Below are 71,855 nucleotides of genomic sequence, written 5' to 3'. Positions count from 1 at the left end.
CGGACGGTGCGGGGCTGCGCTGGGGTGGGGCCGCGGCAAGGGGGGGGGGCAGGGCGGCGCCGGGCCGGGGCCGCGCAGGGGAGGGGCCGCGCCGGGGGGTCCGCGCCGGGGGTGGGGGGCGGCGGCAGGGCGTTGCCACGCTGGAGGGGCTACGCCGGCGTGCCGCGGCGTCGGCGCGGGGGCGGGGGAAGCCGAGGGGCGGGGCCACATAGGAGCATCGGGGTGGGGCTGTGGCAGCGCGTCGGGGCGGACGGCGGGGCGACGGCGGTGGGAGGTCGGTGAGAGAGAGTGAGAGTGAGATAGAGTGAGAGGCGCGCGGTCTGAAAATGGCTAAGTGTAGGGCACAAGGCAAATATTTTTTTTTGTTTTGAAATGCGTCTTTGTCGTGTGCCACAGACTGGGCACACGACAAAGATTTAAATTATTTTTTTTCCAAAACTATATATTCCGACAATTGTTTGCCATGTGCCAAAAATAGGGCACACGACAAAGGATCACTTTGCCGTGTGCCATATCCATGGCACACGGCAAACCTCTTGTTTTCTATTACATGAAGTTATATGTCATATTCATTAATTCAACTATTTGGTTTTCAAAACATGTTTCACTGAATTTAATGGAATGTACATTGAAAAATATTACCAAATTGACTAAACATTTCATATGAAATGTTTCTTTCAAAAATTTCCCATTATTTTATGCATATATAGCTCAATTTCAATATTCCCACTTAAATTCTAATATTACTAAAAATTGAAAAAATGGCAGACAAATCCAAAAAATTACCATAATTGAGAATGAACTACTTTATGTGGTGTATTGCCTATAGAAAAAGTTTTGAACATAAATCATAATTTGAACATCATTACGAGTAAGACGTAAGTGCAATCTTCCAAACTCTATGGGTCTTTTCCGGAGAAACTCCAGTTTGTAAGCAGCGTTTGTGAAAAAAGTAAAAAATCCAACCAAATTTTTACCATAGACTCCATAAATGATATCATGAGATGACGACAAATTTCATAATTTTTATTTATACTCGTCAGCTTTTCTTATGTCAATGGTTGTTGTCATTACTAGAAAATGGGCCAAAGGTCCAGGCCAAAGCCTGAACCGATCCCGTGGTGGACAATTGGTACCGGGTGGTGGGACAAACCGGTTCCAATGCTGCATCATAGGCACCGAGTGGAGCCACGAACCGGTACCAAATGCACACGGAGACATAGGAACCGGTTGATGGAACAATCCGGTGCCTATTGTGCAGGAAATGGCATCGGGTCTTGCCACAACCTGGTGCCGGCAGGAGCACAGGCCTAGGGCACCGGTTGGTGCCTTGACCCGGTGCTATTGAATAAAATTTAGCACCGGGTCCTAAGTACCAACCGGTGCCTTTGGCGCACGCCTATAAATACCCCAGCCCCTCCCCCCTCCAAGCTGCCGTGAACTCACTGTTCATGGCAGCTGAGTAAGGGGAGGGGAGGCGAATTTTTGGTTTTTTTAAAAAAAGGTTAGTAATTTTTCTCCATAACATAGCAATTGGTTTTTTAGAAGCAGTGTCACTTGATTTAGTTTATACATGTGATAATTATTTTTATTTGTAGCACCTAATTGTAGTTATATGCATTATCAATTTATTTGATATGTGAATACTATCAATTTATTGTATTTATATGTTTTATCAATTTATTTGATAAGTGAATAATATCTATTTATTATAGTTGTATGCATTATCAATTATATGTTTGAATTCAAATTTTGTATGGAGATATGATTGTATTTAAAATTTGTATTTTGTAATGAATAGTTTAATTTGACACTTTAATGATGTATATAAATGATTTGTGAACCCTGATTGTTATTTAATTTATTATTTTTACATTCGAATTATGTTAGTTATAATTTTGTAGCTAAGTTTTATTAATAGCGTATTCAATGTTAGTTATAAGTTGGTAGTATGAATGAATTATTTGTACACTACAATGATATATATAAATGAATTGTGAACCCAGATGAGTCGCCAATGGATGTACATGGCCGACCGGCATTCAAAGGAGTTCATTGATGGCGTGCATGAATTCATAGAAGCGGCCAAGAAACACAAGTATGGCGGTTTCGTTTATTGTCCATGCAAATTCTGTAAGAATGAGACGGATCACTCATCATCAAGAACCATCCACAGTCACTTGTTCAATAGTGGTTTCATGCCGAACTATTATGTTTGGACCAAGCATAAAGAAAGAGGAATTATGCTGGATAATAATGAAGAAGAAGAGGACAGAATTTCTGACTTTGCAACCAATTACGGTGCCTTTTTTTATGACACTGCAATGGGTGAGCCTGAAGAAGATACTGAAAGATACATTGTAGAAGATAATCTGGGTCAGATGCTGCGTGAAGCTGAGGAAGTTTGCAAAATAGAAAAGGAATCGGGAGATCTGAAGCATATGTTGGAGGACTACAGAACATTGTTGTACCCAGATTGCAAACAAGACCAAAAAAAGTTGGGTACCACATTGGAATTGTTGCAATGGAATGCATCAAATGGTTTGTCTGACAAGGGATTCGAGGAGTTGCTGAAACTTATAAAAACTTACTCCCTGAGGGTAACACCTTGCCCGAAACAACATACGAGGCAAAAAAGGTTGTTTGTCCTTTAGGATTAGAAGCACAGAAGATACATGCTTGTCCTAATGACTGCATCCTATATCGTGGTAAATATGAAAATTTGGATTCGTGCCCTGTATGCAACGCATGTCGGTATAAGATCCCTCGAGATGATCCAGACGACGTTGAGGGGATACATATCAAGAAGAGGGTGCCCGCCAAGGTGATGTGGTATTTCCCTCTAATACCACGTCTGAAACATTTGTTCATGAACAAAACAAATGCTAAATTGATGCGATGACACAAAGAAGAACGTAAGCAAGACAATATGTTGAGACACCCCGCTGATAGGTCGCAGTGGAGAAAGGTGGACAGAACATTCCCAACATTTGCAAATGATGCGAGGAATATAAGATTTGGGTTAAGTACGGATGGCATGAATCCTTTTGGTGAGCAGAGCAGTGGCCATAGTACCAGGCATGTGACACTCTGTGTATACAATCTTCCTCCTTGGTTATGTATGAAGCGGAAGTTCATTATGATGCTGGTGCTTATCCCCGGCCTGAAGCAACCTGGTAACGATATTGATGTGTATCTGAAACCACTGATTGATGATCTTCTATTGTTGTGGAAAGAGGAGGGTGTTCGTATGTGGGATGCGCACGCAGAGGAACATTTTAACCTACGTGCATTGCTTTTCGTAACAACCTACGATTGGCCCGCACTAAGCAACCTGTCCGGACAGTCCAATAAGGGTTATAGGGCATGTACCCATTGTTTAAAAGAAACCGACAGCACGTATCTGAAGCACTATAGGAAGATAGTGTATATAGGTCATCGTCGATTTCTTCCGATCAAGCACCCATTAAGGAGGAGGCATGGTCACTACGGTGGAAAGGCAGATAATCGTATGAAACCTAGGCACCGTTATGGGAAAATGGTGTTTGAAATGGTCAAATATATAAAAGTAGTATTGAAAAGGACCTGGCAGCAGATCAGTGCAGAGTGATGACGGACGCGCACCTATGTGGAAGAAGAAGAATATTTTTTGGGATTTACCTTATTGGGAAGTCTTAGAGGTCCGCCATGCAATTGATGTGATGCACCTAACAAAGAATCTTTGTGTGAACCTTCTAGGCTTCCTTGGTGTCTACAGTAAGCCAAAGGATACACTGGAAGCACGGCAAGATCTTCAATGTATGAAACAACGGGCCGCCTTACATCCAGAAAAAAGGGATAAAGGACATCATTACCTAGGTCCTGCATGCTACACTATTAGTAAGGAAGAGAAGCAAAGTATGTTCGATTGTTTGAGCAGTATCAAGGTTCCATCAGGCTACTCTTCGAACATAAAGAGACTACTAAACCTGAAAGAGAAGAAATTCGCACACGTAAAGTCCTATGGCTGTCACGTATTCTACTAGCTAATGTTCGAGCAACAATCATAAAGCTATGTGCATTTCTCAATGCAATTTCTCAGAAGGTAATCGATCCATTGAGTCTAATCAGGCTACAAGAGGATGTTGTTCAAAGTTTAATTAGTCTTGAGATGATATTTCCTCCATCATTCTTCAATATTATGACACATCTTCTAGTTCACCTAGTCAAAGAGATTGGTATTCTCGGTCCTGTTTTCCTTCATAATATGTTCCCTTTTGAACGATACTTTGTAGTCCTAAAGAAATACATTCGTAATCGGGCTCGTCTGGAAGGAAGCATTGCGAAGGGTTATGTCATAGAGGAGGTCATTGAGTTTTGTGTCGACTATGTGGATGAACTCTGCCCAATTGGGGTTCCAGTATCACAGCATGAGGGGCGGCTGATTGGAAAGGGCACACTTGGAAGAAAATCAGTAAATGCCACCGATCATGCCATGTTGAGCAAAGCACATCTCACAGTTCTGCAACAATCAGCCTTGGTGGCTCCGTACATGAAGGAGCACATGCAAATGGTCCGAAGCAGGTACCCTTTGACGTCTGAGACATGGATTACAAACCATCATAACGATACGTTTGCCACCTGGTTGCAGAAGGAAGTCATGGGCAACGATGAAATTCGTAAGCAGCTAGCTTGGCTGGCCAGGGGTCCGGCAAATTCAATCTTGATGTACCAAGGATATGAAATTAATGGATACACATTTTACACAAGAGCTCAGGATAACAAGAGCACCAATCAAAATAGTGGTGTCCGTATAGATGCCACAGACTCTAGTGACCAAACAAACTCATATTTTGGTTACATTGAGGAGATCTGGGAACTCCATTATGGGCCGCTAAAGATCCCTCTATTTCGTTGCCAATGGGTTAAGCAGACAGGAAAAGGTGTCGATATCGACGAGTACAGAATGACAATAGTAGACCTCAAAGAGCTTGGCTATCGAGACGAACCATTCGTCCTAGCTAAGGACGTCACTCAAGTTTTCTATGTACAGGACATGTCTTGCAAACCCAAAAAGGACAAGTCTAGAAATAAATCAAGTTTTCTAGGTGCCGGAGATGAGCCAAAGCGCCACATAGTTCTGGCAGGCAAAAAAAATTGTGAGAGTCGACGATGTCACTAATGAAGAAGAATACAACAAGGTTGAAGATATGACTCCGTTTGCAGTGGAGGGTTGACACAAATATTCTTTTAACACAAGAGGAGGCTCCCTACGCACGCCATGATCACAATGAAGGGACGATTGTAAAACGAACCATCGTTAATATTCCATTAGTTGAATGATTATCTCTTGGAATATTTTTCGTCAACATTAATTATTTTTACTCATCAAGGCAATTATCTGATTATTATGGCATCAACATTTACTATTTCTAATATTCTGAAACCATATTTGATTTTTTATGCAATAAAAATTTACTAGAAAAGAAAAAACAAACGAATTATTATCACTATTAACATAGATTTTCCTACTTACATATAAATAACATAAAATAGTCCCACACTCTTAACACTCACACAAACACACTCTCTTACTCTCACTCACTCACATGCACATACCAATTAAAGATAAATTGATTTATTAGGCACAAGAATTTTTTCGAATATTTTCAAGCAATATTTGAGTTATTAGGCAATTATCAGATTTATTAGGCAATTAACAGAATTATTGGGCAATTAATAGATTTATTAAAGAACCAAAAAAGAAAAAGAAAAAAGAAAACCAAAATTCCTTTTGGTACCGGGTGTGGAAAGATCACCCGGTACCACAGGAACGGTACCAAAGGCTCCTTTTCGGGAAAAAAAAATTGTGGTGCGCGGGATTCGAACCCTGGCCGCGGCGCACAAATTAACTTGCATTACCATTGAGCTATTGCCACATTTCAAATGTCTGGTGACTAAAAATCTAGAAAAGAAAACGCCTCGAACCTTAGGCACTATTGACGCTTCTTAAAGCGTCAATTTACGTACCGCAACCGCACGGATCGTGTAGCTTTTCTCTTAGAGTATTCCCCCAAGGTTTATCAATCCACGGAACAAGTGTATTACTATGATTAACTAAGCACTAATGATGTTGGTAAAAGATCTATATTGAGTGTTTGGGTGTGAAATAGATCTAATCTAACCAATCTAATCTAATCTAGACTAGTGAGCAATGATAGGTGTGTGCACAAGATATGAAGAGCATTTGTCCATAGGGTCTAGGATCACTAGAGATGTAATCGCCAAGCAACGAAGAACGGATCTAATCTACCAAAGGTGTGTTCCAAGATCAAAACATTTCCATCCCGCATACTGTCACTACACGAGGATAATCGGTAACGAATCAACAAGAACACGATAGTTGATGTAATCTAAGTAAACCATGCAAGAGCAAAGCAAACCCAAAGCCAAGTCGCGAACTATTAGGCATCAAAGCATCATCAACAAGAATCGTGATAGATCAATCTCATAAAGGATTCGGCAATTACAACTCAAGATCTCCTTACAACCCCATGAACAAACGAGGACTTTACCCCATGAAGCTAAGCGAAGCGTAGTCGATCATGGTGACGAAATCTCCGGCAAGGGATGGATCCCTTGCTGTCCTCCAACTTGCAGCGGCGCCGAGGGACGATGAGGCCTCCGGTATCGCCTTTCTCTTGTGTCTAACTCGAATGTATCTCTGGATGCTCTTCTCTAGATCCTCGATCTTTTCTGCTGCCCTTCTGCGATCCTCCTCTTTGACGGCGGCTTCGGGGTATTTATAGGCAGATATGGTTGGTGGTTTTGGTAAAACATAGATTAGGGTTGACGCATACTTCGTGCTGAAGAAAACTGAGACCGATTGGGCTCCGAAATAGGCTAGGCCGGCCGGCCTGGGCCCTTTCTGGCCCCTTTCGGTCCCATCTTTCGTGTGTGGCATCTTCTTCTTATTCCTCATCTTAGCTCAGTTGTAACCATGCGTCAAAATATCTCCGAAAATGTCCAATTTCCTATCAAAATGCAACATGCTCCAAAATCCAGGACAAAATCGAAAACGGTCAAGTTCGGGTGCCAAGTGGCGGGTTAGTACATGAATCATCCCGAAAAATTTACCAAAACAACTCCTAATCATATAGTAAAATGGGTACTTAAGGAGCACCAACATTCCCCCCATGCTTAGCTTTTGCTCGTCCTCGAGCAAATCAAATCATCAAATCCTTCCATGGGTTGCTCAAGAGTTCTCGAACAGCAAAATTCACTTATGCAAACAAGTCTAACAATATTTCTTCAAACAAAGGTCAGAGGAGCAGCGAGGATAATCATATCATGGGCGTTTAAAAACTCATCCAATATTACTCCACGACTCTTACCTTTAGGCGGCAACTCGAATATCGACAACACTTGCTTTTCTTGCCATCGTTGGAGGTTTTTCTCTCTTTTTTTATTAAGAAACAAAATACCCTGCAACAAAGGTTAGACCAAAAATTCCCGCACAATTTATCAAGTATTTATTATTTAATTTTGTAATTCTTGATTACATGTATTGCATGTGTAATTTAGATTGATTTAAATTAATTCTCGAGCTCGAACACTCGCGCTATCACGCACACACTTCCTCTGTAACTCACTCACACATACCCGCTCTGTCTCCTTGTAACACACACACTCGCTCTCTAGCTCACTCACACATTCACTGTTTCGTTATAACACACACACACACACACACACACACACACACACACACACACACACTCACTCACTCACACACATAGTCACAGAATTTGGGGTCTAGGCCTCAATCCGTGACTCCAGAACGTCGTCCCGAATCGAGGGTCGGGGATTCTAGGGATCAACGTCCCGATTCAGGACGAGTCGCCGTCCCTCGACCCTCGACCCGGTTCCTCGACCCTGTTCGTACCACAATTCTATAAAGTATCGATCCTCGACCCTCGACCCCGTTCCTCGACCCTGGAACTTTGTGACTATGCTCTCTCTCTCTCACACACACAGTCTCTCTAACACACATACACACACACTCTCTCTCTCTCCCTCTTTCTAACACACACTCTCTCTCCCTCTAACACACACACACACACACTCTCTCTCTCTAACACATACACACAGACACACACACACTCTCTAACACACACACACACACACACACTCTCTCTCTCTAACACAGACACACACTATAACACACACACACACACACACACACACACACACACTCTAACACACTCTAACAAACACTCTAACACATTTTTACGGTTTCAGTTAAGGATGGACCACCCCTTCGGTGATGAGGATACCACCGCAAAATACATGTTGGACGCAATAAACGAAGATACGAGGGCTAACACCGCTGAGCAAATCGGTGAAGAAGAGGCTAGGACAGCTGATTCATTCGTGAATATGTCTGGAGATGGCGGTGAAGAAGAAGGTGATGACTTTGTCCTGCCGGACGCCGCTCAGCAGCACGTTCCAGTACGTATCTCAATTATGCATGGTGACTTAGCTAGATTAGTTTTGCGATTAACATATCTTTTTTGTAATTTAGTCAATCTCTGCATCAAATACGAGCCAGTCAAAAGGGAGACGCCGGCCAACCAAGAAAATGGAGGGAAGACAAATCATCACAGAAGTGGACGCAGAGGGCTGTCCAAGTGCTCCAGAGGCTGCTAGTACGAAATTTGTCAACCAATGTGGGGTTATTGTTCGGGCAAGAATTCCGATCACCACAAGAATCTAGAAATCGAGCAAACCAAAAGAACAGCAACACGTCGTGCCTCCACATCAGAAGGAAATGCTATGGACAGAACTCAAGGATATGTTCACTCTTCCTGAAGGAGTCGATGAAGAACTTGTGAAGAAATGTGCCTTGAAAAGATGGCCCTTGCATTTGCAACTTTCAAGAAGAAGCTGTTCACCAATTACATCAAGTAGGGTAAGGAGCCAAACTGGGATGATCTTCCTCAGGTTAAACCTTACTAGGAGGAGTTCAAACAGTACAAACTATCTGAGGAAGCCCAAGCAAAATCTGAACAAGGCAAGAAGAATGCATCAAAGAAGATATACAGCCACCACCTTGGGGTGGCAAGGTATAAGAAGGCAGTTATAAAATGGCAGAAGATGGAGCAGGACCTTTTGGATAGAGGCATCAGGCCGGCGACTTGGGAATGGCTGGAAAGATCCAAGTGGTGGTTATTTGCTAACGGTGTGACACTAAACCAATTGGATGGAACTTTGGTCGTGCCAGAGGAAATACAAGAAGTGTCCTGCGATCTAGTCACATCAATAGTTGAGGCCAAACAAGGAATGTTCCAGCCTCTGTTAGGTATTTTAGCATTACGAATAAATCCGCAAGCGCACGGATACCGTTGTAGCTTTTACCTCAGAGTATTCCAAGGGTTATCGAATCCACAGGGAACGTGTGTGCACTATCTTCTATTCTAATCGGTCCAAGGACATACCAAGATAGGTAGAAGGGAAGAGAGGATTCCTAAGATCACGCTACTGCTGAGTTAAAGGTCAATCTCTCGGGCACAATACTCGCTTCAGGCACCGGTTTACAACTGATCTAACAGTCGACTCCGGCCAACAACTCTATGCTATATCCGAACGTGGAGGATTACGAAGGACCAATAGGGTTGTCACCACCTACGGCCTACCTCTACTAAACCGTGGGATATAAGGCAAACGAAGGATAACTCCTAGCCTAGACACCACATCTACGCTATTGATTACTACTGCAGTCTAACTACGTATGAGCTCCCGTAGTAAATTACAGCACTCTGTATGAATACAGAGCGACGAACCCGCGAGTAAGAGAACTGATCTCACTCAACTACAAGCACTACTAGCATCTACTATACCAAGTAAAATACTAGAGATAGAAACCACGAATACTTACTAAATTCAAAGAATGTAGCAGCATCCGTAGAGGTACAAGCTGGAGAAGAGTACCGACACCCCGGCACTTCTCCCGAACTACTCTCTCACTCTCATAGAGGTATAAAAATGGAGAAGAGCGCCAAAGACCAGCACCCCTCCTGAGTACCTCTACTCTCTCCCCACTCTAAGACAACTCTAAACCAAGAGAAGGCTTGAGAGAGCACTTGGATGGATGTGAACTCCAACTTGGTGGTGTGTCTTCATTTGGAACCCCTCCCTTCATATATATAGGAGGGAGCCACGGGTAGCACAGCATCCTTCAGCAGCTAATCCTCCAAGAACCGACCTAGGGGACCTATGAGGAGGCAACACGCGGCTTGGATGAGGCAGTGGGGCCCACGGGCCAGGTCGGCCGGCCTGTAGGTCGGTCGGCCTGCCCGAGGCTCCAACCGCCCCCAACTTCGTCCAGCAGGCTGTCCTGGGCCTCCTTGTCCTAACCCCATGGGTCTTGGCCTGTCCTAAGCTGGTTTGCTTGGGTGCATGGGCTTGTTTTGATCCAATTGAGCCTGACTCGTGTTCTCTGATTGGTTGCCCATTTTGCCTTCATCTGTGGAGTGTGTTTCCCTGCTCAGGAAGTGTGTTTTCTCCCTTAATTCACCTGCATACAAATATTTACCAACACTCGTGGAAATGGTCAGTAATAAACCCCTACCATTATGTTGATGCTCACATTTTATGTATTTATGCAGGAGTTGACGGCCTAGATTTGATACTTAAGAGCCGTCAACAACTCCCCCACACTTAGCCTTTGCTCGACCTCGAGTAAAGTAGAAAGGACTAAAGTGGAACATGACTTCCAAAGGTATGGAGCGAGCATAAGAGATATTCCAAACCATACCTTGCACTTGTGAACTTTGAAGTGTCTATCATGCCATCTTGGGTAGTTGAGGAATGGAATGGTCGTGAATCAAATCACTTCTACTCCTCATGTCAAGTAGCTTGGGGGTTTTTCAATAAGTTTTCAAAACAAACCTTGCTTAGCTCCTCATTTGATTCTCTCAGATCGCTCAATGTGTATATGTCCTTACCAAGGCATTTGACTTGCCTTTTCTTCATCCTACTTCTAGTGATGGCTATATGTGGAGCTCAAGGTAGGGCGTGAAGTATAAGGCATACTTGTATCACATATATTGCAAAGTCAAAAACCGGATCCAAAGAGAAAAACAAGTCATACAATCAGATCAAGATGTGCACGTGCATGGATTGTGATGGATGGAATGGAAACTCCTTTTGTATGATCTCTCTCCCTATATAAATTCTTTTGAGAGCATGGCTATCTCTTTTTTTTCATGGACCTTCATGTGCCCACATTTTTTTTGTTTCTATTTTTTCTCAATACTTGGACCTTCATGTGTCCATATTTTTTTTCTCGATAGCCCATGCCTCTTTTTTTAAAACAAAAATTGGAGAGAGAGAGAGACCAACACATATAGTGGAGCATTTATTTTGTGGAATGAGTGGACAGTACAATGCTAACTTCTCAAAGAAGCATAACAAGAGGGTATATGGTGTGCACGTGAATCTTTATCATGAAAGCATGAAAAGAATTCTCTCAAGGGTCACAAGAATTTGACAAAGCACAATGCGAAAAACAAGCAGCATATGTGTATATGATTTTCAAGAAGTATCATCATGTGGCTTTGGTAGGACTTTTGGCATATCAAAGAGGAGCTTTGCAAAGGGTTTTCCTAAAGATCAAGTGAAGATCATATTATTCAAACCATATCTCAAACATCAACTACTTAGATGAGTATGTTTTCCTAAAGATTTTTGTTCACAAGCATCAAGGTGATGAGCATGGAATAAAACATATGCAAGTCAACCATAGGAAACATGTCGAGTAAGTGGAACACATTTATTCATTTTGAGTTTGATTTTAATGATTTAGAATTAAGGTTTATTCAAACTCATGAATCAAATAGAGTTGAGAGGTAGAATGTGCACAAACCATCGCTCTTGAAGAGGATGGGGATCAAGGCAGTGGTTACTCAGCTAAACCAGAGGTGGCTGGCTAAATTTGGTGTCATTGCCTTGTCCCTTGTCATGTTGGTGCAGATGATGTTGTGCGATACATATGTGGAGATCTCGAATATGTATGACAATGATGATCTTGAGGGATCTCCCCCACACTTGTACTTATACCTGGTGCTGAATTCAAAACAAAAGATGGAAACAAAATAATGGCTCTGCTGGTTTTAAGAACCAGGGAGCTCCTAAAATTTATTTGAACTAAAATTTAATCTCACCAAGATACTTACTCAAGCAAGGCTGAACTAAGATTGCATCAACATGAGTATGTTGTGCAACATTAATCCAAAACCTTGTCTTACCTTTCCATTTGAATTCAGCTCAATGACTCTCCCGATCGTATTTGAAGATTTCTGCAGGGGTTAGTCCACAAATGCAACCAATATCTATACAAGTATTAACTCTAGAACATCAATCAAACTTGACACAAAGTCACTGACAAGGACATTTTAACCTAAGCACCATGCTTAATTTAAAATGCCTATGAATGTATGCTGCAGGCACACATTCAAACTAGAGCATACAAGAACAGACAAAGAAAACATGAAGCATGATTGAGCTTTATTCAAACAGAGATAAGCATGAGCACGTACCTGGTGATCCTCGGGGGACCACCTGGCAGGGCTTTGTTTAATGTCAAAAGCAGGACATTGAGAGCACTTACCATGGTGTCTTGTTGATGAAGACTCAATGTTGTCACCATGGCAATTCCTCTCATTTTTTTCTTCTTTTTTTTCTTATAAAGAGCAAGATGCAGGAACTAACACCAATTCGAAGACAAGATATGGATTGAGAAAGAACTTACTTCGGGGTACTCACATACCTCCCCCACACTTGGAGTTTGTAAAACTTCAAGTGTATGGAGTTCAAGTTTCCTTCTGTAGTTGATCCTTCATCAGGTGTCGAGGGGTTGTAGTTGGTGTAGCTCTCATGTTCGTAGGCGTTGCTTGTATGTCATTCTTCTTGATCTTCCCCTAGAAAGGTTAGCGACCAAAAATACCCGAAGGAAAAACACATCCTCGAACATGCTTTTGCTTTTATTGAAGGCGAATAAATAGATGATAATCCGGGCTATCTCCCGGCAGTGCTTTGTTTTTGGTCATAAGCTCGACTATGGGAACATCCTCTTGCAGATATTGTTGATGATGTGTTCCCCTTTTCATCACCAATTGTTGATGTATCGAGAAGTTTTCGCTGCAAGGTTAGTGTCGCCGTGCATCCACGAAATCTGCAATGTTTACGATAAACATATGCATCTACAACTGGCCTTCTAAAGGTTTTGCATGAGAGGACCTTAAGGTAGTTGTAGTCCTCGTGTATGCTCGGGGCACAAAGCGTGCTTGACTCTGGAGAGGCGGTGAATGAGCATTGTTCTTGTGTTATTACAAGAATGAAGCTCCCATGCTCATCAACGGAATCCTTTCCTTCAGACTCCAGAATCATTGCCTCACAAAATTCCATGGCCCATCGATTCTCCATCTCAAGAGATGCATCGTTTAAGATCATATTTGTATCTTGATCAAGGTCGAGAACAATATATTCTATGCCAGAGGAAAGAGGCTCAAACTCATTCAAGGGGGATGATGATCGTTCATCTTCACAAAAGTGAAGGATTTCATTCGAGTCATACTCTTCAGAGATGGCAGTTCCTACCATCTCAAAGAGAACGGGTTCGGATGATATAAACGGAGATTCATGCACCATCTCCTTGAGCAAGCTGGGCTTGGGAAGTTGCTTCGCCATAGGATTTTCTAGGCAAGACGTAGCAGTGGCAGAAGCGGTTTTCCTAAGCATTTCATCTAGACTCCCTTGAGATACAAGAAATTTTTCAAATGGGGAGCCTAAGAAAAGATCAAAATCGAGGATATCAAAGATATGGAAATCTAAGTGACCTCGATTTTGTATGATTGGCACGGCACTTGCAACCCCCCCGACATTCAAGGATGTTTCCCGAGGGACAACTTTTTAAAAGTGTGTCGGATGGTCTTAGCATAACATTGCCCAAAAGATTGTACGCTAAGTGCCATGGCACTACATTAACCTCCATGATGGGGTTAATGTGGGCTTCTATGGTAGTTCCCCTTATAGAGCAGGGAGTGATCATGGAGAGAGAGCTAATCCAAATTGCTTCAGAAAAGTGTTTCTCTCCATCGGACCACTCACTCTCCATGGCTACCTTGAGGGGTGCTTCATTACGAGGATCAGGAGGAGTAGGGGGTACTGTATGCCTAAGGGAAGGTTCTGTCAAGGGATCTCCGAATTGGTCGGCATGGACAGAAGAAGATTCCTTCCCAAATTGGGCATCTATGAGATTCGAAGTGTTTCTATGGTTTCCCAATGATTCATCCTCGAATCTCATAGAGAACTTCTGGGGGGGGGATTTCTTCTCCCTCTGATGTTCCTGGTTCGGGTGAGGACTCTATGGCTGAATCTAGAGATATTGAAGATGAAGGATTGGGTTCAGCTGCTAGACAATCCTCTTGGGTCAACTCACACTCCTCTTGGAGGGTATCAGACTCGGCTGACAAGGAGGTATCCTCGGCAATATAATCAAGGATTTTATTAGCCTCAGCCGGAAACTGCTGGAGGGGTACTCCTCCAGTGATGGAGTTGAGATAATCGGTGGAATCCTTGTCTTGACCCTTCTTAAATTTCCAAAGAACTAAAGGATTGAGTGTCGACATGGTAGGGTCAGACTTCACTAGGAGCGAAAATCTAGCCCAGGCTTCGCCTAAAGTTTCCTTCTCATTCTACTGGAAGAACATGATAGAGAATGTCTTCTTCAGGGAGTCCCAGCTGCCCTTTCCGGTATATGTATATGACGTGTACCATTGCTCTGCCCTCCCTTTAAGAGAGAAGGGAAACAACATCCACCGGAGGATATCTTGTTTCATGCTTGCAGAGGCAAAGCGTGAACAAAGCTGCTCGAACTCTCACAGATGGTGATCTGGGTTCTCGCTACTTAACCCAGAGAAGGAAAGCTCCCGAACCATATCGATAAGGTCAGGACAAGGTTCATAGCCGGATATGGAAGAGGATGGTGGCTCATTGAACTCACCCCTTGAGGCAGAGAGGCTATGAAAGGATGGCTTCTCCATGGGTAGCGGGGGTAAAGATAGCAGGAAGAAAACTAAAGATGATACGGAATAAATCCCGTAGGGCAGAGAAGCTTTTAAAGGATAGCTCCTCTATGGGTTGTAGGGGTCAAGGTGGAAGAAAAGAAAAGTAAAGGATACGAGGACGACTAAGTTCGAAGAAAGATACAGCAACCGTTCCCCGGCAACGGCGCCAGAAAGCTTGTTGGGTATTTTAGCATTACGAATAAATCCGCAAGCGCACGGATACCGTTGTAGCTTTCACCTCAGAGTATTCCAAGGGTTATCGAATCCACAGGGAACGTGTGTGCACTCTCTTCTATTCTAATCGGTCCAAGGACATACCAAGATAGGTAGAAGGGAAGAGAGGATTCCTAAGATCACGCTACTGCTGAGTTAAAGGTCAATCTCTCGGGCACAATACTCGCTTCGGGCATCGGCTTACAACTGTTCTGCCAGTCGACTCCGGCCAACAGCTCTACGCTATATCCGAACGTGGAGGATTACAAAGGACCAATAGGGTTGTCACCACCTACGGCCTACCTCTACTAAACTGTGGGATATAAGGCAAACAAAGGATAACCCCTAGCATAGACACCACATCTACGCTATTGATTACTACTGCAGTCTAACTACGTATGAGCTCACGTAGTAAACTACAGCACTCTGTATGAATACAGAGCGACGAACCCGCGAGTAAGAGAACTGATCTCACTCAACTACAAGCACTACTAGCATCTACTATACCAAGTAAAATACTAGAGATAGGAACCACAAATACTTACTAAATTCGAATATGTAGCAGCATCCGTAGAGGTTCAAGCTGGAGAAGAGTACCGACACCCCGGCACTTCTCCCGAACTACTCCCTCACTCTCATAGAGGTACAAAAATGGAGAAGAGCGCTGAAGACCAGCGCCCCTCCTGAGTACCTCTACCCTCTCCCTACTCTAAGGCAACTCTAAACCAAGAGAAGGCTTGAGAGAGCATTTGGATGGATGTGAACTCCAAATTGGTGGTGTGTCTTCATTTGGAACCCCTCCCTTCATATATATAGGAGGGAGCCATGTGTAGCACGGCGTCCTTCAGTAGCTAATCCTCCAAGAACCGACCTAGGGGACCTATGAGGAGGCGACACGTGGCTTGGATGAGGCGGTGGGGCCCACGGGCCAGGTCGGCCGACCTGTAGGTCGGTCGGCCTACCCGAGGCTCCAACTGCCCCCATCTTCGTCCAGCAGGCTGTCCTGGGCCTCCTTGTCCTAACCCCATGGGTCTTGGCCTGTCCTAAGCTGGTTTGCTTGGGTGCATGGGCTTGTTTTGATCCAATTGAGCCTGACTCGTGTTCTGTGATTGGTTTCGCATTTTGCCTTCATCTGTGGAGTGTGTTTCCCTGCTCATGAAGTGTGTTTTCTCCCTTAATTCACCTGCATATAAATATTTACCAACACTCATGGAAATGGTCAGTAATAAACCCCTACCACTATGTTGATGCTCACATTTTATGTATTTATGCAGGAGTTGACGGCCTAGATTTGATACTTAAGAGCCGTCAACAGCCTCAAAGGGAAAATGATGAACTGACCAGGGCGTTAAAGAATCCGGAACACCCTGGACGAGCCTATGGCATCGATGTGGTCCTATGGAAAGTTGCTTGGGCCAGAGATAACTCTTACAAGACTCATCGAAAAAGCAAGGCAGAATAGGAAGAGAAATTACGTGCCATACAAGAAGAGATGAATAGGAAGGTTGCGTCCTTGGATTCTCAGATGGACGCAAGGGTCAATGAGGCAGTACAACTAGCTCTAAGCCAATAAAGGGGCATTGCTGGGTCGCACCCGGATGTTGTGATAAGCCTGGCCTCTCAGCGACGTAGCAGCTGTGCATCCACGGCGGCGCCTGACGCACCAGCAGAGCATCCAAGATTGAGGCACCGGAGGTGGGGCACCAGAGATACCCAGTCGATGATATCAACATTCCGACTGCATGCGAGCTACATGTGTGAGCAAAGAATATATCAGTTCATGTAGCATACGGGTCTGCCCTGCCACTGAATCCTTGGAGTACAATTCATGGAATGCCGATACTTCCTAGCCACGCCTCCGTCACAGTTGAGCAGATTGTTGGAAACAATAAGAATCTTGAGCTCGATTTCGTTGGAGGGGATGGAGAGAAGACATTGGGAGACGAACTCCACGGGATCGTTCTCTGGCGCAAGGCTGACATCAAACTTATTGCAAGCACAACGGCTCCCGTGGATGCCGATCGTCCATCTCCGCGACCTCCCTCACCACCGTCCCCACAACCTCCTTCACCACTGTCTCGGCCCGGGAAAAGGGCCATGAGTACTCCAACTCCTCCAGCACCGGAAAAAGGAAAAAAAAAAGACATCATCCCTCCCAGCGGCTGGACCAACAAAGAAGAAGCAGAAAATGGTCGAAAGAAAATTAACCTACGAGAAAACAGCCGAGGAGTTGGAAGAGGATATTGCTCGCTCTATAAAAGAACAGTTGAAGCCTAAAGTCCCCAAGAAGAGGAAACCAATACCTCTAGATGTAGCAAAAAAGGTTATCGAAAAACTGGATAACCCACTGAAACTAAAAAAATTACCCTCGGACTATGATCGGACTCTGTTAAAGGCCCACCAGCAGAGAAATAAGAAATGTGGCAAGACTATTCCTCAGCTAGGCACACAATGAAAGGAAGTCAAGCCCCTCAAGGTGACGAGGATGCCAAACCTATACGAGGCGGAATTTCTGGCCGAAACAGGGTTAATGCTAGAGCAGGCAACGGGGGCAGTGGAGGATATCTCAATCGCTCCCATTGTTAATGTTCCATACAAGCATGGATAACCTTTTGTCACTGAGGAAGAGGAGATGAGTCTGGACACGCAGATGTTCAATTTGCATAAATGGTACCCGCGAATGTCGAATAATGAAATGAAAATGTTTGGAGTCAAGTATCGCGAACATGATTTCTTCCGTGGGGAGGACGACTTCTGGGTGTACTTCGAGGATCTACATCACATATACCGTCGACAAGCCCTGGACGTCTCTACCATCACCATTTGAGTTCTGTAAGTATCACTTATCTCTAGATTAATACCTTTTTTAACAAGCAACGTAAGTATCTGAGTGTAATATATAATTTCTATTTTATCGTTTAGTATGGAGCTTCAAAGATGTAGAAATAAAGGATGGCACCATCAGATCGGCTTCATGAGTCTGTTGCTAGTCAACCAAAAAAATCTTAATGAAAATTACAGGGAGACGTGTCAAAACATGTACGATTCCCTAACTAGGCAACATTACAAATCATATATAATGATACCCTACAACTATGGGTAAGTCTTGGTCGACTCTTACCTCTTTTATATTCCTAAATAAATGATAAGTCTAATGCATGTATATATGCTATCTATATCTGCAGTTATTATTGGGTTTTGCTAATACTTGCCATAGAGAGCGGCAATCTTATAGTGTTCGACTCTATGAAAAAACCAAAGTCCGCAATCCAATATTTCATAGACCCATTGAACAAGTAAGTTCAATTTGCACAATCAAATCCTTTTTAAGTTTATAACAATTGTTCAATGTCAAACTTAACTTTGAGAGCTCAGTGTGGAAAAAAAATTGTGAAAAAGAACAAAGGAGCCGGTCAATGGAGGGAGGAACTGAATGTTAGAATGGATTTTCAGATATGTTGATTCACGAACCTTTTTCTAATTAAGTAATCCCAATTGTTCTGCATAGGCATACAAATATTAAATAATTAATTTATTTCTCTATGCGGGGCAAAAAATAAGGAACTGATTGGTGTGGGTACTACGTATGCGAGTTCATGCACCTTCTAACTCTATGCGGGAAGTCTACTACGGAGGACCTAAGAGTACGTACAAACTATTCACAAGTACATTTACCTAATTATACTAACGCGATGAAATTAATATATCGGTCCTTTGTTTTCAAAATGACAGATGAATCAAATCGTTGACGAAGTTTACTCTACCGATCGGATTAACGCTGTGTGCGAGCAGCTCGCCGGATTCATTTTGAAGCAGATACTGGATCCTAGAGGCGAGTTCTACCACAACGGTCACATCCATAGAGGATTTGCATCGACGTCCTGACAGTCACAATAGTTGGACTACAAACATGACTTGTACATTTCTAAATATTGCTAAATGTGATGTCCAGTTGTGTGTATATTTGTAAATATATTAGTATAGCCAATTAACTTAATTATATACTTGCGTTTGACTTTTAGTTAGTTTCAAATACTCTATGAACTCGAACACGACCAATGAACCTATAGTACCGGTAACAAACACTAATTATAAACGTCCAATTAGTCCAGTGGATTACGCTTAGCAATTCTAAAAGAATAAACAGTAATGAACAAAACAAATAAAATTGGAATGGGTTAAATTAGAGATAACACATTGGTACCGGTTGGAAAGACCAACTGGTACCATAGAGGCTGCCAGCTTGCGTCAGCGTGGCAGCCTCTGTGGTACCAGCTGGTCTTTTCAACCGGTACCAATGATCGCCTAAGGCACCGGGTGAAAAACCCGGTGTCTTAGACCGATGCAATTGGTCTCGGTTTGGGGGAACCGGTTGGAAAACCGGTCCCTAAGGCTATTTCCAACCAGTTCCCATAGCCCGTTTTCTAGTAGTGTGTATCTGCGTTAACTTGTTATCTGGTGCTATGTTGGCCCGGGCTCTACAAAAATTCTGGGTCCGCCACTGCCTGAACTCACTAAAACCGGTTATATTTCTTCATGGGCTGGTGTTTACCTATTTTTCAACTGGCATGGCAACGGGTGCCTACATTTCAGGATTTTTTTTAAAGAAATCCTATATCGCTTCTCTCTCCCAGGCTCCCATCCCAGGTTCTACAAAATAGTGGCCACCCCCACCTTCCCACGCTATTACGTGTTGGCGGTCTCTGCCTCACCCCACGCTTGCGGATATAGGTCATGCCTCAAGCTGCTAGTAGCCTCGATCGCTTCGATTTGTGCCGCTTTCGCTCATGGTGGCTTGGCGGCCACGACCCTATCTCCGTGCTGCTTACGTCAGGCTGTGAGGAACCAGCTCAAGTTGATCCCGCTTAATCGAGTTATCGTCCATTAATCAACTCGATTAGAGAGAACCAACCCCGATAGTCTTTGGAATATGTCATGAGCACCGCCCAGAATTTAAACACACTCCACTAGCACAACAGTAATACCATCACATTAGTACATCCACACACAAGTGTATATTACGAAAGAGGTTCAAGGTAGATTACATAAGTTTTTCAAAGTTTGGAGCGGAAAAGTCTACGACATAAGCACTCCATGCATATGCAAAATAGAATGTAACACTATATGCCGATAGTGCCCTTCTCGTAGCCACCGGCCATCTACTCCTCACCTGCACCTCCGGCTGCGTATCGCCTACAACAACTTTAACGATAGCACCATGAATACAAAGGGTACTCGCAGGACTTATCCGATATGGGTATATACTTGCCCGACCTCAAGGAGATTCATTTGGTTAGTAGCAAGGATAGGTCATGGGACTTAGTTTTGCATAAGAGCATCTACTTCGATCAAGTTGTAAGAAGCAAAAGACATAACATCTATAATCTCTAAGCATACATCAATGAAATTGCATAAGTAAAGTGATCATATATCATAAGCTCAATCTTCCATGAACTTCATCGGTAACACTACGTTAAATTCAAAGTACAAGAGCGTGCTCAATGTCCGAGAGCGCGGCTATTGCAATAGATCGAAAACCCTGCAGGGGTGTACAACTTTACCCACACAAGGACAAGACCAACGACCATACCCATGGCCAAGGATAAGTGTTGATTCATGCCTCAACCTTTCACACAAACACAACCGACTATGAGCGAACAGTCGGGAAGGACAAGTGCACCGGAACCGCCGATCACACTCCATCACGACCCGCCCCGAATCCGATCAAAGCAAGGTGTGACTCATACTAGTTGGCTTACTGTCCCATTATTTAGCATGTGGTTCGTACGGAAAAGTGCTCAAGTATCAAAGTGATTACGCATCGATCCTTAATCAACTCAAACAAGTCTAACCATTTGAGTTCCACTCTCAACATGGCTCTACCATACTTGCCCAAGTCCGAATCACCATTCATAGTTGCTCAATTTTATTCGTCATTGACTAACTAAGTAGAACCAAACATTATATCCTCTAACTCGCGAGTGATGGTGACCTTGCCACCTCTCGACTTCTACCGTAACTATACAAGGCTAAGCATATAATTCGTGATGCCTAACAAACATACTCAACTATGAGGGATCATCCTAAGCAAGGTTGGTAATGCATCAATTAGGTTCTAATCGAACATCAATACATATAGATAATGTATGGTAACTCATGCGCAAACAAGACACATATACTTAATTGATCCAAAATAGGGAGTAAGGAATGCATAGGTGCCTGCCTTGAGTCTCAAAAGAAGCATCGTCTCCCACGGGCTCCGGCTCAACCTCCTCTTGTTCCGGCATCACGGTCTCTACACGAATGCAAATGATGCTTGATAAATGAGTATGTCATGAATATATGCATTGGGGTGTGGATGACATGAGGAGGCATGTTCTAGTAAGGCCCAACCATGATATAGGGTCCAGGTATAAGGGGCATGAGTGGGTTGTCCACGAATGAGTGCAAGAGTGCTTAACAAGTAAGGGCAGACCATCCGGGTTAGGGAAGCGGACCGTCCAATCTGAACGGCAGACCAAGTGGCGGACCGTCCGCCGGTCAATCACGGACCGTCCGTGTGGGTTAAGCGGACCGTCCGTCTCTCAAATTTTGAAAGGCCAGAAATCGTGCAGAGGCTCCGTTGGTTTGGGTCGGGATCTGGTAGACCGTCCGGCCATGTCGGGCGGACCGTCCGCGACACGGCCGAGGCTCACTGCCGAGTTCGCCACCGGCGATTTCGGCCACGGGTTGGGGTGGGGTTTGTTCCTAGAGGTTCCTGGGAGTTTAGGGAGTTCACTTTGGTAACTAAACCTCACATGCATTAGGGTTTCAAAGCTCTAGGTCATCAATGGTGATTTGTGCTCTAGGTGAGTACTTGGCTTCAAATCCTAGGGCAATGAGGATGGATCGGGGAGGGTAAACACTCACCGGCATCGAGTAGGATACCGGCAAGGGCTTCAAGACGACGGGGAAGGCTTGGGGTAGCTCGGGGTCGTCTTCCTTGCTTGGAGCTTGAGGGAGAGGATGAAGTAGAGGAAGAAGCTTGTTGGGGGAAGCTCCTCCCCAAGGAAGAAGAGGGGATCGGGGTGGTGCAGCACATCGGCGTCGTTCTCCGACGTCCTCCAGTGGTGCTCCGGCGAAGTAGGGCTTCAATGGTAAGGGAGGAGGGAGGGGAGCTCCTCCATGGCTTGGAGCTTGAGAGAGAAGCATTTGGGGAGAGTGGGAGGGAGAGAGAGTGAGAGAGAGAGAGCTGGGAGGAGACTCCCAGGTGTTAGAGGGTCGGGCTGACGAGTGGGGCCGCGAGGGGGTATGTGGCGCCAAGTCTCTGCACGCATGACACGCATCGGAGATGCACTAGCGGACCGTCCGCGAGTGAGGCGCGGACTGTCCGTGGGTGGGTGACGTGGCAGGGGAGGTCGATGCATCCGAGGTTGACTGTGTTCGGCCACGTGGCAAAGCCGCGGACCGTCCGCCGTATAGTGGCGGACTGTCCGCCACTACCAAAACTAGTGGATTAGCTTAAATTTTAACTCTCTCCTTACTTGCGAGCTAATTATGCTTAATGCTTAATGATGCACATGATGACATGTTTAATCGGTTAATTAACATAGGGTTATTACAAATTCTCCCCCCATTGGAAAAATCTCGTCGAGAGATTTGGCTAAGGACCTAAAGAGAGGGCGGACTGTCCGCGCGGTTTGGCGGACCGTCCGGAGGTCAGAGAAGAAAAATTACCAGAGAGGGGTGTGCTCGGTGAGGTCTTGGGTTTATCTACTGCGGACTGTCCGGTCCGGAAATGCGGACCATCCGCCGGTGAAAGGCTAAAAACTCTAAGTGTCGGGTTGGTTCTGTGTAAATTTGGGCAAGTCAATTGCAAACAGTCCGTGTGATATTAGCGGACTGTCCGCCGGTCAAGTTGGTGGAACAACAAGTTTCTGGGAGGGTTCTGGTACAATTTTTGGGACTACAGCGGACTATCCGGGGTTAAAAACCAGACCGTCCGCAAGTGATTTCAGCTGGGAAACACAGATTACAAGCTCTCTGGTGGAATTTGAGTTTTGTACGGCGGACCGTCCGCGGTAGAGGGCCGGACTGTCCGCGAGTCACGAAAAATGCCCAGAAACAGTACAGCTAGGAGTGGGTTCTCTCAAGGTATAAAACATGTAACAATAGAAATTCTTTAGAGTTTGAGACAATCGACTTAAAATCAATAAGAGGATGTTGCAAGATAAATGGGAGGGTTGTGAATGCACATACTCATTCTCAAATAGTTCGGGATAAGATTATCGAAGGTGATCTTCTTGTTCCCATGTTGCCTCGCGCTCGGAATGGCGACTCCATTGGACTTTCACAAACTTAATGGCCTTGTTTCTGGTCTTGCGCTCCGCTCGATCAAGAATTCGGATAGGATGCACTTTGTAGGAGAGATTTGGTTGGATATCAAGATCTTCATACTTGGTGGCTTCCATAGGAACACTTAGATATTTCCTCAATTGGAAGACATGGAACACATTGTGGATTGTTGATAGAGATTGTGACAACTCTAATTGATAGGCTACAGCCCCCTGCCTTGTCAAAATCCGAAATAGACCAACATAGCGAGGAGCAAGTTTGCCTTTCTCTTGAAATCGTTGTGTGCCCTTGAAAGGTGTAACCTTGAGATAGACATGATCACCAACTTTAAGACATAGCTCCCGCCTTCCACGGTCTGCATATTGCTTTTGGCGAGATTGAGCTGCTCGTAGTTGCTCTTGAATAGTTTTCACTTTCTCTTCGGCCTCCATAACGATGTCCAGACCAAAGTATACACGTTCTTGAGAGGAGTTCTACAACTCCGCCCATACAAAGCTTCAAATGGAGACATCCCAATGCTTGCTTGGTAACTATTGTTGTAGGAAAATTTAGCAAAGGGTAAACATTCATCCCAACCTTTCCCATAAATGATTGCACATGATCTGAGCATATTTTCAAGAATTTGATTGACTCGCTCGGTTTGCCCACCGGTTTGAGGATGATAAACTGTGCTAAAAGTGAGATCGGTGCCCATAGCATCATGGAGACTTTTCCAAAATCGAGCGGTAAAATTGAGGACCTCTATCGGAGACTATGGTTTTAGGGACTCCATGAAGACAAACAATCTTGGTGATATAAAGCTCCACATATTTCTCAACTGAGTAGTTAGCTTTCACTGGAAGAAAGTGAGCAGATTTTGTAAGACGATCCACAATGACCCAAATAGAATTGTACCCATGGAGAGTATGAGGAAGCCCGGTAATGAAGTCCATGGATATATTTTCCCACTTCCAAGAAGGAATAGAAAGAGGTTGGAGAGTTCCGTCCGGCTTGAGATGTTTGGCCTTCACTCTTTGACAAACATCACATTCGGCCACATATCTTGCAATTTCTCTCTTCATGCGAGTCCACCAAAATTTCTTCTTCAAGTTTTGGTACATCTTGTTGCTACCGGGATGGATAGAAAATTGAGACTCATGAGCTTCATCAAGAATTTTCTTTTTAAGCTCAAAATTCTTGGGAACTACCAAATGTTTTTCAAACCAAAGAATTCCTTGATCATCGAGCTTGAAACACTTGAGTTTATCTTCATTGATTCTAGCTCTGAGCTTCATCATGCCTTTATCCTCAAGTTGAGCCTTCTTGATTTCATCAATAAGATTAGAGGTGATAACTAAAGAAGCAAGCAATCCATGCTCTACCATAGAGAGATATAGCTTCCGGAAATCATCACAGAGGGTGCTAACTCCGGATCGGGTGCGCAAGCAATGGAACCGTGCCTTTCGGCTCAAAGCATCGGCAACTACATTGGCTTTGCCGGGATGGTAATGAACTTCTAATTTATAATTTTTGATCAATTCCAACCACCTTCTTTGCCTCATATTGAGTTCCGCTTGGGTGAAGATATACTTGAGACTTTGATGATCGGTGTAGATATTGCAAGAAATTCCTAGAAGATAATGATGCAACAACTTGAGAGCATTAACGCAATGGCTGCAAGTTCGAGATCATGGGTAGGGTAATTTTCTTCATGATGCTTCAATTGGCGTGAAGCATAAGCAATGACTCGGCCTTCTTGCATAAGAACACAACCGAGTCCAATTCTAGATGCATCACAATATACATCAAATCCCTTGGTGATGTCCGGTTGAGCAAGAACCGGAGCAGTAGTGAGTTTGGTCTTGAGGTTTTGGAATGCATTCTCACAAGCATCGGTCCACTTGAACTCTACACCCTTCTTCATCAATTCAGTCATGGGCTTGGAAATTTTGGAGAAGTTTTCAATGAACCTACGGTAATAGCCCACAAGTCCAAGAAAACTCTAGATCTCACTAACATTCTGGGGTTGCTTCCAATCAAGCACATCCTTCACCTTGTTTGGATCCATAGCTACACCATTTTCCGAAAGAATATGCCCAAGAAAAGCCACTTCCTTGAGCCAAAACTCACACTTGCTAAACTTGGCATAGAGACGATAATCACGAAGTTTTTGAAGAACAATGCGAATATACTCGGCATGCTCTTCCTCGGTCTTGGAGAAGATAAGAATGTCATCGATAAAAATGACCACAAACACATCAAGCTCTTCAAAGAAGATAGAATTCATGAGATACATGAAATATGACGGGGTATTGGTTAACTCAAATGACATAACCGTGTACTCATAAAGCCCATATCGGGTAGAGAAAGCCGTCTTGGGGATATCCTCCACTCGAATTTTGATTTGATGATATCCCAAACGAAGATCAATCTTGGAGAAGAATTTAGCACCAACTAATTGATCAAATAAAATGTCAATCCTAGAAAGAGGTTATTTGTTCTTCACGGTTACTTCATTCAACGGTCGATAGTCCACACACATCCTTAGCCTACCATCTTTCTTATTGACAAATAGAACCGGACATCCCCAAGGCGAGGAGCTCGGACGAATAAATCCCTTGTCAAGAATAATTTGCAATTGTTTCTTCAATTCGGCTAGTTCATTGGGAGGCATAAGATAGGGTCTTTTAGATACCAGGGCCGTTCCAGGGAGTAGCTCAATAACAAACTTGACTTCCCGGTCGGGAGGCATCCCCGGCAATTCTTTGGGAAAAACATCCGGAAATTCGCACACCACCGAGGTTAAGCGTGCTTGGCCCGGAGAAATTTCGGGATGGGTGACCGACCGGGAAGTTCTTCACGGGTGCGCACGAGTGAGGACAAAGTGTGCAGAAAAGACTGGTGTTGGTCTGTGAGGACAGTCTATGTCCTAGAAAGCAGCCAGATGTAAGCGGGCCCGGTCTCGGGGAGGCGGGACGTTACAGAATGGTATCAGAGCCGACTCTCGCGGTTTCACGGGCACGTACGGGCATAAGTGCGGAGGCATGAGCACGGGCGCGTGGGGGCTCAAATGCCACCGGCATGTGCACGGGCGCGTGGCGGGTCAGTGCGCGGGAATCTGGGATGCGCCGTTGGCACTGGACGCATGGACGTGGCACAGGGACCGTTGGCATTGGACGCACGGACGTGGCACATGGGCTGCTGGCACTAGACGTACGGGATGTGGCCAAGAGAGGACGTTCCTGGCTTGGGATTGACCGACGAGGACGTTGGTCTCTTAAGGGGGTGAGCATGTGACACCCCGGCCCAGAGCTTAATAGGATTAATAGGATACTCATACCAACAAGTTGCAACTTCTTTTCCGGAAGCCCATCTCAAAAAACTCTAAAGTTAAGCGTGCTTGGCCTGGGGCGATGGGTGACCGACCGGGAAGTCATTCCTGGGTGCGCATGAGTGAGGACAAAGTGCGCAGAAAAGACTAGTGTTGGTCTGTGAGGGCAGTCTATGTCCTAGAAAAGCTGCCTGATGTAAGTGGGCCCAGCCTCGGGGAGGCGGGACATTACAGAATGGTATCAGATCCGACTCTCGCAGTTTCACGGGCGCGTGTGTCGCAGTTGCGCAGGCATAGTGCGCATGGCTGGTGTGGATCCGGAGTGGTCACACAGCATGGCACATGCGCTGGCATTGGGCACACGGACGTGGCCAAGAGAGGACGTGTCACACCCCGGCCCAGGGCTTAATAGGATACTCATACCAACAAGTTGCAACTTCTTTTCCGGAAGCCGATCTCCAAAGAACTCCGAGGTTAAGCGTGCTTGGCCCGGAGAAATTTGGGGATGGGTGACCGACCGGGAAGTTCTTCACGGGTGCGCACGAGTGAGGACAAAGTATGCAGAAAAGACTGGTGTTGGTCTGTGAGGACAGTCTATGTCCTAGAAAGCAGCCAGATGTAAGCGGGCCCGGTCTCGGGGAGGCGGGACGTTACAGAATGGTATCAGAGCCGACTCTCGCGGTTTCACGGGCACGTACGGGCATAAGTGCGGAGGCATGAGCACGGGCGCGTGGGGGCTCAAATGCCACCGGCATGTGCACGGGCGCGTGGCGGGTCAGTGCGCGGGCATCTGGGATGCACCGTTGGCACTGGACGCATGGACGTAGCACAGGGACCGTTGGCATTGGACGCACGGACGTGGCACATGGGCTGCTGGCACTAGACGTACGGGACGTGGCCAAGAGAGGACGTTCCTCGCTTGGGATTGACCGACGAGGACGTTGGTCTCTTAAGGGGGTGAGCATGTGACACCCCGGCCCAGAGCTTAATAGGATTAATAGGATACTCATACCAACAAGTTGCAACTTCTTTTCCGGAAGCCCATCTCAAAAAACTCCAAAGTTAAGCGTGCTTGGCCTGGGGCGATGGGTGACCGACCGGGAAGTCATTCCTGGGTGCGCATGAGTGAGGACAAAGTGCGCAGAAAAGACTAGTGTTGGTCTGTGAGGGCAGTATATGTCCTAGAAAAGCTGCCTGATGTAAGTGGGCCCGGTCTCGGGGAGGCGGGATGTTACAGCCAGAGGACGGCGTGGCATCCACAAAGCTTGAGGGGCTCCAAAACCGAGCGCACGGGGAGGAGGAGGAGGTCCCATGCGCGGGCATTGCGAGCCACCACCGGTTGAACAAGAAGAAGCAGCCTGCTTGCGGTTCTCAACATCAATCCTCCGGTTCTCATTCTCAAGAGCATTCATCTTGTACTCAGTCTTGATTGCCTTGCTAACCATGTCATTGAAATTCTGAAAATCAGTGGTAGAGAGATGAGATTGTAGTTTCAGAGATAACCCATCCATGAAGGGATCTTGCTTCTTCTCATCCGTGTTGATATCCTCCAAGGCATATTGGGCAAGATAATTGAAGGTATTGACATACTCCATCACGGTCTTGTTGCCTTGGCGCAACCTACGGAATTCATCTCTCTTGATATTGATCACACTCTTGGGAATATGATAAGCACGGAAAGCTTCACGAAATTCAGCCCAAGTCACTTGGTGTCCTTCGGCAACTTATGCCATGTATCCATGCCACCAAGTTCCCACGGCATCCCGAAGTTGATGAGCCGCAAAGTTCACCTTCTCTTGATCATTGCATTGGATAAGACCAAATTTTTGCTCTATGGCACGCAGCCAAAAATCGGCATCTAGAGGCTCCTTGGACCCACGGAAGATAGGAGGGCCGGTTGTCATGAAAGCGGAATACCCTTGACGTTGCCCACCATGACCTTGTCCGCCCATATTTTGCACCAAAGCTTGCATGATATGATTTTGAGCTTGCCGGCTCTCTTCCGACCGCCTAAGAATTTTCAAAAGAGCCGGGTGCACCGGAGGAGGAGGGGGCAAATTGTTATCACCACCGGCACCTCCATCATGAGCCATCCTGCCGCCAACCACAAACGAGGTGAGCGACCGGGAGAAAGAAAATTGATATAGTACAATTGCACAAAGAAAAATTGCACAACCATATAATATATCAACCACAAATGTGTGAGAATAAATAAAGAGATCGACATCATAGATAGGATGGATCAAGAATGATGGAACCAAGAAATTTGGACAGCGACTAGAGAATTATTCACATGAGAGACCCATGGTTCAATATTTAGTAAGCCATATAGTGCAATAAAACATATGCATGAGTGATGATCAATGATGACATGTCACAACCATACGCATAAATCATACGCCACACAACTAGGATAACAGAGGTTCACATAGATAATAATAGTACAATACATAGGCATCATAGCTAATTAGTGTCTCACACGGTCTCACCAATTAACTATTCGGTTACATAAAATAGGTGGTGCCATACAATGAGTTACATAGCTCGAGGAGTCTCATAACCGCCACAAGATTACATAAATATTTTAGAATGGACCATAGGGACCTCTCGCGAAGTAAAGTGGGAAATCGTCCAAGAGGTGGTATTGAGGAGATCCGGTGTCTTCGGGGTTCTCCGGATGAATAAGAGCTGCATGTTCGCCTCCAAAAATAATCTCTCTAGTCAAGGTTGTGGGGGCAAAGCGGTGCACACGCAGCCCATTAGACATGCGTGCTTGCCCCACAACGGGTTGAGGAAGGTATATGCCTTGAACTTGAGGAAAACAGAACTCCAAAGGTGCCGCCTCATGTGGAGTGTAGTCATTGGGTCCATACAACACACCATGAGGTACTTGTCCCATACGAACATATGGCTCCACGGCACGTTGTAGTCCATTGAAACGGCGTCTTGTCTCCCCTAGCTCAGCTCGGATGCAACGAAGACTTCGGTATTGTGCCACCACCAACTCAAACATACACCTTTCATACAAGGTGGTACCTTCCATTCCCATCTCAAACACATTCACACCTTGCAACGGTCCTTGAATTGGAAAATGAGTGAATGGGTAATGCTCCAACTCGATCACTTCTTGGCGGAGGATTGCCATGGCCTTGTATGCCACTTCTTGAATTGCCATCTCAATTGAGGTTCCATGTGCTGAAATGTTGTGGGCTTCTGTGACCCCTTCAACGAAGCGCCTCGGGATGAACACAGTGGCAACATAGTCCACAATGCCCGGCCCAAGTCCCCTCGCAAAGACCGAATACTCCGGCCTCCGAGAGAAGTTGCCTCTCCAAAGCATCTCGGCAAGGAGGGAAGGAAAGCCTTCCGCCTCCTCAGCACGAGAAACCATGACCAAATGGCCCAAGTTTCCGTTCATCTATCATGAGCAAGACAAGATGAGTTAGTGAACATGTTAAGAATAATTAATGTGCAGCCCATAAGATAAGAAAATCAGCTCTAAAAAAGGTACGAGTTATATACACCATAGAAGAAATATAACCTTAGAAAGGTCAAACTTTTATAAGTACTTGATCATTAGTGATTATCATTAGGTTTGTAAGCGTGCCTCACACCGAGTTTTAGTGCTAATCATGCATGAAATGCAACCTTAGCTCTGGTACAAAGCTGTGAGGAACCAGCTCAAGTTGATCCCGCCTAATCGAGTCATCGTCCATTGATCAACTCGATTAGAGAGAACCAACCCCGGTAGTCCTTGGAATGTGTCATGAGCACCCCCAGGATTTAAACACACTCCACTAGCACAACAGTAATACCATCACATTAGTACATCCACACACAAGTGTATATTACAAAAGAGGTTCAAGGTAGATTACATAAGTTTTTTAGAGTTTGCAGCGGAAAAGTCTACGACATAAGCACTCCATGCATACGCAAAATAGAAGGTAACACTATATGCCGATAGTGCCCTTCTCGTAGCCACCGACAATCTACTTCTCACCCGCACCTCCGTCCACGGGGTAGAAGTAGCCAAACACGGCTTTCGGCTGCATATCGCCTGCAACAACTTTAACGATAGCACCATGAGTACAAAGGGTACTCGCAGGACTTATCCGATATGGGTATATACTTGCCCGACCTCAAGGAGAATGCATTTGGTTAGTAGCAAGGATAGATCATGGTACTTAGTTCTGCATAAGAGCATCTACTTTGATCAAGTTGTAAGAAGCAAAAGACATAGCATCTATAATCTCTAAGCATACATCAATGAAATTGCATAAGTTAAGTGATCATGTATCATAAGCTCAATCTTCCATGAACTTCATTGGTAACTCTACGTTAAAGTCAAAGTATAAGAGCGTGCTCAATGTCCGAGAGCGTGGCTATTGCAATAGATCGAAAACCCTACAGGGGTGTACAACTTTACCCACACGAGAACAAGACCAACGACCATACCCATGGCCAAGGATAAGTGTTGATTCATGCCTCAACCTTTCACACAAACACAACCGACTATGAGCGAACGGTCGGGAAGGACAAGTGCACCGAAACCGCCGATCACACTCCATCACGACCTGCACCGAATCCGATCAAAGCAAGATGTGACTCATACTAGTTGGCTTACTGTCCCATTATTAAGCATGTGGTTCGTACGGAATAGTGCTCCAGTATCAAAGCGATTACGCATCGGTCCTTAATCAACTCAAACAAGTCTAACTATTTGAGTTCCACTCTCAACATGGCTCTACCATACTTGCCCAAGTCCGAATCACCATTCATAGTTGCTCAATTTTATTCATCATTGACTAACTAAGTAGAACCAAACATTATATCCTCTAACTCGCGAGTGATGGTGACCTTGCCACCTCTCGACTTCTACCGTAACTATACAAGGCTAAGCATATAATTCGTGATGCCTAACAAACATACTCAACTATGAGGGATCATCCTAAGCAAGGTTGGTAATGCATCAATTAGGTTCTAATCGAACATCAATACATATAGATAATGTACGGTAACTCATGCGCAAACAAGACACATATACTTAATTGATCCAAAATAGGGAGTAAGGAATGCATAGGTGCCTGCCTTGAGTCTCAAAAGAAGCGTCGTCTCCCACGGGCTCCGGCTCAACCTCCTCTTGTTCCGGCATCACGGTCTCTACACGAATGCAAATGATGCTTGATAAATGAGTATGTCATGAATGTATGCATTGGGGTGTGGATGACATGAGGAGGCATGTTCTAGTAAGGCCCAACCATGATATAGGGTCCAGGTATAAGGGGCATGAGTGGGTTGTTCACAAATGAGTGCAAGAGTGCTGAACAAGTAAGGGCGGACCGTCCGGGTTAGGGAAGCGGACCGTCCGGTCTGAACGGCGGACCAAGTGGCGGACCGTCCGCCGGTCAGTCACGGACCATGTTAGATTGAAAACATGCTCTCTGACTAAATCGCAGACCGTCCGCGTGGGTTAAGCGGACCGTCCGCCTCTCAAATTTTGAAAGTCCAGAAATCGTGCAGAGGCTCTGTTGGTTTGGGTCGGGATCTGGCGGACCGTCCGGCCATGTCGGGCGGACCGTCCGCGACACGGCCGAGGCTCTCCGGCGAGTTCGCCGCCGGCGATTTTGGCCACGGGTTGGGGTGGGGTTTGTTCCTAGAGGTTCCTGGGAGTTTAGGGAGTTCACTTTGGTAACTAATCCTCACATGCATTAGGGTTTCGAAGCTCTAGGTCATCAATGGTGATTTGTGCTTTAGGTGAGTTTTTGGCTTCAAATCTTAGGGCAATGAGGATGGATCGGGGAGGGGAAACACTCACCGGCGTCGAGTAGGATACCGGCAAGGGCTTCAAGGCGACGGGGAAGGCTTGGGGTAGCTCGGGGTCGTCTTCCTTGCTTGGAGCTTGAGGGAGAGGATGAAGTAGAGGAAGAAGCTTGTTGGGGAAGCTCCTCCCCAAGGAAGAAGAGGGGATCGGGGTGGTGCAGCTCGTTGGCATCGTTCTCCGGCGTCCTCCGGTGGTGCTCCGGCGAGGTAGGGCTTCAATGGCAAGGGAGGAGGGAGGGGAGCTCCTCCATGGCTTGGAGCTTGAGAGAGAAGCGTTTGGGGAGAGTGGGAGGGAGAGAGAGTGAGAGAGAGAGCTGGGAGGAGACTCCCAGGTGTTAGAGGGTCGGGCTGACGAGTGGGGCCGCGAGGGGGTACGTGGCGCCAAGTCTCTGCGCGCATGACACGCATCGGAGATGCACTAGCGGACCGTCCGCGAGTGAGGCGCGGACTGTCCGCGGGTGGGTGATGTGGCAGGGGAGGTCGATGCGTCCGAGGTTGACTGTGTTCGGCCACGTGGCAAAGCCGCAGACCGTCCGCCGTATAGTGGCGGACTGTCCGCCACTACCAAAACCAGTGGATTAGCTTAAATTTTAACTCTCTCCTTACTTGCGAGCTAATTATGCTTAATGCTTAATGATGCACATAATGACATGTTTATTCGGTTAATTAACATAGGGCTGTTACATCGGCACCACGATATCACCCCTTTGCCTGCGCAGAAGGATCGGCGGCCATGTACCCAGCTTCACCTCATGCCGATTATCACATTCTTAATGAATAGTGCTAGATTAGGCATAGGGGAAAGGGAGAGTAAAGCGTAGCCTCATTATACCTGGTTCATGGAGTGAGCTGAACCACCGTTAAAAGTTTGGTGCACCGAACCTTGGAGACTTTGATGGCTTGCCGACAAGCTCATTGAGCTTGCGGCTTGTGTGGAACATGGCGGTGACCGTGTGCAAAGGATGAGAAGACTCTTAAGCTTTGTGCGGATACAACTTCAAGGTGATCAGAATAGATGAAGCGGTGAGACTTGCCTTTGTGGCAAGCTAATTATCTGGCTTAATGGGAGCCTTTGTGGCGAGCCAAATACCTTAATTGGGAAAGAATTGGTGTGGCAGTTTGCATCCTCTCCAAACTATCGTTTTACATTTCCGTATTTCTCATACGCGCAACATGGGTGCTGTATTTGACTCTGGCTAGGTTATAAAGTTTAGTTTGTGTTCTGTGCAAAACCCTGGAAGCCATGGATTAAGCTTTTAAGTCTAGCTAATTCAACCCTCTCTTTTTATGCTATACAAGCACACATCTTATGTTGTGCTTCTCCATAATTAATTTTGAACGTGGACTAGACCTAGCAGAACGCAAGCTTAGGTCATTTGTATTAGCTAGCTGTTCAATTAGGCGGGCAACTTGCTATTTAGCAAGATTCTTAGTTAGATGTTGATTAATCTTGGCCAAAGATGACCCGGCTCTCCATCAATAGCAACTGCTCCCTGCTTCATGAGCGATGATGCAACACTAATAGGGCGTGACACATATATACACGCCGGACGTAGATACGGACAAGAACAAGACGGACGAATAATAATGGATCTTCTAATAACGAATGGATCTTCTAAGTAGTTATATCTTATAGGTCGTGCCAGCTGGCTAGCATTTCTGTTCCTAGTGACATGGAAAGATTGAAAAAGAAAGAGATTCAGGAAACAAACTCAAACTTTTGTTGTCCAACACGCACGCACGCACGTGCCTCATTAGAAACTTGCAGGCCAAGGCTTAGCCAGAGCTTCAACGAAACCGCGAATAAATATAATCAAGCGAAGGGTCGATCTCACCTTGTGAACCGAGAAAAGCTGCTGATTTGGAAGGCCATTCTCTCGTGAACTACGAGCTGAGGAATCCAAGCTGAATGACCATTCTCTCGTGACTTGATCTCAAAGGACATGATGAACGACGCAGACAGTGACTACAGCAGCTACTGCGAAGTAGACTGTGAAGAGTCAAGGTGAAGCGAAGCTATACTTTTGTCGATGGGGAAGAAGTGAAGTGCAAGTTCGCGATTGAATTTGTGGCGGCAATTTACAACCGTGCAAATCTTCACGAGACTTGGTAGTTGTATATGGTTAACGAAGCTTCGCTGGCACCCAGCTGTATACGTTGCTGTGTGTGCTCCAAGCTAGCTGCTGCTAGGATTTGAGAGCAGCCAGACAAAAACGGTGACGTATTACCACGCGCTGTCGACATTAGCTGATTATCGTATCACCGTGAGTTTATACAAATTAAACGCCATGTTTCCACTTTTTTTTTCTCTATTGACTACGCCATACATGCTTTCCAGGACCGGTCAAAAAGCATCTTTACAAATTGTGTATTTCTATATACGAAACCCTCCGGGCTCGGCGCAAGGTGAGGCCGTCCACATCGCCCGCAAATCTTGGCCCGTCGGATCGAGCGATGAACGGCCAAGAAGCTGGCTACTTTGCAAAAAACCCTTGAGGTTTGTTAAAATAAACCCCCGATCCAAACTCTCTTCATCCATCCATCTCGCAACCGACGCCCACGATTAGATCTAGCGTACCCCTTCGTTCTTTTTCTAAAGAGTCCCTAAAGAATAATGAAATCAACCCGCCGTCCACTTCTTTGCCTTAAGACTTTTGCATGAACCCCCTAGGAAAATTAGGCATCTTGCGATCAAATCCACAATGTGCAGTTTTGCTGATGTAACCCTCAAGTTTGATCCATTTGCAATGACTGTTCATTTAGTCTACGCAAACTCACATGCTAGCTCCTGGTAACTACATTTGATTAGACCTAGTCTATGCAAACTCACATTTACATTAGGACCAATCATCAAGTTCTTTGTAACATTTTATGCGGTATATCTTTCAGCAAGAACTAAAGCTATCGAATATAAGGATGCAACTAACTACTGAACAACTTATTTATTTCCACGTTTTTATGCCTTATTTGCATGTATTGCTACACCTCCACTTATTTTCACGTTTTTATGCCTTATTTCCACGTATTGCTACAGCTCCACTTATTTTCACGTTTTTATACCTTATTTTCACTTTTTTTTTTATTCATGTGTGGGTCTCATCAAAATCAAATTTAAACCCATTTATAGCCAAATAAAAGATTAGACTAAGGGGAAAGAGATAAGAATGAAAAGGATCGAGTTCACAAGCAAACTGTCCGTCCCTTTCACTTCTCAGTTGTTTGGTCACGGCTGTTTATTGTTGCAAGAGATGTTGCAGTAGAAGAATCCAACATCAGCAAGTGACTAAAGAAGATCATGCAATTTTTTTCACAATTGCATATCTAATAAAAAAAATAAGGTACTACCGTATGTGATTGCATGCCATGCTAGGAGCTGTTTTTCATATGGTTTCAATTTGTGGTGTTGCTTATTTTCATGTCTCCAACCCTACCATGAAAATGCAAATTCTAAAGAAAAATGTTCATCACGGATAAGACAAACACACAAGTACTAAACTTGAGATGAGGTTTGTAACTTACTTCTCACATCAAAAAAAAAACTTCTTACAAATGTACATGCAACACGTAGCCCCCCCCCCCCCCCCGCCCCCCGGCGTAAAATAGATATACTTTTTTTATCAATTGGGTTAAGTGGACCGGGTCTTAAAATAGATATATTTTCATACCAATTGGGTTAAGCGGATCGGTCTAAAAAATTGATTTTAGGCTAATTTCAAGGTCTGTGTAAACCTATTTATTTTTTTAATTGGCATAGTGATATATCAATAAGGGAAAGAGCACTATTATAAATCTTTACATATGTACCATACTACATGTTTTCAAATATGCGGGATCACCTCTACTAAATCCAATTGACTAATGAGAATTCTAATAGTGCCAAATAGAATCGTAGATAGATTGTACGCGCGCCCCAGGTACTAGTTTGTAGCATTATAAGTCCGGAGAAGAGGGGCCGCCTGGTCATTTCTAGGCCTGGCACTGAAGTGCGACGACCGGCCCCGAGAATACTCTACTTGATAGTCACATAGTCCGCTGTAGAAAAGAAATTAAACCACATATATAGGATGCGGGCATTACTCCGCTCGGAAATGGCTTAGTTAAACTACAAAACCCTGCGGCTATTTGGAAAGAAAAAAAACAAATTCAAAGAAAGCCAATGACCTCTGGCGATTCGCAAAAGGCCACTCGGGAAAATGTCGAAAATCTGCTAGTAGTGTGCTAGGTAAGCTTTAAACTAGAGTCATGAAGCGTGAGGACAAGATGATATAAAAAATGGCGACTAATTAAAGGTGTGGTGAATTGAATCTCGTTGCCAAGCGAGGGTCGGCAACTCTGGCAGTTCTTCCAATAACCCTGCCTAGAGCTAGTATACGTCACAACCACGTGTGCAGGCAGGCGTGTTGCATTGTCCTGATTCCTGAAACTATAAAAGGGCCAGGCTACCGTGCCGACCGCAAAGATCGAAGCAGTAGCCAGCTGGTGCAGCAGCAAGTACACACGAGCAGCAGCCAGCGAGCGAGCGTCATCCATATCTCGATCACTGGGTCTGGGAGAGATGGATGCCCTTGCTGGGTACTCGTCCTTCAGCCAGCTCTCGCTGGTGATAAGCGTGGTGGCCGTGTGCTGGACCATGGTGTGGCAGAACCTGGAGCACATCCGCCTGCAGCAGTTCTTCGCGCGCAACTTCAACCGCCGCGCGCGGCGGCTCGCGGCGATCGTCGACCCCTTCCTCTCCGTCACCTTCGAGGAGTACGAGGGCGGGCGCATCAAGAGCAGCGACGCCTACAAGGAGGTCAGGTCCTACCTCACCACGGCCAGCACGCGCGGCGTGCGCCACCTCCGCGCCGAGTGCGGTGGCGAGAGGGACGCCACCGACAAGGACAAGCTCGTGCTCAGCATGGCCCAGGGCGAGGAGGTGGCCGACGCCTTCCACGGCGCCACCGTGTGGTGGTCGGCCTACTCCGTGCAGCCGCCGCGCGGCGCCATCCCCTGGTTCCGCGCGTCTCGCTCCGAGCGCCGGTTCTACAAGCTCGAGTTCCACGAGAGCAACCGCGACCTCGTGCTCGGCAGATACCTCCCGCACGTGCGCAGGCAGGGCCGCGCCATCATGGTGCAGAACCGCCAGCGTAGGCTCTACACCAACATCAACCACGAGGGCTACGACGACGGGTAAGCATACGCACCGTCTACCATAAGATTTTTTTTTAACACTGCAACTAACGTACTAAGTAAGACATTCCACACGTCACGCGGCTGCAGCTGGTACAAAGACGTTTGGACCCATGTCCCCTTCAACCACCCCAAGACGTTCGACAAGCTCGCCATGGACCCAGCGAAGAAGAAGGAGATCATCGACGACCTCAACATGTTCAAGAACAGCAAGGAGTACTACAACCGCATCGGCAAGCCGTGGAAGCGGGGCTACCTCCTGTACGGCCCGCCGGGCAGCGGCAAGTCCACCATGGTCGCGGCCATGGCCAACTACCTCCACTACGACGTCTACGACTTCGAGCTCACGTCCGTCAAGACCAACACCGAGCTCCGGAAGCTGCTCATCGAGATCAAAAGCAAGTCCATCATTGTGTTCGAGGACATCGACTGCTCGCTCGACCTCACCGGCAAGCGCAAGACCAAGGAGGAGGAGGACAAGGACGAAGACGAGGAGAAAGACGCGGACCCGCACCGCCCCAAGAAGGACGCCAAGAGCAAGGTCACCCTGTCCGGCCTGCTCAACTTCATCGACGGGCTCTGGTCGGCGTGCGGCGAGGAGCGCCTCATCGTGTTCACCACCAACCACGTCGAGAAGCTGGACCCGGCGCTGATCCGTACGGGGCGGATGGACAAGAAGATCGAGATGTCCTACTGTGACCTCGAGTCCTTGAGGTTCCTGGCCAAGATGCACCTCGACGAGGACGTCGAAGGTCACGAGCTGTTCGGCGTCGCCAAGGCGTTGCTCCAGGAGGTGAAGAACATGGTGCCCGTCGACGTCGGAGAGCACCTCACGCGGAAGAGCGTCGACGACGACGCCGGGTCGTGCCTCGCGAGGCTGGTGACGGCGTTGGAAAAGGCCAAGGAGGAAGCTGCCAAGACGGAAGCGGCAAAGGCTGAAGCTGCCAAGGTAGAGGCGGCAAAGGCTTAAGAAGATGGGAAGGGGATCGTTGTGAAAGCTATGGGTGACAATTAGGCTGCTGGCTTCGTCCTCCTGTTGTCTCTCCTGACTCTCCTGTGTATATGTGCATAGATTGCTTGTCGGTCTTAGGTACTTAGAAATAAGACCAAGCTTGCTCTGGTCACTCGCTGGCTAAGCAAGTGCTTGTTTCGGTAGTGTGCTCTTATTCCAATGCAAGAATCAGGATTGTATTCAGGTCAGCCATGTAAGTACTATTGGTATTATTGGCAGTTGTGGTTGTAAAGATGTCCTGTACATTTATGCAAATTTGATACTTGTAATGATTCGCTGCAGTTCATCTTGTACTATTTACAAACTGTAACTGAAGAATGTATAGCATGTTGGTTATAATTTAATTTTACGTTCAGGTCTTTAGCTGCGGCGAATAAGGAAAATGAGGTTGGAAGGGGCCGAGAGAGATGTATGTGACTAAGACTAACATAGTGCTAGCTGCTAGCCAACTCAATCTAGGAGTATTCTTTTAGCAATAGCTAAATACTAGTACCTGAGAAGTACGGCGCCATACCTGACATGATTGAAGTTCAAAGGGAAGTGCAATGTTTTATCAAGTACAGTATAAAATCTATGTGATCATCTATCGTTCTTAATTAGTTCTGTGTCCGTACCGTGTGTTCTGTCATCGTCTTCTTCTGAAGATACCGGCCCTCTGGGCCAAAGCCTACACAATAAGGCAAAGCAGCAAGCAAGAAGAACACCGTGGCCTTTCCACAAATGGGCTCAAGCGAACAATCTCCTCCCTCCATCTAGCCCAAAATGAATACTAAAATTAGATACTATTGGTCCATCCAATTTTATTATAATTATATAATATAGATTCAAATTTAGGGGTTACTTTAACTTTTAATAATGACATAATTGGATAATTTATATACAAATTTAGGGGTTGTTTTGCATTATTGTTTAATAGCATAGGTGAGTAATTTACATGAAGATTAGGGTTACTTTGGGTTTTTTATAATGGTAGATGTGGGTAATTTAGATGCATGTTTAGGGGGTTATTTTAGTCTAATTTTATAGTGTCAGAGGTGAGTAATTTATTAGAAAAATAACAGATCTAATGACTATTATGATTAGAGTAGCCAGATGTTTCTGATTTTTGTGAGAATTTCTAGGACTTCTCTATTTTTTCCGAGTGTCCACTTAGGATTCGAGGTTGCTTCACGTGGAGGCTTCAAAGGAGCCTCCAATTAGTAATAGTAAGATGCATGCAATTCTCATGATCTTTGGCAGGTTGGCGAGACCAAAAACTCAACCGGTCGTGCAACTATATTTTGTGTGAGTCCTACTCAATACTCACTGCATGCATTGCTGGCTTGCTTCTTATTTTGATGAACCCTGAATTTTTTGGTGGCATGTAGGATGTTGTTGCTTTACTTTTATAGTGTTTTTATTCCTATACGCTATAAATTTGATGCTTACTATATTAAAATTATTGATTATGATAAAAACTAGCATACTAAAGTGTAGATTCACGGGTTAAATACCCATTAACCTGATAGGTATGAGTTTGGGCAAAATTTTAAATCCATCACGGTATAAATTTTTTTAATAAGTTTAGATATTTTTCATGGATTTGGGTTTGTACCCATTGCCATTTCTAACCATAACCGCCTCGCTGATTCCTGTACCCCTCTCAGGTGACCGGAAGCCATTGGAAAGAGGCGCGGGCTGTTAGAATAAACACGCCATGGGTGTGTTCCTGGCGTGCGTACGTGTGTGTCGCGCTGTGCGCGTGTGTGTCCAGCTCGTTCGGTGAGCTCGGGCCCAGAAGTTGGCAAGGTCGTTGCCGTCCGGGTCTAGGTGCAGATCGTGCGGAAGTGCGCCGGCTGCTGTGTTCATCGAGTCTTGGAGTTGTTAAGTAGTCGCTGTAGGCCCGGTCCGTGCGGAGAAGGCCGCCACGTCCGGAGCGAGCGAGTGGCTCCCTGGGAATGGCTGAGCGGGTTCTGCGGGAGTGGAGAAGACTCTCCGGCCTAAAAAACTCATGTACTCCGTGTACTCTAGACTGCCGGTTCCATTTTTTTTGAAATACACGTTTGTATTTCTAGTTTAGAAAACATACAGCTGGAAATACAGATATAGAGAAGTACGGAAAAGGATACAGTAACAGCTACGCCAACCAAATTTCGCGAAAGCCCCAAACAAAACAAAAATTACATTTATGCCCTTGGAACTTCCACGAGCCTCATCAGGTCGTCCTCCCCGCCGCCGGCCGCCGCCACCGGAGAAGAAGACGTGCATCCCCTTGAGCTGAAGAAGACCCATCGCACACAGGCTTTGAAAGGAGTCGAAGTTGAAGTAGCCATCGGCGGTCGCGCATCGACCGGAGCCACGCCCCGCCTCCTCCAGCTACTGGATCTGAGCACGCCATTGACGACCTCCGTCACTAAAGGAAGATCGGGCCAGATCCAGCCAACCACCATCCGCCATCCCTGCAGCTTGCTCCGTACCCTTGAAGAAGGAGGAGACCAGCACCCACATCACCTGAAGGAGACGATGAAGCACCAGCCCTAACCTCCAGAGCAAAACTCCACAGCTCCACCGCTGACGTCGGAGGAGAACGCCACCGGGACGAGAAAGGAGCCTGGAGACGTTATTCCCCAGCGCCGCCGTCGCCTTCGCCTCGCCGACGACCTAGATAGATAGTTATCTAGCCTATATACATCCGCACACCGATTCACAGATCCACCTCCATCTCCGGCATCAGTCCGCCGGCCGGAGAGGAAGGGGATCGGCGAGATCGCCGCCGGAGACGACGGTCGCCTCCTTTTCGCCCGAAGGAACTGTAGCTGGGGAAAAGGAGCGGAAGAGTCGAGAGAGTGGTTCCATTTTAGTGTGAAGAAGGTCGATACAGGAGCATTTGGCTCCGCGGCGTTCGTCGCCGGCAAAATCCTCTGTGCTGTCTCCCTCCCGCCGATTTTGTGTTCGTGAGTGTGTGAGTGATCCTGGGGAGTTCCAACACGGGCGGCGGTTAGGGGCCATGGCTGCGCGGTAGGGGACGACAAGCCTCGGTCACTGAGAAATTCTGAAGGCGCTCGGACGGGCGTATATGGAAGGCCTGCGACGATCCTGCCTACCCGGGGACGAATCCGGCACTGCAGCACGGCGGCGAGAGACGAGAGTGCACGGCGGCGAGAGACGAGAGTGCACAGCGGGTCTGTCGTCTGTGGCGAGCTCAATACAGATTGCAGACCGACGATGGTGAATGGATGTGTTGATTTTGTGAACGGGCAAGAATGCCGATTTACCCAGCCACTGCTGGATGCTGCTGCCGGCCTGCAGCAAGCAGCATCGTCCCCGCCCTGCCCCTGAGGTGTTCGACAAATAGCCTGAAAGTGCTGGGATTGGCAAAACCACAGGTTCGTTGCTTTCAAACCGCGTCACTTTCTTTTGTGCAGCTGCATGAGTGATAAATGTTTTACATCTGAAAATCAATGTGCGTTCTTGCTTTGCTCAAGTCACGAGACAGTAAGTTGGTGAAAATGAAAGCACAAAATTATAAATATACTGCACAAATGCTTAAGCAGTAGCTAGTTGGTTTACTCTTCTGTTAATTTGTATAGATTTCTGCTAATGAACTACACATGGGTTTGATTGATTGTATTCAATTTCAGAGCAGCTATGATATCTCTCTATGCTGTTTATTCTGTATGTCTAGCATGATAGCATCAGAAAAGTACCAATGGTTTTGATCCAGTGATTTGCCACAACACCCTAGTACCACATATGATGATAAGCCTGAGTAAACCTTGGTATCATGGTTATGTATCATAGAGCTCATCTAGCGTGATTACACTGAAATGTCTTGGGACGGGACTGTAAGACTGATTATGGGTAAGTGTCTGGTGTGTCCTCTGCATTGTTGGCCTTGCTTGTGGGGAAGCTTGCAGGCATGAAAGTGCCACCTTCATGAGGAGAACAATGTCTTTCTCTTCTGATGTAGTTGGTGCTGGAGGTCTTTGGTCCAGGATATCCCTAAGTAGTATGTGTTGCCCCCTTGTTGATGCAATGTGATGCAGAAGATCCCTTGGATGATTCCCCATCACCACCTCAAGCACAAGAACACCAAAGCTATACACGTCGCATTTCTCTGTCACAATGAATGTGTAGGATAGCTCTGCACAATAACAGAACACTCAAATTAGGAATCACTGTGGGGGTATAAATATAAGTCTAGTGTGAGAAGAAAAGCGTATACCAGGAGCTATATAGCCGTATGTCCCAGCTGGTGCGCTCCAGTTTGGTGAACCAGGTTTCAGAATCCTTGCTATGCCAAAATCTGATACATAAGCCTTGAAACTTTTGTCGAGCAAGATGTTATTGCTGGTGATATCTCGATGGATTATTGGTGGGTTACAGTCATGGTGCAAATAAGATATTGCTTGAGATACATCTTTAACAAGACAAAATCTCTTCTGCCAATTCAATTCCTTAGCTAACTTCTCAGTTTCTAAGGTCATATGGAGGCTCCCTCGTTCTATGTACTCATAGACAAGAAACCTATGCTCTGGATGGGAGCAAAACCCATACAACTTGACAATGCTGCGCTGTCGAACTTGTGATAATATTTCCATTTCGTACAAAAATCTTCTTTCATCATTCACCTCCTCTTCATTTAGAAGCTTCTTCACAGCAACTAGCTGCCCATCTTGAAGTTCTGCTTTGTATACTTTCCCATATCCTCCAGTTCCAATGATGTACTTGTCCTGAAAACTTTCAGTTGCCCTGATGATATCCTCAAATGCCAACCTTCCATCAAAATTCCAAACACAGAACATGTCTTTTCCATCAGTAATATCACTTTCATGTGGCTTTCTCTTGATATGAGAGAGTATTGAACCAATTGCAATTGTCGCAAGAATGGTGGAAACCACAGCAAGAACAATTGGCAATAGCAAACTAAGTAGCCTTCTTCTATGGTGACTATATACTTGATTTGAATAACACTGTGGCAAGCCAGAGAGATTACCACACAGACCTTTATTGTGAAGAAACCATTTTACTGAAGCATTTTGAAGTAGACGTCCTGCCGGAACTGGACCTTCCAAGTTGTTGTATGACACATCAAGCGTCGATAGGCTCATCATGTTTGTCAAAGAGGGTGGAATGTTTCCATTGAACTGATTCCGGGACAGGTTTAGAAGTTCCAACATCTCCAACTTTCCAAGTTGTTGTGGCAAGACACCATTGAATTTGTTATTGCTAACATCTAACATGATCTGTAAGCTTGCCAAATTTCCTATAGTGTCAGGAAAATCCCCACTGAAATTATTGGTGTTGATATTTAATAACTGTAGTTTGATGCATCTCCCAAGTTCCTCTGGTACTGATCCACTCAAAATATTTCTCGATATATCAAGGTAGCCTAAGTTACTCAGCCTTCCCAGCTGTGATGGTATGGATCCAGATAACTGATTCTGTGATAAATTCAGGATATACAGATTTGTTAAATCACCAATTTCTTGTGGAATCTCACCACTGAGATTATTGGCATTGAGATTTAGTTTGCCCAAGTCAGATAATTTCGAAAGAGCTGCAGGAATTGGACCCGTGATCATATTTTCTGCTAAATCCAGTTCTTGTAACTGGTGATTGGCACCCCAACTTGGTGGGATCTGGCCAGAGAGCCTATTGGACGACAATCTCATCCACATGAGGTTTGGATACACTCCAAAATGTTCTGATATATCTCCTGCTAGCTGATTTTTATGAAGGAAAAGGACAACCAGGGTTGAACATGTTCTGAGGCTCTTCGGAATAGAACAGTTAAACATATTTGAAGATAGATATAAAAATTTGAGGTTGTGGCTTGTGCATAAATTTGTGGGCAAAGGCCCTGACAGGATGTTATTGGATAAAGAAAGATAAACTAAATTTGTAACATTTTCTAACTCCTGAGGAAGAGAACCTGTCAATTGGTTATTGTGGAACCCTAGTTCTCGGATCATTTTGAAGTTCCCAAAAGTTCTTGGTACTGAGCCAGAAATTTGATTGTATGCCAAATACAAACTGTGGAGGTTGCTAAGATTTCCTAAGCTGGCAGGAATAGAGCCAGATATGTTGTTGGTATACATATTCAAAAACTTAAGATTTGATAGAAGACCTAGTTCTGAGGGTATGGTACCTGTAATCTGGTTATCATTGAAACTAAGGTTAGTCAATTTATTGAGATTGCCTAGTTCTGACGGTAAAGGTCCAGACAATTCATTACGATGGAGATACAAAGTGTTTAGCTGTGTCAGGTTTCCAAGGGCCAATGGTATCTCACCAGTAAGTTTATTAATGCAAAGATCAAGCTGTTGCATGTTGATGAGCTTGCCTAAATCTGAGGGTATAGGTCCGGAGATTTCATTTCCGTACAGATACAATGTATTTAGCTGGGTCAGATTTCCCAGGGCTGAGGGTATCTCACCAACTAAGTAGCTGTCGCTTAGCTGTAAAAACTGCAAGTCTGAAAGACTTCCTATATCCTTTAGAATTGGGCCAGTGACCATATTTTGGTGAATTATAAGATCAGTTAACTTTGTTAGGTTACTCAGTGATGTCGGGATGTGACCAGTGAGATTGTTAAAGGAGAGTATAAGTTTGGTAAGACACTGCAGGCGACCAATCTCATGTGGTATTTGTCCATTAAGCCAATTGCTGCTTAGGTCAAGATAAGAGAGTATTGACAGAGAGCTGATGTTGGGTGGAATGTTGCCATGGAGTTTGTTGCTGGAAAGGTTAAGGTACGTGAGGAAAGGTAAAGCCGAGAAGTTGAGCTCACCGAGCTTGCCATGGATGTCGGCACCTGGTAGAGAGATGTTGGTCACAACCCACGGCATGTGCTGTCCGTGGTGAAGGGCGCTGCACATGATGCCAGTCCAGTTGCATGGGTTGGTGTGGTGTCGCCAGGAGCTCATCTGCACCGGTGAGCTCCTGAGAGTTGATTTCCAGTGAAGAAGGGCCATTTGTTGAGACTTCAGTGAGATACTTCCATGCCGCAGTGCATGCAATTGAAGGCAAAGCAGGCATGCGATGAGCAAGATGAGAAAAGTTATTGTCATTTGGAGCTGGGCAAGAGGATGATTAGGATATTTTGATGTAATTCGGCTTGAGGTTGTGATTACATTGCAAGGTAAACCCCCTCTGTATATACATGGCTATGGCACAAGCCACAAGGACTTGGTCTTTCAGGTCTTGTCCAATGTTAAAATCTCTGCCCCTTTTTTCCATCCTCTTGCCTGTGAAAAAACAAGACCCAGTTATAGCCGCTGTTGATGTATTGACTGCAATTAACATTTTGCGGACTTCTTGTCGTTCGACCGTGTCTTCTCATTGTGATAGTATTGCTTTTGTGTATTTTGACTTTGTAAGCTGTGAGCGCTCTAGTTACTTAGATCAATACATGGAAGACTTTGAAGCTGCTTGTCTTCTGTTGGTACAGAACAAAGTTTTCTTTTCTTTTTTCAGGAAACATTATATTTGCCTATTGTCACAAAGTTCAACGCATGACTGGTGCAGTTCACTGGGAACTCATCACAGTGGTCACAGGACAGGCCCAGCTGGTCTTGTTCAATGTTGTTTCTTGCTCCTTATTTTGCTCCTCTTGCTACCAATTTGCTCCTTTTTGCAGCTTGAACTTATTAAGTCTCGAACTTCGGCAGTGAGCTAACTGCAATTAACAATGTAGCAAACCTTTTCATTGTTTCACGATGTTACTTTGATTTGTTTGAAGGAACCAAACCAGCTTACTTGGTGGATAGATGTATAGCTCTATCACCTAGGTTAGAGTTCTTTTCAATCCAATTAGTTGTTTACTTCTTCGTAATTTAAAGGCAACCTAGTTCTGTTGCATTTCGACTTGTAAGTTGTAATCCATTTAGGCCCCCTTTAGTTCGCGAAAATTTTCCTATAGTACCCATTACATCGAATCTTCGGACATATGCATGGAGCATTAAATACAATTGAAAAAATAACTAATTACATAGTTTAACTGATTAGAACGAGATGAATCTTTTAAGCCTAACTAATCCATCATCGAACATTAATTGCCAAATAACAACGAAAATGTTACAGTACCAAAATCCAAAAATTTTCACGAACTAAACGCAGCCTTAATTGCAGCAATTCATCGAATTCTTTATCCAGGACTTCTGGAATTCAAAGTCTGCACAATCAAGTGGCGTCGCTATCCAGAGCCTGCGTGGTCAATCTACTACTGGAACTCTACTGCTGTCACTTTTGGTGTTCTGTACACTAGCCCCTTAAGTCCGCACAATCAAGTGATTGTCGCTTTCCAGAGCCTGCGTAGTCAATCTACTACTGGAGTTCTACTGCTTTGGTGTTCTGTTCAATTGCCCAGGCACCGGTGCTGGTTGCTATGAAGTATAATATAATACATCAGAAGAGATATTTCCCCCCATTTTTCCAGGTATGACCCTCTGATTTATCCCTAGTCAAAATCTCTATTATTTGAGTTACAACTTTCATAGTTTTGTAACTGTGCATACAGATGTTTTACTACTGGTGATTTTGATTGGACCTTCATGTCCTGCACCATCAATTATTTCTGCTGTACATCCGGCCGGCGGAGCGCTAGGAGGCTTCGGCAGCGGATCACGGACCGCCCGGCCGGATGCTGGCGGCGCGGTGGCGCGGCGCTTGCCGACGGACGGGATCGTCAGGGACCGTATGGTGGCTGACTTTTTCCTAGGCCACCACGGTTTTTCCCCCTACCCTATTGCCTCGGAGACGAGCTGGGCTGCTGGGCTATCGTGCCACGCGAGTAAAAGTGGTAAATACTGGATTATGTGTGTCCATATGGGATGTGCTTGGTTTGGCCCGTTAGGCTCATAGCGCCTGGCTGCACCATCCATCCTGGATGTGTGCGCCGTCTCTAGGTTAGGTGCATCCAGTGCTTCCTTCATGCACAAGGCAAGAATCCCTTGATTGTCAGTATTTCTATAAACCATTAGGATCCCTTACCTATATATGTAACCGGCTATTGCCCCTTGAAATGCATCTACAATTTCTAGCCATACTTTCTTTTATGGTATCAGAGGGCCGGGTTCCTCACTTGCCTCGCCTTCCGCTGCCCTAGCGCGCCGTCCCTGGTTGCGCTCGCACGCCGACCAGCGTCGTGCTGCGCCTCCACCCCCCCCCCCCTGGCTGGGACTCCACCCTCCTCTCCCACCGCCTCTGCCAAGGCCAATGCCGACGCCGACGCCAAGGCTACCGCCGACGCCGCTTGTCTGGCTACCCACGATCACGCCGCCCAGGCAGAGGAGGAAGCCGCCGCCGCTCGGGATCGTGATGCTGCTGCTGCTCGCCTACGCGATGCCCTGGCGTGCGCCGAGTGTGAGCACGCCACCGCTCCCCCCTCTCCGATGACGAAGAAGACGCCAAGGACGATGCCAGCGCCGCCGACGGTCCCTCTGATCTGCACCACGCCTTACTGCTTCACGAAGCCGCCGCCATCGTGAATCTCCATGTGCAGGCTGTGGCGGTTCAGAACATCCGGAGCCTCATCCCTGTCGTCCTTGACACCTCCTCCGGCAACTACGCTCGCTGGAGAGATCAGTTCCTCCTCATCGTCGGCAAGGTCTCCCTCCAGGACCACGTCCTCTTGGACGCCCCTGCCGCTGCCTATCCCGACTGGACGCGCATGGACTGCGTCGTCAAGTCCTGGATCCTTGGGTGGATCTCTGATGATCTCGCCGAGGCCATCTCCGCGCGGGGGGGGGGGGGGGCATCTACGTGTGCGCTGCCTCGGTGAATCCCAGTTCCACGGCAACCGTGAGACGCGCACCGTCTACCTCGACGCCCAATTCCGGAGCTTCTCGCAAGGTGATCTCTCCATCACAGATTATTGCAGATGCCTCGAGCGTATGGCGGACGATCTTGGCGACCTTGGTGAAGTCGTCACCGATCGTACCCTCGTCCTCAACCTCATCTGGGGTCTCAACGAGCGGTTCGCCAACATAGGTCTGCATCTTCGCCGCAGCCACCTCTTCCCCTCGTTTCTCGAGGCCAAGGATGCCCTTGTTGGCGCTCCTTAAGTACCCACTTTATCCCTTGTTTATCCTTGATAATGGCATAAATTTAATATCAAAATCACTAACCGTCCTAACCCCGGCCTAATTATTGGTCATTTTCACACTTGCACATATATTTTGGAGGAACTTCGTTTTTGCAGGTTTTTGGCCTATTTTGGAGCATGAAATGACGAGGCCCGTGATCGAGCGCTAACACGGAGAAAGACAAAGGCCAAAGCCCAAAGGAAGGACCAAAGCCCATGTTGATTCGAAGCCCATTCAAGCACATCCATCCTCCAAGAGAGCCCAAAGGACCAAGCCCACGAAGATGAGATCAAGATACTTCGGGATTAAGCAAAGCAAACGAAGATTTAAGGAAGGATTCCCTATCCTATCCTTTTCTCGAAGATATCTCCAAGATAACGACGTCCAAAGCGGTGCAATCATGAAGGACATAAACTCTAGAAGATGCGAGGAGTCTGCACGCAAAAGATGAGATCGAGGCGAGCCCGAAACAGGGTAGGCTGGCCGGCCGGCCTAGCCCGTTTCTGAGGCGGTTCGGCCTCCCCTTCGACCGGTGGCTTCCTCGGCTTATAAATAGCTCGCACCTTATTCAACTCGGAGCATCCATCCACCCAGAACTCGACGAAAACCTAGGGCCAAGACCGGAGGGAGACGACGGCCGCCGCAAGTCTTCGAAGTTGTCTAGGAGATGGCTTAGGCCGCCCCTAGCCGCCATGGCCTCCCTGCGAGGTTGTGCCATGGTGGAGTTCATGAGCTAGTTGGAGTCGTCAATGGTATGAACTCGGTGGTGACGATCCAAACGAATCTATTATGTGAGTAATGATAATCATGTCTTCCAAATCTATTAGCGATCATGTTCTCTCTTTCGATTTTGTTCTTTTCTTTGAGTTTGCTTCATCTTAGATCTATTATCGAGATAGATCTCTTAGCATGATCTTGTAGTCATGGTGGCTAGAGGTTCATGGCGGAACTACCAAAGGGGGTTCGACTTGCTTCAGGGTATTTCGTCCAAAGGGGGGCGTCGTGACAGGCCGTTCCCACTGAGTAAGCGGAGTATCGAGGGATCGGATTGGAGATTTTGAGTTTAAAGATGCTTTTGATTGAGATGTATGATTTATTTGCTCGTTAGCTTGAACTACAACTAGATGACGATAGGCCTAGTCATGTCTTTGGTTTTGCTATGATTAAGCCTATGTTCATGGATGAGATCAACCTTTACACATCACTCATATCTGTCAAAGGTTTACCCTTTATATGCAATCAATGCTTCATGTTAGGATAGATCCGTTAGATTAGATGGAAAACCTTAGGTAGTTCTTTGTCGATCCACGGATTGATAAACCTTGGGGGAATACTCTAAGGGAAAAGCTACACGAACCGTGCGCTTGCGGTATACAAATCGGGGCGCTAAGGAGCGTCAACAGCCCTGCGCCTAGAGGAGCTCACCTTCGCGCACCACGACACCACCCCGACTGCCCTCGTCGCGGGATCCTCTCTCGCTTCTGCCCGTCCCCCTGCACAGGCGCCTGCAGGGTGCGGCCACACCAGCAGAGGCGAGTCTGCAGCCTCAGGGGGCGTGCTCGCGCCCAAGAACCATTGCAGCAAGCGCGGCGGCAAGAAAACGACCTTCAGCGGTCAGGGCGGTGGTCAGCCCAACAGTAAGGCGGGTCAGGGCTCCGGTGGTCTGCCCTAGCCCACCTTCTACAACCTGTGGACCGGCACAATTAAGATGTGGCCCGGTCCCCAGCCTCCCCTGGCGGCGCTCCAGCAGCCACGACCTCCTCTGCAGTAGCAACAGCAGCCTCTCCAGCAGCAGCAGCACCAGCAGGCCCTGCTCGCCTACCAGCAGGCCTTGCTGGCCACGCCTCCACAGCAGGCCGCGTCCGCTCCGCCGACTCCCAGCGTCGCCTCCTCCGGCCAGTGGTCTGCACCAGCCCGGGCTCCTACAACCCAATTGCTGGCCTCCCCTCGTGGGACCAGCTGTCGCTCGCCTCGACGTTCAGTACCATGACGCTGAACCAGCCCCAGAACACCGAGTGGTACTTTGATTCAGGTGCTTCCTCTTATATGACCTCCCATTTGACAGCCTTGTCTCATTCTTCCCCTCCACAGCCTCTCACTCCTTCCTCTATTGTTGCTGGTAATGGCTCCCTTTTGCCCGTCACTGCGACTGGCTCCACTGACTTACACAATTCTTTATGCCTTAATAATATTTTCGTTTCACCTCAACTTATTAAGAATCTTATTTTTGTTCGTAAGTTCGCTATAGATAACAATTGTTGTGTGAAGAATCTCCTGTCCAGGAAACTGATCGTCAGGTGCAATAGCTCCGGTCCGCTATATTCACTACACCTTCTAGCTGTTGCTCACTCCTTGGTCGCCACCTCCACTGCCTCCCTCTGGCACCGTTGCCTCATTCATCCAGGTCGCGAAGCCCTCGGCAAACTCGCTTCCATCCCTCCCAGCGTGCTCCAGTGATGGCGGGTCCTCTATCTGTCATGCGTGTCAGCTTGGGTGCCATGTTTGCCTCCCTTTTAGTGTATCGTCATCTCGAGCGTCTAATAATTTTGATCTCATACACCATGATTTGTGGACCTCTCCAGTTGTTAGTATCTTTTTTTTTGAAGTAAATCCAGTTGTCAATATCTCGGGGTTTAAATATTATCTTGTGATTCTCGATGATCGCTCGCACTATCTGTGGACTTTTCCTCTATGCCTTAAGTCTGACACATATGCCACTCTCACTCATTTCTTCGCTCATGTGCAAACCCAGTTCGGCGTCACCGTCAAGGCAGTTCAGTGCGACAACGGCAAAGAGTTCGACAACTCCAGCGCTCGCACTTCTTCCTGACACATGGCATCCACTTGCGCATGTCGTGCCCCTATACCTCCGCCCAGAACGGTAAAGCTGAACGCATTATTCGCTCCACTAATAATGTTGTTCGCTCCCTTCTATTCCAGACATCTGCCCCTCCCTCTTTATGGGTGGAGGCGCTCCATACCGCCACCCACCTCCTCAACATGCTCCCCACCAAAACACTCGAGTCCGCCACAACGCACTTCGTCCTCTTCGGCATCCCGCCGATGTACGACCATCTGCGTGTGTTCGAGTGTATGTGCTATCCGAACCTCTCCGCCACCGCCCCTCACAAGCTAGCTCCTCGCTCCGCTTTGTGTGTCTTCCTGGGATACTCTGCTCATTGGAAGGGTTACCGATGTCTTGATCTTGCTACCAACAAGGTCATCATCTCTCGTCATGTTATCTTCGACGAGTCTTCCTTTCCCTTTGCTGAGCAACACTTCCGTCCCTTCTCCCCTGCGGATTTTGAGTTTCTGGATAACACTGACTTTGTGTCGGCTCCTGTTGGACCGTCACAGCCCCCTGTGCTTGCAGGTACACCTCCTCGTTGCGCTGGCTCGAGCCCGTTGCTCGCCGACTGCGCCGCTCTCCAATGGTGCTCCTGCCATCGTGAGCACACCAGGACCGCCCAGCGCACAGCCACGTGCGGCACCGGCCAGTGCGTAGCCATGCGCAGCAACTCCACCCAGCGTGTAGTCACGTGCGGCACCGGACACCGTGTCGCCACACGCGGCCCTCGACGGTTCGACTACGTCTCCTGCATGCGCCGCGCAGCCACGCGCGGCTGGGGCTATCTCTGGCGCCGACTGGGTGTCCCCCGTGCGGGACATCCAGCGAGTCTACACTTGGCGCCCCCCTCGGGTTCCGTCGGGCTTCGCGCCTCTGCCGGAGCCTTCATCCTCAGCACCCCTACCCAAGGGTGCTGCCCCGACGTCACCAGTGGTGAATGATCATGCCATGCACACTCACGCCAAGAGCGGCTTCAAGATGCCTGCACGACCGCTTCTCCACGCCGCTCTGTTGCCTCCGATCTCGAAGACCTACCGCAGCGCCCTTGCCGACCCCAATTGGCGGGCTGCTATGGAGGAGGAGTTCAGTGCTCTGCTGCAGAACTCCAATTGGGATCTTGTCCCGCGTCCGCCGCGGGCCAACATCGTTTCTGGCAAATGGATCTTCAAGCACAAGTTCCAAGCTGATGGTTCTTTGGAGCGGTACAAGGCCAGATGGGGTCTTCGTGGTTTTTCTCAGCGCCCTGATGTTGATTTCGATGAGACCTTCGGTCCGGTTGTGAAGCCTGCCACTGTTCGCATCGTTCTGTCACTGGCTCTCTCCCAGCACTGGCCCATTCATCAGCTGGATGTGAAGAATGTCTTTCTTCATGGAACTTTGTCTGAAACAGTGTACTATGCTCAGCCTGCTCGTATAACAGCCCAAAAATTCAAATGCATAAATCACTCGAATTTAAAAACTATTTTAAAACTCAATTGCAAAAATTATCTCTCGAGCTCAAACTCCCGTGTCATCTAATCTTCATCTTTTGGTCTAATCACTATCTAATTATTTCCCCCATCAATCCATCGAATGCACCAATCATCCTTTGATTCATAAAGTCATCACAGTTCAACCTTGAATTGCAATGAGATTGAGAAGCAGCATGTTTATCAAATTTTTCCAAAACCTTTTTCCATTGCTCGTAACCAATCTTTGCAAAGACATTACTACCAAATTTTTCAGGCTTTCCCGGCTGAAAGAAGAGATAACAATAAAAGCAAAATGCTGCATCCTTTGCTTCACTATACTCCAACCAATCATATTTCCCAAACCAATGTTGCTGAAAAGATCTCCATTCACCACTTTGCCATTTACGAGGATATGTAAAACCAGGAGGTTGTTGAGTTGGACCCCTCAAAACATATGTCCTCTTAACTTGATCTCTAATCTCAGATGGATACTCATCAATTGGTTTGCGTAGTCCAGGATCACTAATGATATCTGAGCATCGAAACTCTACTCTGGGCATTTTTAGTTGTCTTGTGTTATCATTAGTCTCTAGAGGTGTACTACTGCTACTGCTTGAAAAATAGGTGAGCAGTGTCCTCTTCGACATCTTGCAATTCTAGGCATTATTGATAATGAATGGATTAATAATTGAATCATTGACATATATATATATAAAATAGATGCAGCAGCCAGCAGGCGTAAATGTCAGACTCCATTTAGCATTTACCTTTTTTGAATTTCTTCAAAGGATCCAGGCTTTGGCTAATTGGCTTGGCTGAATGGCTGTGCAGCCTGCTGCACGCCTGCAGGGCCCACGTGGCCACGCCACAGCACCTGCTGCACACAGCACGCCTGCTGCAGCCTGCAGGGCTCCGCCGGCCAGCCGCGCAGCTGCGCAGGCCAGAGCCCAGAGCGCAAGGCGCTCGGCGCCCCAGCCCCCAGGCCCCAGGCTCTGCTCCTCGGCCGCACGGCCCACGCGCACACGCGGCCGCGCCGCACGCCTTGCGCTCGCTCGCGCCGCGTGCCTGCTTCCGCGCCGGCGCCACAGCGTTCCGCGCCGCCGCTCACCCCTCCGCGACGAGCCTGCAGAGGCACAGCTAGGGATTTGGCTGGTGGGGAATTTCCATGTGAATGGAGAGGGAATGGATGGCCGGTCGATCCGAGTGGGCTATCACCTATCAGTGCTGGAATTGGGCTTCAACAACTTGGGCCAAAGCTAAAAATGGGTGGGTTTTTTACTCTGGCTGGCCCAACAACGAAGATGGAGGTCAGAAATCCTATATATCTTCTGGAAGATTTTTTCTTCTCCACCTTCCAGTATTTGAGATTCTTGCAAATTATCTCATCCATTGGATCTTCTCCACCCTAACCATCTTCCTCCTTGTGCTCCCTTCCTCGTCACGCGCCGCCGCCGCCCTCGCATGTCCGCCTGCCCGCGCCGCGCGCTGCGTGCTGCTGCTGCTCGCCGTGCCGCGCTCTGCATGCTGCTGCTCGCGCCTCGCGCCCCGCGCCCCGCGCCACTCACCTGCTCAGCTTGAGATTTGTTGAAGCCAAGTCAGATACTTGATACTTCGTTGTTCATCTACCGCCATGGTTCGGACATTGTTTATCTGCTTCTCTATGTGGATGACATTTTCTTAATCGCGTCCCGGCGCACCATTGGAGCTCTCCAACGGGAATTTGCTATGAAGGATCTGGGCGAGCTACACCACTTCCTGGGCATGCAGGTTCAGCGCAGCAGTGAGGGTCTGTTTCTTTCCCAATGCCAATACATGATTGATATCCTTAGTCGGACTGGCATTGCGGATTGCAAGCCAGTCTCTACTCCGGTTGACTACAACACGAAGCTCTCTGCTAATGGAGTTCCTGTTCAGGATGCGACGAATTTCAAGAGTCTTGCTGGCGCACTACAGTACCTCACCTTTAGCAGGCCAGATATTCCTTATGCGGTTCAGCAGGTCTGCCTCTATATGCATGATCCTCGAGAGCCGCATCTCGTCTCTCTCAAGCGGATTCTGCGCTACATCCGGGGCACTCTTCATCTCGGGCTTCTCCTGCGACCCTATTCGTCAACTAAGCTGATGGTCTACTCCGATTCTGCCTGGGCCAGTTGTTCTGATACGCGCAAGTCCACCTCGGGCCACGCTGTGTTCCCTGGTGACAATCTGGTATCGTGGTCTTCCAAGCGGCAGCACACTGTTTCGTGCTCCAGTGCGGAAGCTGAGTATCGCGCCATCACCAACGCTGTTGCCGAGGCATCCTGGCTGCAACAGCTTCTCCAGGAATTGCACGCTCTGCTTTGCCGCGCCAAATTAGTTTGTCACCAGATTAGAGACTTTGCGAGGGCAGGAAGAAAAACGCACATAAAGCTCGGCCAAGACTGAATTAAACAAAGCCAGCTTGATTAACACTAATGACCATGCTTAAGTGATGATTAGAGACTAATGCACAAAATTAACACCCTGGGTGTTACAGCCCTCCCCTTAAAAGAATTTCGTCCCGAGAAGCAGATCAACTAGGAAAGAGTCACCAGAGAAGGTTGATGCTGACAGTATAATTCCATGCAAATAAGGATTAGGAACTTAGAGAAAGATTAAGAGAGCAGATTAGTCTGTCAAGAATTACAGCATCTCCCTCGATTTTTTGTCTGACCGGTAACTTGTCCAACTTTAAGTGTTGTATGCCCCCTTGTCCCAACAGGATGGCACAGGTAAATTAATATGCTAGTTAGAGAGCCAAATTAGCATTGTAAATGAATATGTAAGTCACAGAGCAGAGCAAATATCAGTTTGCTAGATGCATGTCATAGTGGAGAACATAATTAGCAAGGTAAATTAATATGTTAATTGCAGAGCAGTGCAGGAAATAATTGTTGTGAGAATTAAGTCGAAGAGATACTTCAGATTACTACTTCTCATGAGAAAAGAAAATTAAACATTTATATAATACAGTATATATGAAACTGGACTAATAACAATGAGACTTTGCGAGGGAATAAGCTATGTAAACATAGACCCATGGTTTATGTGTAATACAGTATATATGGAACTGTAGTAACAATGAATGTGGAATATAGATAGTAACATGCAACATAATAGAACAGACATCAAACAATGATGATTTACCTTGGAGTCAACGATGGCGCTTGTAGGGTTGTCAAAAAGGGCCGGATGGCAACAACATGAATACCGTAAGAAGGTTGAGCAGCAGCCGAGTTATGTGCATTATCATGTAGGTAGCGACATGTGATGATACCTAAGCACTACTTCGCGGTGTGGCATGTGTGATGTTGACTCTGATTCTCCATGAGGCAATAAAAAGGCGGATGCTTGTCTTAGCTGTTTGACATTGGAGGTCTCTGCAGTGTAGAGTAACAAACTAAGAGTTCTTGATGGCCCCTATAGGAAACAAGCTAAAACCTTGCCGTAAAGCAGGAAAAGTAAGCATACATATCCATGAACAACCACCTGACCTGAACTTGGATGACCCTGAAGGGTAGCTTTACGTTTATGTTGCAGGCCGCGCATTGCTGATTCCTGCGAGTATGAGTAGAGCAGTTAGGCTAGGCATTGATAAATAGCGCAACTATCGAAAGCAAAGCATTGTGTATTGTATAGGTATGAAACTGCACTTCTGATAGCAACTACCCGTAAGAATAATGTGTGGGATAAGCCATCAGCAACACAACACATGAATTGCAAAAAAAAAAAATTGCAAAAAGATACAGACTCTAGATTTTATCCAAGGAAAGATATCAGGCACCATATTTTTTTAGAATGGCTGCACAAATTAGCGTAAGTGACAAAGAATAGGTAACGAAAAGCATCAGTGAAACCTTATACCTGCTCTGCAAAGCTGTATAATGAATATCAAGGAATACCTGACAAAGAGGGGCTCTTTGGCAGAATCCTTGTCCCATCATTTTGCACGGAGGTTTTATGTCACCTGTGTTTCAGAACTTGTGGCTGCAGTAAGTATGCAACAGTGAATGATAATATACATATATGTCCAGAATAAAGACATCTCAATTGATCAAGGGTTAAGGTAGATAGGACGTAGTACATTGTCTTATGCTAAAGTGTCCAGAGATATAGTAAGCCAACAACTGAAAGGAAGTACGCAATGGAAGACCTGTGCTTTCACAGCAAGACCATCTACTGTCCCTTTTTTGGTCAGTATATGGCAATTTAAAAAAACAGGAATATAAAGAGATTCATTTCACAGCAGGGAAAAATTCTTCTTATGGTCGGTCGAAACAATCACTCTGTTCGGCTGGCTGTGGCTGGTGCTAATTTGTTGTGAGAGAAAAATATTGCTGGCTGGCTGGTAGCTGATGGCTGGTGTTGATTTGGTGTGAGAGAAAAACACTGCTGGCTGGTTGGCTGACAAGCCAGCCGAACAGAGTGAATATATTCCTACAATGGAGTCCAAGCTTCAATAATGAAGCCATGCATGCATATATTCCTACAATGGAGGCCAAGCTTCAATGAAGCCATGCATGCATATATCTACAGTATTTATCAACTGTTGCAGGTAGGGTAAATACTGTGGCTATGCCACGAAAAAACAAGAATGCCGCCTCTACCCAAGGTAGACAAGCATGATACCTTTGCCTCACTCGAACCGTCAACCCAGGGCTCCATTGGTTAAATTTATAAACGGTCCGGTCCTAATAGCTGTGGCGCTGTGCTCTCCATTAACACTGTCAGTGTGAGCCACAGGATGTCGTTGGCTTCTTGCTGCTATGGTGTGATCGGGTGGCTTGTTGCTGGACAAAGCCCCCAATTACAAACACACAAGGCTAAAGCACATCTAATATGGGCTTCCAACAAAACAGTACGGGATTTTATTATTATTATTATTATTATTATTATTATTATTATTATTATTATTATTATTATTATTATTATTATTATTATTATTATTATTATTATTCCCACAAACAAGGGCGGACCTGTAGTATGCAAGCCCGCCATGTAAGGCGTAGAATCTGAAAGCCGTTTCTAAAATGAACTTGAAGCTGTTTCTAAAATAAACTCGAAGCTGATAAATCCACCAGCTCCCCAGAGCCGTTTCAGAAAAGGCACGAGCCCTTCCAATCGGCGCCTAGGTCACCGGCTCCCAAGAGCCCTTTTGTAGAAGAATAGAGGTGGAGAAGAAGTAGCGCCCCCATATATACAAGCAGAGTTTCCTCACCTCTCCACTAACACAGTCCGAATCTGAGGAAACCTGATGAAATTCAGACTTCCCAAGAAACTGATCAGGCTTGGGCGATCGGCAAACGTGTGGCCATGGTTACTGGCAGTATGAAATGGCAACTACAAATCTTGAATGACTGCATGTTGTTAACGTTTTGCAGTTGTGTGGACGTGTTCAGTTTGGTGGTGGGTAGTACTGGGGATTAAATGCCTTACAAGTCGGAATCCACCCCAATCCTCTTTGTAGAAATCAACCAAACAAACCCCAAGGGCACAGTCACCAAAGAACACCCTCTAGCGAATTGCCTTCAAAATTGGTCAAAAAGGATCAGTAAACAAACACCAAAACATGAGGCGTAAGTTGCAGATGTGTTTGAAAGTCTCCATTCCGGACTCCCAATGGAAAAGGATGCAGTAATAACATTGAGTTCTCTCACAGGACAACACTAATAGCGGTAGTAAAAAAAAGGTGGAATCACATTGTTTGGTAAGGTACAACAACAGCATGCAGAACAGAGCACCACTTCAGCAGCATCAATGACAATCTACTTAGCCTGCATACAGAACAAATGAAATAAGTAAATTATATGCCAAAAGGGTTTCTACATAACATGATGAGAAAAACAGCGGCGAGTAGTAACTATTGCCATTTATCAATCACATGTAGACTCATGGTGTATTATTGTTTTAAAGTAAGCATTGAAAATAATTCAAACCATGATGCTGAATTCATGTCTAGAAGCAGGGCAAATTATGCAATGAAAACACAACAGTTAATTGGAGAATATATGATCCAGCATCAGGCACAGAGACCTATAGAAGCTCATTGACTGACCAAATGTCACCACAATGACGTGTTCATTGACTAGAGTGGAACAGCCAATTCCCAAACAACAAACATGCTCAAGATCCAGGAAACAATTTAGCAAAGAACAAACAGTTCATCAGACCATCATTCAACATCACTAAGTAATCATTGTAATACAGCATGCCAAGGAATTTGCCGATTTACCAGTTCAAACAACTGGTTTCGCCAGTTTACCCCCGTAAACATTGGCTTCGCCCATTTACCATCCGAAACACTGCCACTTTGATTATCTCACCGCTACGACCATCTTACCCCTGACCCCACAGGTCAGATCCTTCTTCTCCACCTCTCCATCTTCCTCAGCACAGCGAACGCCTCTGCGACTGCGCATGGCTGTACCCGCAGCTCGCCGTTCTTCTTCCTGGGGTTGCCGTCCTTGACCACGGCGGCGGCGGCGTCTTCTGTGTCGTCATTCGACTCATCCACCTTGCTCTTCTTGCCGTGGTGCTCGTGATGCTGCTGCCCTTGCCTCCCTCCTCCTGTTCCTGCGTGGGGAGCTAGCGGCCCACGGCCTGGCGCCGCCGCCGGGCGTTGCAGGCCCCGCCCCCTCCTCCACTGGCCGCGCGGGGAGCAGGCCGCCGCCAGGCGCTGCAGCCCCCGCCCTCTGCCCGCTCCACCGCCATGGCGCGAGATCAGGCATCTCCAGCGAGCTGCTCGGCTGTGGGGGACCTCAAGCTCGCGGGTAAGGTTGAGTGGCGCGCGCGAGCTCGGGCGTTGCGGGCGTGCTGCGTGGCCATGGGCACCTCCTTATCGGCTTATCGCGCTTGTCGTCGGAGACGAGATGGCTGCCTGCCTGCCGACGGCGGCTTTGGCCTGCACGAACGGAAGGGGAGGAACCGAGGGAGATAACAGACGAGGGCAAAAAGGTCAAGTGGTAACAAAAGACGAGGTGGCAATGCTTGGAGTGGTAAACTAGCGAATCTAATGTTTGGAGGGGTAAACTGGCGAAGCCAGTTCTTTGAACTGGTAAATTGTCAAATTCCTCCAGCATGCCTGGGAAGATTGTTTAGCTTTGACCTAACAATCACATCACAATCCACGCTAAAGAATGCATTGGTACTGTATTAGGCTTTCCGCGAAGTGCAGAAACAAATCCTAGAGCCTAAATGTACACAGCAACACTAACATTAGTCTCATCTAAATGTTACCACACCTCACAGGAATATTATTGGTCTCATCTAAATTTAGTAATCAATGCATCGGTCTCATCTAACTTCTAGCGATCCAGCAGCGCACTGATAGTAATCACAAAGTAGCAGTAATGTACAAGAAGACAAGAGGTGATGATGAATTTCACCTTTAAGCTGAGGGGATCTCGACCTCGCCGTCGTCAATCTCCTGCTGCAGGTCCTTGGGGTCCTTGCCGTCGACGGTGCACCCGACGCTGACGCAGGTGCCGAGGATCTCCTTGACGGTCCCGGCCATCTCCTTGGCCATGGACCTAGCCCTCATGGTCCTGGCGATCTCGACGACGTCGTCGAGGCTGATGTTGCCGCTGTGCTTGATGTTCTTGACCTTCTTCCTGTCCCTCTCGGGCTCCTTGAGCGCCTTGATGACGAGCGCGGCGGCGGAGGGCACGACCGAGACCTTGGCCTGGCGGTTCTGGACGGTGAGCTTGACGGTGACGCGGAGGCCCTTCCAATCCTTGGCCGTCTCCTTGGCGATGTCCTCACCGATCTTCTTCGGGGAGAGCCCGAGCGGGCCGATCTTGGGCGCCAGCGACGACGCCGCGCCGACCTCGCCGCCCGTCACGCGGACGAAGACCTCCACCACCTGCGACGGGTCGAGCTTCGGCGGCATGGCGGCGGCGGCGGGGGTGCGGGTAGGGTTTGGAAGAGGGCGAGGGCTGGCGGCGGCCGGGGGCTAGGGTTTTTGTAGGCCGTTTGCGCGTGCTTATATATAGCGTGGCTTGCTTGCGGCCTCCCATTTGGGCCTGGTTTGGGCCTTTGGGGCACTGTGAAAGCCCACTTAGAACTCAGCTCGGCATCTCTTTGGGCTGCAATGAGGTGGATCTCCTGGTGCTGTAAATTTTGGTCTGAAGGTGTTTCAATTGCAAGTAATGTGGCCCATCTTCCCTTTTAGGCCCATGCATATCCTCAACGAGTCCATTTGAGCTCTTTCATAGAACAGCAGCAGGGATTTTCATCTATGCCAGCGACCTAGGGCTTCCTAGGGTTTGCGACTTCGGCGGTGATCTCGTCGCCGGCGAAGGGATCACGTCTACCCCGCAGTCCTGCCTCCCCCTCGCTCGGGCTGACAAAGGGGCTACCCTAGCGCAGCTGCCCGGCCTTGGCGAGAGGTGAGAATTTAGGATTCTGCAGGTGGTAGCCCTAAGACGCCTTCTGCTGCTTTTCGTGTAGTTGAAAAGAGGATGAAGGAGGCAAGAGACAAGGAAGCGTCGTCGGTGGTGGAGGAAGGGGCAATAAAATCTCCAACAAAAGATAGGGCGGCCTCTCTAGGAGAGGACCGTCGAGCACGATGAGTTGCCTCAGTTGGAACTGTCGCGGCTTAGGCAATGCTGCGACAGTGAAGGAGCTCCGCGAACTAGCGAAGCGTTTTGCCCCGTCCGTGCTTTGTGTGCTGGAAACACAAGTTCATAAAGCACGTGTTGAAGGTCTTAAGAGCACCTTAGGTTATGATAATGCTTTTGTTGTAAGCAGCTCTGACCGCAGTGGCGGTTTGGGGATCTTTTGGAACAATACAATAAAGGTAGAGATCTTACCATACTCACAATACCATATCGACGTTTCTGTAACAGAAGCTGTGGGCGATCCATGGAGGTTAACTTGTGTGTATGGGGAAGCACAAACAAGTGAGAGGTTTAAAACGTGGAACATGTTAAAGCATATAAAATCATCTAATGCCTTGCCGTGGGTGTGCATTGGTGATTTTAATGAAGTTTTACATCAATCGGAGCATGAAGGAGTGCAGGAACGAAGCTATGGCCAGATTCAAGGCTTCCAAGAGATGGTGGATGTATGCGGCCTTTATGACCTTGGTTTTGAAGGGCGCAGATGGACTTTTGAGAAGAAAGTGACGGGGGAAGTTATTGCCGAGTGCGTCTTGATCGTGCTCTGGCTACTCCGGTGTGGAACTCCCTCTTTCCGTTTGCCACTGTGCGCAACCTGGCAGCTGCAGCTTCGGATCACGGCCCCATATTGTTGCTGTGGCGCCAGGAGGTGGGAGGAAAACGGAAACAAATAGGCAAGAAGCTGTTCAGGTATGAAACCATGTGGGAATCGCATGAAGAATTTTCCACATGGATAACAGACACTTGGCAGGAAGAGGGGAAGGCTCGGACGGTGCAGGAATTGCAACGGAAAATAGCTATCGTGACAAGTAAGATGGAAGGCTAGGGCCGGACAATATTTGGTAATGTACGCTTGGAGATTCAACACCTGAAAGAGGAACTGGAGAAATTACAGGCTGACCCCACCCGCACTGGGCCATCGTATATTGAATGCAAGATCACTGACAAACTGGTTGAGCTGTATCACAGGGAGGAGATTATGTGGCAACAAAGGTCAAGAATAACATGGTTAGCAGCAGGTGACAAGAATACTCATTTCTTCCATCTGCGAGCGTGCCAGCGACGAAAAAAGAATAGAATTACAAGGCTGAAAAGAGTGGATGGGCATTTAAGTGAGGACGTACAGGAGATGGGCAGCTTAGCTTCGTCCTTCTATCTGGATTTGTACAAGTCTGAAGGCATTGAAAATATGGAGGCAGTGCTAAATACGGTGCCAGTCAAGGTAACGGCAGAAATGAATGACAATCTCCTTGCGCCATTTAGTGAGCAAGAAGTAAAGGCGGCTCTCTTCCAGATGTTTCCTACCAAGGCACCGGGGCCAGACGGCTTGCCAGCACATTTTTTCCAAAGAAATTGGAGCATATGTGGCGAAGAGGTCACCGAGATAGTTTTGTGTATCCTGAAGGGAGATGATGATTCGTCAAGTGTTAATGATACATTGATTGTGCTCATACCAAAAGTTGCAAGCCCGGAGGACTTGGCACAGTTCCGTCCCATCAGTCTGTGCAATGTGATTTATAAAATCGCATCAAAAGTGGCTGCAAACCGCCTGAAGCTCGTGCTACCCCAGATCATCTCCGAGGAACAGTCAGCCTTTGTTCCCGGCCGACTTATCACGGATAATGTTATCACAGCATATGAGTGCTTGCATTTTATGAAAAAGAAGAGGAAGCGAGACAAACGATGTTGTGCGCTGAAGCTGGACATGAGGAAAGCATATGATCGTGTGGAGTGGAGTTATCTACGTGCTATCATGACCAAACTTGGTTTTCATCATTTATGGGTCGACATGGTAATGCATTTGATTTCTACTGTTTCTTTCTCTGTTCTATTCAATGGAGAACGTCTCAGCTCTTTTAAGCCGACAAGGGGGATCCGTCAGGGCGATCCTATCTCTCCGTATTTGTTTCTTTTGGCAGCAGAGGGCCTGTCGTGCCTCTTAAACTCAAGACTTCGATCATCGACGCTTAAAGGTATCAAGGTGGCTCCATCGGCTCCGGTGGTAAGCCATCTACTCTTCGCGGATGATAGCCTGCTGTTTTTTGGAGCAAATACTGAGAATGCCTAGGAGATTAATGACGTGATGGAAACCTATTGTCGAGCATCGGGCCAACAGATTAATATGGATAAGTCTTCAATCCATTTTGCCAAAGGGGTTTCAAACAGTACCAGGGAGGAGATCAAGACATTGCTGAATGTCCAGAATGAATCTGTGAGCGAAAAATACCTAGGAATGCCATCTGATGTTGGCGGGTCTGTCAATGATGCTTTCAAATACCTAAAAGACAGAGTTTGGAAGAGGGTTCAGGGCTGGATGGAACACTCTTTGTCAGAAGGTGGGAAAGAAGTTCTCATCAAGGCAGTTGCGCAAGCAATACCGACGTACTCTATGTCGTGCTTTAAACTACCAAGAGGCTTGTGTGAACACATCAATGGGATTGTGAGGAGCTTCTGGTGGGGGAGCACAGACGGCAAGAGGAAACCTTGTTGGGTCGCTTGGGATGATATGATCAAGCCCAAGAGGTGGGGAGGACTCGGATTCAGAGATATCGAGATGTTCAATCTTGCTCTACTGACAAGACAGGCATGGTGCATCTTGAAGGAGCCCAGCTCTCTCAGTGCACGGGTTCTTAAAGCTGTTTATTATCCTAATGTGGATTTCCTGGAGGCCGGGTTAGGTGTATCGCTATCACGTGTTTGGCGAGCTATCAGTGAAGGCAAGGAGGTTTTGGCACATGGTATTATCAGTAGAATTGGCTCGGGAGAAACAACAAATATTTGGAGAACAAACTGGCTGCCCCGTGACGGCCAGCTCCGGCCGTTTAGTTGTCCTCGACCAGACACCCCGCAGCTGGTCAAGGAGCTGATTGATCCACTAACTCTAGGATGGGATCATGCTAAGTTGCAACAATTCCTCACACCGATGGATGCAGAGGTAGCTAGCTGTATTCCCCTCCCAATGAGAAGGTATGATGATTTCTGGGCTTGGCATTACGAGAAGTTTGGCTTGTTCTCGGTACGGTCAGCGTACCATATGCTAGTTCAGAGACAAGAGAATGTTACTGCATGGCTGGAGAATAAGCCGGGACATTCAAACGTTGAGGCAGATGAGCAGGAGTGGTCAGCCATCTGGCAGCTAAAAGTTCCCTCTAAAATCAGGGTGTTTCTGTGGAGACTGGCAAGGCACTTGATCCCAACAGCAGATGTACTCCATCGGCGACATATGGCAGAGCAGGCAGGCTGCCTGATATGTGGTGAACCAGATTCTTGGAAACACTCTCTGTTGGAGTGCAATATGGTCAGATGCGTCTGGGCCTTGGCAAAAGAGGAGACTGTAGAACATATATGCAACATCCAAGAGCAGAATCCGAAGGCATGGTTGGCAGCAGTTATCTCCTCTCTGCCGAGAGAGGAGTCAAGGAGAACGATGGTGACACTATGGGCGCTTTGGCATGCTAGAAGGAAGGCTGTATACGAAGACACATTCCAGAGCCCATTATCGACACACAATTTTGTGAAAAGATTTATTGCCGATCTGGATCTCTCACAACCTCAACCAGCGGCGAGGCAAAGAACAGAAACTAGGATACCGAGGTGGATTCCTCCCCCAGGCGGGATGTCGAAGCTTAATGTTGATGCGGCTCTCTCTAAAAATTCAAGGATGGCCTCTGTAGCGGCCGTCGCCAGAGATGGGGCAGGAAGATTCCTCGGGGCATCGGCAGTGGTTATGTTGGGTATCTCTGATCCGGAAACCATGGAGGTGCTGGCGCTCAGGGAAGGGCTGGCACTAGCAAATGATCTATCACTCAGCCGGGTGCGGATGGCAAGTGACTGTGCTAATGCAGTTCGGGGTATGGCAGGCAGCACATCCGGTGTTTATGGCCAGATTGTCAAGGAACTTAAGGAAGGTGCTGCGGCCTTTCAGATGATGGAGATCGCCCATGAACGGAGGGATGCAAATTTTGACGCTCACACTCTGGCGAGAAGTACGCTCTTCAGTTCTACCGGCCGGTATGTCTGGTTTTCTGATCCGCCTGATGGCATGTGTAACTCTTTTATAAACATTTAGTTCTGGGGTGCTGAACCCCCTCTCAAAAAAAAATTGAGCTCTTTCATCCCCCTCGAAAAGAAAAAAAAATAGAGCTCTTTCATTTCATCGCCATCGGCGCTGATGATTGGTGGCATGCTAGCCCTCACTCACTTAACACGATGATCTTATTTTTTGGCAGAACACGATGATCTACTTACTACTAATCGATCGATGTGGCCGGTGAGGCGTCGGTCTCCTGACACATGCCATCGCGACTGCTACCTGCCTGATGCCTCCTGCTCACGATCCACTCTCCAGGTTGTTTCTGCCTTTCAGGCCCTGGGCTCATTCACCATCTCAAGCACAACATGATGGGAGTTTAGTTTGTGAAATCTGCAACATCCTGCCTGCTCTGTTTCATCATCGAGTCTAGGGATTCTGTTGGCACACAGGATTCTCTAGTACTACCTGGTTGCGTCTCATCAAGGATCTGCCCCCCAGTAGCTCGCTCGAACCGCAATCTAAGTGCCTTCTTACTATTACTAATTGGAGGGTTTTTTTGGAGGCTTCACGTGAAGTCACTTAGGATCCTGAGTGGACACTCTGAAAAAATAGAAAAATCCTATAAATTATCACAAAAATCAGAAACATCCAGTCATTAATCCAACAACTCTAATTATAATAATCATCGGATCTGTTATCTTTCCTAATAAATTACCCACCTCTGTCATTATGAAAATAGACTAAAGTAACCCCCTAAACATGTATCTAAATTACCCACCTCTGCCATTATAAAAAAAACTAAAGTAACCCCTAATCTTTGTGTAAATTGCCAACGTATGCCATAATAAAAATAATACAAATACTCCCCTAAATTTGCATATAAGTTATCCAATTATGTCATTATTGTTACAAGTTAAATTACTCATAAATCTGAATCTAAATTATATAATTATAATAATAGTGCACCAATATAAAATTCTAAAATTACTATTTCTATCATTATTAATATATTATTTATATAAAAATACTATCCACGATATATGTCACAATATATTCATGTATGATGGAAGAGATAAAAACACCAATTCACAAATAAATAGTTCAACTAAACATATATTGAATATATATGGAGGTGCACAAAATGAAATTTATTGTAACTAAATAATGAAAATATACATTTTAGAGTATGAGCGTGAGATAGATAACTTTGATCTTATTTTTATATTAATTCTAATTAGCTCGTGCAGGAGCCCGAGTTAACAAACTAGTTCACATCAAAGCGCTCCCACCCCCACCGCCATGGCTCGATCTCTCCAGCCTTGGAAGCAATGATGAGCCGCCGCCGACGGCGAGGACGAAGGCGACGGGCGACGGCTACACCATGTCGATCGCAATGCGTATCCCCACGCACGCATGACGACGACGCCGACGCGGCGTGCTGCTGACCATTGCATGGATCCCAAGCAATCAGCTGTTGTTGCTGCCCCGTCACCTTCTCCGATCAGTGCGCGTGATCCCGACGCGCCATGGATTTCAGGAGCCCAAACTCCGCCTGCTAGTGCTCATTCTGCTAATCCGGGATCAGAAGCTGCACGGATTAGTAGGCTGCATTAAGTCTGAGCTCCCACTTGCAGCTCCACTTCGACAGTACTACTCCTCGCTCGATCTGTATCTTGCGCTTGTCTCGATTGGTTGCAAGTAACATGGGAGCTGATGGATGGTCCTTCTCTGCTCCCGACAGTCCACCTCAACCAACACTGTTTGCTGCCTTCGTTAGTGGGCGGATTAGCACTCCTCCCTATCATCTGACAGGCCACATTTAGCATGTGGGCGATCGGCTTACAGTAGTCTGCCAGGAAGGAACCTTCCGATCATCCACTCCTGTACTTGCTGATGAATCTACTCTCTTCTCTCTTTTTTTTTTCTTGTTTTCTTTTTTCGGTGCATGACTATTTGACGTGAGCAATAGGCTAGTAGTAGTGGTCAGTGTCAGCAGCTTAATGGTCATCATTACCAAGACTGAAACAGGCCTGGAAATCGACCGGCGACCTGCCGTTGCGTCAGTGCCGGAAGCTTCGGAGACGACTTGGCCATGGCCAGTAGATGATGATGTCAACCTTACCTGGGCTGATGCAGCACGGCAGCACGCGATGGCCATGGCCTGACCAGAGATCCATCCGATCCAGTGCAAGGTCGCTCTCCGGCTCGGCATTCAGAGACGGCATCGAGACCGCCACGGAAAGCCTCTGAACTTACAGGTACACTTCGTTTTCAGTGGATTCTCCGTGCCCTCTGCACCGTCTCGTCAAGACACCCATCCTTCGAAGCGCCGCCTCCGATGATCCGTCGGTGTGGTCGCCGGCCGGCCTGCCGCCGCCACTTGTCCGTCCTCTTTTCTCTACAGGAGTAGTAGGTGCTACACTGAGCCAGCATCAGAGATCACACACAATTCAGCAAGTGTATCAGCTACTGCAGCCTTGTTATCATTATCCTGTTCCCGTCAGGTGACGGATGGGTTCAGAATTCAGACATGACGGTTGTTCAGGCGCTGCTGTCATAGCCAGGGAGTTGTACTTCCATTATCTTGGAAATAAAGGGAGCAATGAGCGTGCAGGCCGCTTAACATTTGTTAAGCTCATCCCTAGACCTTAGTGCTGCTTCAGGGGAAGCTCAGGGTATAGGTTTATCCATGCTTGCCCTGCACTGATCTCCATTGTCCTTCTCAGTGGCCGTGTACGTTGGACTGTCTCCAATCTTGCTTGTACAATCATTCTCTCTCTACTCCCTTTTCTTATTTTTCTTTTTGAACTTTCTCCCAAGTGAAAGATGAAAGAATGATGCAACTGTGCAAGCGTCGCACGGAGACGGAACACACGTGGGTGCGTCCTGGCATGCGTCGACGTCTCTTGTGCGTACCGTTGCTTGGCGCTCTTGACCTCACCTTAGCATCTGCATCACCCTCGGCTCTGCTCCTACTGATGACGGCGACCTGCTACTGGCGCCAGAGAGTGCCTTCTGCTGGGAGGAGCGCATTTGGTGACACATTGACGTCTGACGTGCTGCTTTCCATCCGACTGATTCACCTTGTTTTGTTGCTGTAATGTGCGCTGTTATAGTGTTACTTGCTCTTCCTGCTCTGACCGTTCAAAAGGCGAAAAAGGATAGTTCCTTCTTCTTGTTTGAGTCACTTTACAGATGTACGTGTGTTAGATGTAAAATCTGAAGATCTGAAGAAAGAACAATGACCCTGATGGAGCTCCAAGCCTGCAACTTCCACCAGAAGTCTGCAACTGCTTGCTGAACTTTCCAACAAATATGAAGAGAAGGGCAAATGGTACACATCTGCGACATGAAAGGTGCTACAACTGAATTGCTGTGGCACAATCCACTGAATTAATGGCCAAAAGAAACAAGAGCTAGCTTCTAGGGGTTCAAGTCATGAATCAATGAATAATTATCAGTGAGATGTCAAGTTTTCCCTCTGAAAGACAAGTCCTTTAGCAACGGGAACATTTCAAGATGTGCTGCTTCCACAACAAAGAACAGAAGCGAGCAACAGGGACTAACAATTAATTAACAAAATGTAACGGCTTAACTCTGGAGATTAGTAGATCAGGTGAAGTGAACAAGGCCAAAATGGCTTGGAAGTCGTTACTCTTCAGTGGGCTCAATTCCCTTCTTGCCGTCACAGCATTGTCAGACTCTCTGTCAGGCGCAACTTCCAAGCTGTTACATTCTCTCCAGCACTTGTGTGGAGAGAAACGGCCTCCGGTGTGCCGATGAGCTGCCGCGCCGACAGTCACCGGCGGGGAAAAAAATAGCTTCGCACCTCTCCTGTGGTTCTTCAGCAGATCATCGGCGGCGCACGGGCAAGCCAGCGCAGGCGGTCGGGAGCTCGTCGTCGTCCGTCATGCTGCCTATTGCCGGTCCGGCAACAGCCGTGGTTAGGAGGGGCAGAATGCCAGGATCTACATTTCTGTCATCGGAGGTGGGGGTGTGGGTTGGTTGGTGGTCTGTTGTCTGTCTACTACGGCCTTCTGCCGTACTGCAAAACCATGAGGTGGTTAGCGACTGGCATGTCCGGTGGCGCCACCGACGGCGAGACGGCAGCGTCGCCCTGGCACCAGATGCCGTCCCGGACATGCTGCAGGGTCAGGAACGCGGGGAGCGGTCGCCCTCGGCACGTGATCTCCACCTGCACAGGTAGATCAGACACAAGCATGTTTCGTCAGTTCAGATCAGTAACTTCAGCTCAGTTCAGCGCAGCCATCAGAGAACAAACTCAAGACTTGGACAGATAACAGATAGCACATAAAAGCATTGTTTCGCACTGAAATTGTGTGCATACGACTCCACACTGATGCACTCTAATGATTCGTGGAAAAGAGTGAGATGGTGATGGGGTTCTGATGGTTCTTGTATCTCCTAGGAGCAACCCCACACTGCACAAAACAGGCATGAGCATTGCAAAACTTAGCAACGCGATGGGCGATGCCCTCTCTGCAAGGCTACAACACAGAAAAGATGCACGCCCAGAATGGTGCCCTGACGCCCGATGTCTGATTCCCCTGTAAGTTTGCGATAATGGCACTGCATCACCTTCTCCCCCACATGAGTGAGATGAGATTCCTTAATCTAAAAAATAAGTGAGATGAGATGCCCAGACAACCTACTGCAAGTCTGCAACTAGGGGTGGTAAAGGGCTCAAAATTTTGAACTAGAAAATCTAAGGGCCGGGTTCTAATCTTATACAATTTTGAGCTAAAAAATGTAAGGAACTTGATGGGCTGTGAAGAGGCCACTAGGACCATGGCCCATTACCACCCCTAACTGCAACATATAAACGGTTTATCCGGGAGAAAATAGAGCACACTAAACGTGCTTGCAAAGCACAGATCTCAAGAGCAAGCAGTCCAAAACATGTATTCAAATTACCCAGCACAGATCTGAGATGCACAACTAACAGGAACCTCTTCTCTGCCTGTTTGTTCCCCCGTTTTTTTCGTTTTCTTTACCGGCCATGTACGTTGCTCATTAGTTTAACCAATCACCCTAGACTCTCAAGTCAATGGTTTAGATCTTGAAAACAAGTGCTAAGCGTACTGAATACGTACCATAAACAACACGGAAATTCAAACTAAGCATGGTCCAGGAAAGGACTAATGTTGATTGATTGGTTGGCTGATTCTTCCATCCCAAAATCGTCCAGGAGTATGCATGGGTTAGCAAGCAAAGCCACACCCGTGATGTGCAGGTGCTGTACTAGCCTATTACGGCCGTGCTTGCCTACCTAACATGCCATAGCATGACAGCAACGCCTGGCCCTACTCTGAACTTTTTTTTATTTTAGGTAAACAGCGCCACCGACATTGCTGACGTCGACGGCAGATCATGCTGCGCAACCTAAAATAGGCCTCGTGATGCATACTCACTGAATAAAATAGATGCTATTTGACCTAATAATTGCATGGTACCTGCTAATTAAGACGATAATTAGTGCCCAAGGATATGGTAAATTTCTATGAGTTTGCAGCAGAATACTCCTTGTAAGATGAGTTTGCAGCAGAGATGCTAGATTGGAATGTGCATACATCAGTGGCGCTTTCTGGTGACATGTTTACAGGATGAAGTCCAACCCCTCAACCTCTCCCCTCCACCGACGCCAACTCAATTCAAGTGCTGTGTCTGAGTTGCTTCCTCCAAGGTAAAGTGGTCATTCAGTTTCATACATGTTTCTTTTCCTCTCTTTTCCATCACAATGTGATGAATAGTGCAACTTAAAAGAAATCACTATATATGAATTCATACTTCAGAAAAGAAGGTAATATTCCCAAATACTCTCACGCGCGCAAATATTT

The 71,855-nt window shown here is 46.8% G+C and overlaps 4 protein-coding genes and 1 long non-coding RNA gene across 5 annotated transcripts in view; 1 reads left to right on the top strand and 4 right to left on the bottom strand.

The window, feature by feature from the left end:
- The first annotated feature begins 37,249 nt into the window (after positions 1-37,249).
- On the top strand, positions 37,250-39,298 carry LOC120683543 (AAA-ATPase ASD, mitochondrial-like). The gene is made up of 2 exons (XM_039965624.1): positions 37,250-37,950; positions 38,041-39,298. The coding sequence occupies exons 1-2, from the start codon at positions 37,337-37,339 to the stop codon at positions 38,918-38,920; spliced, it is 1,494 nt and encodes a 497-aa protein (XP_039821558.1). The 5' UTR covers positions 37,250-37,336; the 3' UTR covers positions 38,921-39,298.
- A 3,073-nt stretch (positions 39,299-42,371) lies between these two features.
- LOC120683372 (MDIS1-interacting receptor like kinase 2-like) lies at positions 42,372-46,147 on the bottom strand. The gene is made up of 2 exons (XM_039965450.1): positions 43,167-46,147; positions 42,372-43,085 (listed from the first exon to the last, which is right to left on the bottom strand). Exons 1-2 carry the CDS (start codon positions 46,012-46,014, stop codon positions 42,730-42,732), a joined length of 3,204 nt encoding a protein of 1,067 aa, XP_039821384.1. The 5' UTR covers positions 46,015-46,147; the 3' UTR covers positions 42,372-42,729.
- A 9,574-nt stretch (positions 46,148-55,721) lies between these two features.
- Positions 55,722-58,204, bottom strand: LOC120683037. Its single transcript, XR_005678667.1, has 3 exons — positions 57,249-58,204; positions 56,841-56,904; positions 55,722-56,726 (listed from the first exon to the last, which is right to left on the bottom strand). It is a non-coding gene; the product is annotated as an uncharacterized LOC120683037 (long non-coding RNA).
- Positions 58,205-58,883: 679 nt separating this feature from the next.
- On the bottom strand, positions 58,884-61,297 carry LOC120682358 (60S ribosomal protein L12-1). The gene is made up of 2 exons (XM_039964212.1): positions 60,732-61,297; positions 58,884-59,120 (listed from the first exon to the last, which is right to left on the bottom strand). Exon 1 carries the CDS (start codon positions 61,232-61,234, stop codon positions 60,734-60,736), a length of 501 nt encoding a protein of 166 aa, XP_039820146.1. The 5' UTR covers positions 61,235-61,297; the 3' UTR covers positions 58,884-59,120; positions 60,732-60,733.
- Positions 61,298-69,347: 8,050 nt separating this feature from the next.
- Positions 69,348-71,855, bottom strand: part of LOC120682791 (protein LAX PANICLE 2-like) — a 12,257-nt gene continuing 9,749 nt past the window's right edge. Inside the window, exon 4 of the mRNA XM_039964802.1 lies at positions 69,348-70,192. Within this exon, the coding sequence (XP_039820736.1) occupies positions 70,025-70,192 (168 nt within the window). The 3' untranslated portion in view covers positions 69,348-70,024. The remainder of the gene's footprint in view (positions 70,193-71,855) is intronic.

Source organism: Panicum virgatum, chromosome 7N (assembly GCF_016808335.1).
Source record: "Panicum virgatum strain AP13 chromosome 7N, P.virgatum_v5, whole genome shotgun sequence".
NCBI classification, from domain to species: Eukaryota; Viridiplantae; Streptophyta; class Magnoliopsida; order Poales; family Poaceae; genus Panicum; species Panicum virgatum.
This window is presented reverse-complemented; position numbering and strand designations above follow the sequence as displayed.

Bases quoted from the DNA above. Each gene is read 5' to 3' on its own strand.
- LOC120683372 (XM_039965450.1), bottom strand. From the start codon at position 46,014: ATGACAATAACTTTTCTCATCTTGCTCATCGCATGCCTGCTTTGCCTT. The intron at 43,086-43,166 runs GTATACGCTTTT...GTTATTGTGCAG, and splicing joins ATACGGCTATATAGCTCCTG to AGCTATCCTACACATTCATT.
- LOC120683543 (XM_039965624.1), top strand. From the start codon at position 37,337: ATGGATGCCCTTGCTGGGTACTCGTCCTTCAGCCAGCTCTCGCTGGTG. The intron at 37,951-38,040 runs GTAAGCATACGC...ACGCGGCTGCAG, and splicing joins CACGAGGGCTACGACGACGG to CTGGTACAAAGACGTTTGGA.
- LOC120682358 (XM_039964212.1), bottom strand. From the start codon at position 61,234: ATGCCGCCGAAGCTCGACCCGTCGCAGGTGGTGGAGGTCTTCGTCCGC.